This window comes from Gekko japonicus, unplaced genomic scaffold (genome assembly GCF_001447785.1).
Source record: "Gekko japonicus isolate JY-2015 unplaced genomic scaffold, Gekko_japonicus_V1.1 scaffold433, whole genome shotgun sequence".
Classification (NCBI taxonomy): domain Eukaryota; kingdom Metazoa; phylum Chordata; class Lepidosauria; order Squamata; family Gekkonidae; genus Gekko; species Gekko japonicus.
This window is the reverse complement of record NW_015160222.1, coordinates 342,038-408,602: the sequence shown is the minus strand read 5'-3', so window position 1 is coordinate 408,602 and position 66,565 is coordinate 342,038. Positions and strand designations below refer to the sequence as shown.

Genomic DNA, 66,565 nt, shown 5'->3' with positions numbered 1-66,565 from the left:
GCTCAAAACAATATTCCTGTGGAGTTGATGTTCCAGTCTCCATGGGATGGTGCCAAGGTTTCCTTTCTGCTGTAGCAAGATAACTTCCTTTGCTGGAAGGAGGCTCCTCTTTTACTTATGGTTTCCCCAGTCCACCAGTCTCTTTAAAATGAAGACCGTACTACCTTGCGTAGTTATGTGAGGAGTGCATTTGGAATATGACTCGTGACATTGCTCTGCCTGTTTAGATGCCTGTTCTATTCTAAAGGCAAATTAAGGTAACCTTAGTCGTGTTGCTGCTTATGTTTCTTTTTTGTTAAGAAGTTATTAAGAATACAGCCCACTAGCAACCCACAAGCCCCATTAACATGAATGCGAGGTTTGTAGGAGTATAGAAATGTGCATGTGATTTAGTGCAGTGGGGTTTGTATAGAAGAAAATTCCCAGTAACCTAATCTCTAGTTAGCTGCAGCTTTAGGTATACTAAATACGCATGTTAGTATGTGAAATAATGCAGCAGCACCGGTCTCGTGTTCATTGGGGCATGGTGGAGGGTGTTGGAGCACCTAGACTAAGAGACAGTTAATCACTATGAGGGGGCCAAAGAAGATTTTTCTCCGTGCCATTGCTGAGGATTCTCTTCCTTTCCCCTTCACACATTTTGGGATTTTTAATTACACTTTGTGTTCGGATGCAAGTCAACCATTTTCAGAAAAGCCCCTCAGCCCTCTGAGTGCAGGGTCACCTCCCTGTACTCTGACGTGGTGCTGGCCTGGCATGCTCTGTGTTTGTATATGGGAAAGTCATATTCCAAGTGAGAGTGCATGTCACTAAATGTGTCTGACCATGTACTGGGATTGTGGCCAGAGTCTACGGTAGTCCATAACCCTTCTTTAAGGAGGAATCGGGATTTAGACAATGTGTTTTCATGCAGGTGAATTGCCTCCATTGACAGTGATGATGACAGAACTATGCTAAATCCACACTTTTCTGTCTATCCATGTGCAATGTCCTGGAAATAAAGCATTGTCCAATTGGTGCGTAAGCTGTTATAGGCTGGTCATCAGCCGCAGCATGCAAGTGAGTAGCCAGATCTGGTCTGCAAACCTGGAAATTATGTGTGTTTCACATAATGAATTAAAGTGCTGCAAAATGAAGCATTTGACACAGAATCCAAAAACAGGATATGTTTCAATATTCTTTAGCTAAGTTACCTTTAGAATGGCAGCAAAAAAGCACAGTACAGGAAACTGTCCTGATGTTAGTAAGAGAGAATATGATACTATTTTAAAATATCACACTTTGGGTTGGCACACTGCTGAAAGTTGTGTCCATTTTAATGGAACAGCTGTATTTGTCTCAAACACACATATTGGGGGGGGGGGTTTTAAGTAAAAAAGGTTGCATACCTGCATTTTTCACATCTGTTACAACATGTACCAGAATGCAAAAAATTCTAGTGGGGAGAAAGCCCAACCCAAAGCTTTATCATAGCATGTTTAGAATACACAGTATAATTCCAAGTTTTCCCCCCCTCCAGTGCATACACTCATTCTGATCAAATACAAATGACTTTGCTCCCATCTAGTACATCCCTTATGGGGCCATGGGGAATCTCATCATTTTCTCAGCAGTCAAATGATATTTTGTTGTGGGAAAATGTGATAAAACTGATGTTTCAAGGGCAACATGAAATTTGATACTCAGTAGTCAAGGCCAGCTCAATAGTTTCGGGGGACAGTGCTATTTTGAGAACTTTTTAATGAGAACATTCATGTATTTCCAACTGCTTAAGAGGCTCAGCCGCCACAATTTTTCCACTCTTAAGTGCCTTTGTGAAGGGACTGGTCAGCACCAGTAAGGCTACCTCATCTGGAGATCTTACCCATTTCTTGAAACAGGTTTATTTTACAGATAGATAATGCATCTCCCTTCTTTAGCACTGCAGTCCCTTTAAAAAGAGGGATATTGTGAATAGCGACCCCTCCCAACCTGTCCACACAACATGCATATTGCAAGGCCTAGATATGTGAACATTGATCAGTCTAGTGTTACTTGGATGTTAATAGTAAATGGGAGGCTGGTATGGACATGTTTAATGTGAACAAACTGTATCCACTTAGGTAATTCTTACTGTAGTCCATGAAAAAACAATGCAGATTGACTGGACCAGATTGGTTCTATGTTTTTTACAACTGCTATGAAACCAGGCACATTTCTTTTCACAGTCAACTTGCAAGGGTCACACTATTGACTTCTGAATAAATATTTAAAATTATGACAGTGAAATGAAAATGGCATGAGCCTTCCTGATTTGACTTCAGATATCAGCTAAGGGTAACCAGAGGCCAAAAAATTTATGTGTCTGCTCGTTCCACAAAAGAAGTGCACACGATTCTGTTATGTCCTTTCACCAAGTGAAAGGTTCTCGGCTGCCTCCATTATTGAACATTTTACCTACCAAAGTGACACATTTTAATTGCAATTTGCTATTTAAAATTCAGTTATAGTCATTAAAACCAGACAAGCAGAGAACACGGTAACCTTGGATATGAAAATCCTGTTTAAGAATCCTGATGAAATTATGAATCAGAATGACGCTGTGCCACTAAGAACGCTGCGGGCGCCTGGTCTGCTTGTTACTGACACGTGTGTCTCAATATATGAAATCTGATAAATTCAAAATGATGGTCGGCTTTAAAACAAATTAACTTTGGCAGTGATGACAAAACCAAGGCCTGATTCTCAATGCAAATGGTTATGTTTACCAAAGTGTTTGTATTTATATTAATTTAGTACATTTTTATCCCATTTTTCTTTCAAAGAGCTCAGGGCAGCTTACATTATTCCTTCTTTTGTCCTCACAACAAACCTGTGAGGTAGGATAGGCTGACAGTGACTGGTCCAAGGCTAGCCAGCAAGCTTCATGGCAGTGATTTGAAGTATATTCTCCAAGAACCTCTCACCACTATGTCACACCAGCATATTGGTGCATGTAAGAAAGTAGAGAATTTGCTTTGTGGGTGAAGCCATCTGCAAATGGAGTTTTCAGAAGGGGTGTTCACCCCTTCCCTTGTAGCCGGCTGCCTCAGCCCAAAGCAATTCCCATGGGTCAGAGGAGCCTTGAGAATGACACGACGGGGTGTGGAAGGTTCAGATAGAAAAGGAAACTGGCAGAACCCCACATACGTACACCCCTCACACAAGCTCTTGGGTAAGGGAGAGCAATTTCTGCCAATTCCCCCATGTTAGTGTAGTCCTCTACGCCATATCTGTGCCAAAGGTGCACCAGTCCACGGGATCAGCTCTTTGGAGAATGTAAAAGGCCTGAAAAGATCCAAGTATTCCATCTACAAACCTGCTCCATTTATAGTTGGTTGGTCAGAAATAACATCCATTACAATAATAAGTGAAACTAGATAAGCACCTGTGGAGAGCCAGGGAAATATTGTGAGCTACAGCAGAATGAAGACACCTTTCTTAACAGATACCAGATAACATGTCAACCCTCGTCGCTTATTTCCCAGAACCCTGGGGGTATGTGTTCCATTATCAGCCTCACAGAGCACAATCACCCACAAATCCTTGAGCACTCTGGGAATTCTACCTCTGGGCTGTGTACTGGAGTGCTGTTTTATATCACAGAACTACTACCATTGGAAGTTATGCCTCCACAGCACACATTTTGCTTTTCCAAGGACTCTGGGATATTTCAGTTGTCCTCTAGTCTACTGAGCTGCTGGATTTTCAGAGTAAGCAGAATAATTAAAATATCAAATATAAATTCAAATGACATCAGCCATTTTTCTAGAGACCTTTTTGTGCAGAAAAGTATAAATCCTTTTGGCCTTGCATCCATTTGTGTTTACGCAAGTAATAAACCTGAAAGATCTTTGGGTAAAACACCACCAGCTACAATCCAGCTTATAGCGAGTCTTTTGGGCGCTGGCAGAGTGCTCAGCCATCTGTGCTGTGCTGAGCTCCTGCAGTTGATGCTATTGCTCAGATTACAGCTTTGTATCACTCTGGCTGTCTACAGTCAGGCTTTGTGTAACCTAAGGAGAGGCGACAGTGAGCAAAATGGGATGCAGTCGCCATTTCACTCACTGCAAGGCTCCAGCTTAAGTGTCTCAAAGTTGCAAGTCCCAAAAGCAAATAATGTGGCATTTATTTGACATTCATTGTTTTGCTGTGGTATGAAGTATGGGTTTAGGTTAACTATGTCCCATATCTATTCTGCGCTCCCTGACAGACCGATGGACAGAATGCAAAGGGGATATTGCTTTTGCGCTAAAAATCAGTAACATACAAGAGCCACATTTTGTAAACCCCAAACAGTCAACTTGTGCAGTCCTAAGCACTGACTTTAATGGACTCAGAAAGGGGTTGTACTGCAAGTGTTCTGCCTGCTGGTTTGAGACTGCAACACTATGCACCTGGGAGTAAGCCCCCCAGGCCTGTAGCTACAGTGGGGCATTTCGGGGCCTGGCCCCCTGACTTCCTGCCAAGGCCCTCTGACTTCCATCCAGCCCTCAGGCCCCCTAGCTCTGGGCCATCCAGAGGACTCTCAACTCTCTGGGCCACCTGGAGGACTCCCCACCACCGCCCCTTCCCCAAGCGTGGCTCACTTCCCCATGTAGGCAAACAGAGTGCGAACACTGCAAAAGTGAATTTTTTAAATGGTTTAATTTTATTTTTTATTTTGTGACATCTATGCCCCCTGATTTATTTAAAAGCCCCCTGAATTACAAAATCCTGGCCTGAAGGGCCCCCCCCACCTTCCTTCCCAGTAAGCATGTGTAGGTTGCACTGCATAAGTGCTGATATTCTGTCTATGAAGTCCTGAAAACCCCTCTTTTTCTAAAAACAAAAAAATGCAGTGTGACAATGTTGTATTTGTAGTCTGGTGGGTTGGTAACACAATGGCTCCAATCCCTAGGCAATGGCACTGGCTGCCATAGTAACCTGAAGGCTGCATTTTCAGCACCTGGATTTTTAGCAAGCAGACAGCTGCGGTTTCCCAGAAGGTATTCAAAGCCTTTTAAGGTAACCACAAAACCACCATTTTCTGCACTGCTTGAAACACTCCTAAGTGAGAGCTCATAAAAACGAACATTTGTATTCTACACATTGATGTTTATTTAAATTTGAGCCCCACCTCATCTCAGCTCTCACCCTGGTTTACTCTGGTTTCAGAATAGTTAACAATATTATGGGATCTCTATGTGAAAATTTATCTGAATTGGAAAGCTTAATATTTTATTACATTTATAAATTACTCACCTGAAGTTTAACATCTAGATAAAAATTGCCGAGATTAAGGGCCATGGCCAGAAAGACCTTAAAGATGTAATCACTTCTATGTGCTGAACAAAATGAAAAGGAACTTTGGCTTATAAACAAAGGTAGCCAATATTTTGCATTTCAGAGTGAAACCCTCTATGGCAGGGGTGTCAAACATGCAGCCCGTGGGCTGGATCAGGCCCTCGGAGGGTTTCTATCAGGCCTGCAGTGAAACTGGCTATTTCCTGTTTCCTTTTCCAATTCTGCTGCTGCTGCTATGTTGCAACTTGTTTTACTACTCTCTCAATCATACAGGAGAGATAGGCAAGCCTCTCCTGTGCAATTGAGAGGGTCTGATAAAGCATTGGCTGAGGCTCCTCCCCCTTCTCCCGGGGGAGGGAGGGAACCAGCCAGCGCTCGCTTTCTGGCCAGGCTGCCTCAATCATATGCAGGAAACAAAGGGAAGCCTGCCTTTCCTTCCACTGGCTGAGGCTCCTCCCTGGAGGGAGGGAGGGAGGGAGGGAGGGAGGGAGGGAGGGAGAGCTTGGTTTGCTGGGCTGCCTCAATCACACGAGAGAAATACCAACATTGTTTTGCTCAAGGTATGATCTTTTGTGTGCCTTGCTACAGTGTGTGTGTGTTTTGTTGGGCTCCTTATGCTCTGTGTGTGTGTGTTGATGGGTTCCTTATGCCAGGGCTTTCCTGGATGCAACTGGGTTCCCTCCCCCTTTTCACTGTATTCATGCCCTCACGATCCAGTCTTTCTCAGTAAGAAAGCAATGTGAAGTGTTTTAGAGGAGGAATAACAACAAGCCAGTGAGGTGGATTAGGCTGAGAGTATGTGTCCAGACTAAGTTCACCCAGCACATTTCTTTTGTAGGAAGTTGTAGTTATTTCTCTAGGAAAGACTGTGTCAGGATGCCTTCTGATGTTCTTGACCAGCACATGAAGCAACTTATGTACAAAAGCTTGCAATGTTCAGTCATTTCATGTTTTCCCCTCGGTCCTAGGCTCAGAACACTGAGCATGAGATTTCTGTAATGAATGCCAATAAATCAAAAGTAGGTTTGCATCTTACAGATACACACCTGAACAGCATACTCAGGATTGCTACAGCACAGACATTTTGATGCAATAATTCAGAGCAAGAGGTGTCAGTTATCAGAAACTGTAAAACAGACAAAATATTGCAAGAGTGCTAATGTTTTAAGCATGTTTTATTTAAAGTTTTAAAAATCTTTAACTGTGTTTCTGTCTTTTATAAAGTTTATATCTCCACTACCTGGCATTACATTTTATGACACACACGGCAGGGCCCAACAAGGTCTCATTTATGTGAGATCCGGCCCTCATGACAAATGAATTTGACACCCCTGCTCTATGGTTTTCCTTCCTGCAGTAAGAGCCATGTGCAAACAGTTGAGCTGAAATCTGTGGTGACAATGTTTGTAAAATCTGGATCTTTCATAACACTGATGGTGTGGCAAAGTAGGCCCTGCGTGCACTTTGTTCTAAAAGGGGGTAGGGGTTGAATTACTTAGCTGGCCTCTTCTACATCCCCACACCCCGAATAAGATTCCCATTTACAGAATATGAACCGGAGACACGTCTGTCTGGTTATCTGAAGGCACTCTATTTTTTTTATCTTTTAGAACACTCTTCAAAATTAAGGATCCCCATGGGCAGAGAAGTCTTAAACTCTCACTTGCTAGCATGATCCAGAGGCAGACGTCTTCTCTTTGTACCATGGTAAGGCAGCTAAAGTTAAGCTTTTATGTGGGCACAGACAGATCAACATAACATCCGTTCCTAAAAAGGGGGGGGGGAGAACCCTAGACATGCATTTGCTGTCACAGATTACAGAAGGGAAAGGGTTACCAACCTTGCCTTGAGAAATTCCTAGCTGCTTGGGAGGGGAGGGGAGGGGAGGGGAGGGAGCCCAGCAGGGATGTGATGGGACAGGGTCTACCCTCCCAACCTGCCATTCCCTCCAGGGGAGCTGATCGCTTTAGTCAGATCAGTATTAATTCCAGGGGAAATCCACCACCTGTTGAGAATGCTACCCCTAGCATGTAGTTGTTCAAAAAACTGTATAACCACTACTGAACCGAAGGAAAACAAAATGACCAATAAACAGAATCCTAGGCCCCTAGGTCTAAATGAACCCTCTTTGAGGGTGAATGAGGAGGTTGGAATAATAACTGGAAAATTACCAGGTTTCTGTTGGCAGTCCATTCCTGGCCGTTTTAATTCAGAGTCAAAGTCCAGTGGCACCTTAAAGATGGGAGAGTATTTATTCAAGTCTCTTGTTCCATAAACATTCCCCTCCTGAAGTCAAGCTTTCTTTCCATATGAACTCCGTGTTCTCTTCTCTGCTCTCTGCCACCTGAAATCTAATATTTTCCCATAGAGTTCTCGCTTTAAACCCTAGCAGATGCCTCCCATCCTACTCGGTGAAACAGCAAGTTTCTAGGAGGTTTCCTAACTATGGGTCATGGTGCCATAGGAAACATTCTTTTGTTCTGTTGGCTGGCACGCACATTAACATAAAACTAGACATACATCCTCTTAACCTGGCAGATTGAAGACTAGATAGAACCACAGATAATTGGCAACTTTTGGCCTACCTGCAAACTTTGAGCATTAACAGAGTACAAATTAACAATCTCCCTTCCAAAGTGATCAGTTTTTTTCACAGATACCTGGGGTGAAGCTGTTTCGTGTACCCATACATCAGGAGATTTTAAAAAGCTGGGCAGGTGTCTCTGGGATGCAGTGAGACGGCCCTGTGCAAGATCACTTTATGCTTTTAACACCACTCAGCACAAAGTGGAAACAGGAGTACCCTTATGCAGCTGTTTTTCACCACCAGAGCCAGAAACATGTAGTGTTTAGTGAGCTGAACTAGAATCTCGGAGACCCAGGTTCAAATCACCACTCTTGCCATGGATACTTCCTGGGTGATCTTGGTCAGTCACACACTCTCAGCCTACCTCACAAGGTGGTTGTTGTGGGGATAAAATGAAGATGGGAGAACGGTATCGAAAGCTGCTTTGGGTCCCCATTGGGGGACAAAATAGGGTATAAATCTCTAAGTAAATGAAATTGATCAACTTGTAATATCTGCAGTGGCACACAATGCTATTGCACATGAAGCTTGAGCCAAAGGACTGAAAGTGTTTGCTAATAATTAAAAAATAGAGCTATGAGGGGGGGGGGATACAAAGCAGCCTTTTGGGAGCTGTTGACTGAATTAAAGATTAATTATATAGAAGATTTCTGTGCTGCCTCTTCAATAGACCTGCTTGAGGTAGATAAGCTAAATTAATCACAAACAGGTCATCTGATAAAAGAGTTTGTTTTTCTGGCTCTGTGTTACATTAACTTAAGGAACCTAATGTATTCCTTAGCAGGAATCTCTTTATATTTTCTGTCAAAGCCAGTATTAAGGAACTTGTCACATTTTTATGTTGCACCCCGTATTCATGAGCAACGAGAGAAAAATGTTTACTGTCAAGTCTGTGTATAGACTAAAAGCCAAAATCTGCTCCAAGGACCCCTTAACTTGTTATGCGCATAAATATCTGCCCATATTGGCTTACACTACATAGTATATTCTGAATTCCCACACCGTCCAACACTTGGTAGATGAAAATAAGGACCTGCTTATAGCTCCTCTTTCACTCCCAGAGTCCCTGCCTCCCTGCTATTGCTGAAGGATCTAGGCTGCAATTCTGAGTTACCATGCACAATTTGGGGACCTTCTCTCTGAGCATGTACAAAATGCTCTACGATCCCTGATCGGTGATAAGGTAAACACCCACAACCAGTTGCTGGGTATCTGGACATTTCCTTTTAGTACATCCCAGAGCCCCAGCACCTTTTTCATGTTGGAACGGAAGCCTGGAGTCTGGCTGATTTAGCACCCCGAAATGGAACAGCCGAAGCCTCAAGAGCGCTCTTTGCAGAGGAGAACTGGCGCGGGAGCAACGGGCAGAGCGGCTCCCTGCTTTGCATTCACTTCGGGGGAGTGGGGAAAAAAAGAGAAAGCAAAAAGGCTGAACTTCCGGCGCTTCCTCCGCGCCCTGTAAGATTGGGAGAGACGCCAGAGAAGCATCGACCACAGAGAGCGGAGGAGGCGTCGGGCTCGGGTTGGAAGCTGCGGCTGAGCCATGGTGAAAATCAGCTTCCAGCAGCCGGTAGCAGAACTCAAGGCGGAGAAGGATGGCGCCGCAGCCTGTGGGGCCAAGGCAGAAATCTTCCTGCCTCAGGATGTGGTGAGTGAGAGTTTCTGGAGGGAAGATCTGGGGGTAGGTGGAACCGGATTCCCTCTCCAAACTACAGAACTATGAAGGGCAGGGAAAGGGTTGGGGCGGGGAGGGTCGGCGCCCTTGCCGCTCCCTATGCTTGGGAGTAAGTCCCACCAAATTAACAATGCATGTCTGTGCAGAGTTGACCGAGCCTCCGCCCGTTGAAGCTTCAGCATATGGGTCGTAGAATTGGTGTGTAAATGCGCGTGGATTGAGGCGCACGAGTATAGTGGAATGAAGGCAAAGGGCTTTCCTGTCAGCCATGTCAAACCCTAATTCTGGAGGTACGCGGGGTTCTTTCTGGTATAGAAAGGACGCGCCTTTTCAAAAAGTAGGGGCTGTTTTACGTCGTCACACAAATCCGATTTCCGTTCCCCGCAGGCATTGGCGTGCATGCTTCGTTGCAAGCCTCTTCCCGTTACTGGGTCTCGGATGCTTTAATGGGGGCCGCGCATTGCACGAACAGGAACTTGGGCAGCTGCCTTCTTAGCGTGTTGGGAAAGCCTAAAAGCTGCATAGAATAAACTGCAAGACAATCTACCGATCCCAGGAATATGGACGACAGTTGGGCGCAGTTGGGACTCCACAGTTTAAGGGCAGCTTTTCCCTTGCCCTGCAGCCTCCGGCTCGTTAACTGCCGGAGGTTGACAGGCAAAGCAGGTAGTTTGACGCATTTGTTTCCACTCTCTCTCTCTCCCCCCCCCCCAATTTTTTTGGGACCAAGGCTTACATCTAGGAAGGTTTGGGTTGCTTTTACACAAGTGTGCATTTAAGACTTGGTGAGGAATGTCAGAGAGTACTTCTGAGCGTGTGCAGATTGTTATTCTTTGCAAGCAATCTCAACTAGTTTCCACAATATTAAGATGAGGGATATAGCTGCTAGCAGTGCTAAACTTCTGCCACTTTTCATTTTCCAGGCTAAGTACTGATGAGATTTGTTAGGGCCTGTTGCAGTTTTATTTTTGTGGTACTGTGTCTGTAGTCTTTATGCACAGGGTCCCAGTGAAGCCAGTGTCATTACATTGGGCAGTGCCATGCACCTTTTGTCTGAATTTTCCTCAGCCTGGTCTTCGCCAAGGGAGCTATAGAATGCTTAGGGTTCACTGCCTTTTCCCCACCCCTAAACAGAGTCAATGGCGGGCATTCTTTGTAGAGATTTCAATATTTCTAGTTACAAAACTGAGGGAAATAGGCCAGAGATTCCTGAGCAAGCCACTCCCATGCTCACCACAGGGATTTTGCTAATGTTTCTTATGAATCAGATTGTATCAAGGGGGTGTTGTTTTGCCTCCACACTTTTTCCTAAAATAATGGGAATTTGACTTCATTCTTTGTATCCACAGCATAATATTCTGTTTTCATCTTTGCAGGAGTCCCGGCTTGACTCCTGTAAATTGCATTACACCCCTTCTTTGTGCAGTTTCTCATTTTTCGTCCCCATTCCCTAGAATGACTTGTGGGAATCCAAAAAAGATAATAATTTCAGTCAGCCAAATTTCTGATTTGCACAGGCACCAGGACATCCTGGCAAATTGAAATGACAAGGAGATCTTGTATAATGGAGATTGGGACCACCAGGATTCTATTGCATTGACTTTGAATTAAGACTTGTACTCAAGTGTGCATTGATCCTCAAGTCCTGGTTGGGGAGAATCAGATGGCATTTTCTCTTAAGGTGCTGCAAGATTTCCCATGGTGTCAGTTCAGCAGCCAAGTGCTCCTGAAGGGAGCAAAGTGGATAATCCTCATGAGCAAGACCCTCTCATTATAGCCAGTACTTTATAGGCTCTGTGATTTTTAGGGACCAACAAAAAGGTCAAAATTGTGTCCTGTGCACACTGTCTGCAGTACTCAAATTTGGCATATAATTATTGCTTTACTTGTTGCTAATGGATTGGTGAACTGGAGTTCTTGCAGGATGCAAGCTGTGGAATGCACATCTACCTGCCCTTAGGCCACATGGGCTTTTACAGCCTTGCTCACCCAACAGTCTTTGCTGCCTAGGGTTTGAATAAGTGTAGAGTAGAGAGTGGTCTGGATGTTGGGTAAACAGTTATGCCTGTGTGCGCAAAAAGAATATCTGCACCAAAATGAAGAAGAGATTGGATTTATACCCCACCCTTCACTACCAAAGGAATCTCAAAGTGGCTTACAAACTTCTTTCCCTTCCCCTCCCCAAAACAGACACCCTTGTGAGGTAGGTGGGGCTGAGAGAGCTCTTTCAAGAACTGCCCTTGAGAGAACAGCTCTGAGAGAACTTGTAACTGATCCAAAGTCACACCAGCAGCTGCATGTGGAGGAGTGGGGAATCAAACCCGGTTCTCCCAGATTAGCGTCCACAGTCCTAACCACTACACCAAACTGGCAGTATAAAGAGAAGCATCCTGAGCCTCAGAAAACCTCCCTCCTGTCGCCTTCATCAGTGATTCAGTTTGTGACATATATTCTAACACATAGTTCTTAGGTAATATGTATAATAATATGCATAGTATTTTGTAGTTGACTGCTTTGCTTCACTGCTCATGGGGAGGAGCTGTATAGGGCCCTTACTGAATGTTATAGCCATAAGGGCTAGAAACTTGTTTTCCAAAATTAAGCCAGAGATCTGGTGCTGTCTTTCTCCCCTCCCTGCTGCACTAATACAAAAATCACAGCAGACATAACTTCAGAGAACACCAAGCTATGTTTTGTCAGCTTATGAATTCACAGTGCTGAACTCATTTGCCATGGCAACAGAGTGTGATGACTGAGGCAGATGATTATAACATCGGCTGTGTCCACCGGGGAGGTGCTGGGAGGGATTCCTGACATATTTCCAATGTTAATGAGGGAATAGATAAAACAGTCTGTAACTCCGCTGGCACCAGAAATTCCTTTCATCTGGCATCTCCCTCCCATCCGTACCCAGGGCGAGCAATGTTTTTGTATATAGGCATCCTTTGCGTTTTTTAAACTAAATTAATGTAAAAAATGAATATATCACACAAATATTGAATAAGTATGATCTTCCCCAAATTACTCTGCTTGTGGTTTAGGAAAAACGTTCGAGTGTTCAAAGCATGCCTATCAGTGACACTGTTAGTAGAATCCTAAGCAGAGTTGCACACTTTTAAGTCCATTGACGTCGGTGGAGTTAGAAGGGTTGTAATTCTGTTAAGGATTGCACTGTCACTGATCTACTTTATAGTGCTCTTGTGTTACCTTCCCTATGTTCCAGAGTGCAAAGATGTAGGCTGTGGTTGAGATCCAACAGCTTGCCTAAAGTCGTGTGCAGCACAGTCCTGAGCCCCAGATGTCTGTGCATCAGCAATGCTAGTGTGGTTCCAGGGTTTCTAGTCTGTACTCAGTGCTTTTCCAGCAGATTAATGGGGTTGCCAGCTCACTTAATGTAGCAAGGCTCCTGTACCTTTCAAAGCCACGTAGACAGGGACCACAGAATCACAGGTACAGTTGACCCCATCACTGCATGCCCATGAGAGAGGGCTCTCTGTTAAGAAGTTTGCAGTGGTACAGGAACCAGGCTAAAACAAGAGAGTTGGCAACTTCACAGCAAACCAGTTAGAGGTCTGCAGCTATTGGTCATGTGGCCTCAGCAGGTGGTTGACACTGTAACATGAATGAGGTCCATCCTGGTCTCTCCCCCTGTTGGCCGGCTACCTGCAAAGAGGCTAAAGAGACACAAGGATTGTTATGATGCTCTACCAGTTGTCATGCTTCTGCCCTCCCTCAGTGGGATTCTCTTTTGGGGGGTGACAGCGTAGTCATCAAACCCATCCCTTAGAGGGATTTGCACTGGAACTTTGCCGTGGTTGTCGGGGCTCCTCCAGAAGAACTGGTCAGGTTTACACTGGCACAACATTGGTGTGCAGCTGTGTGGCTTACCTCCAGATTTGTCAGGGGTTAGTTGGTACTTTAAGCAGTTTATCAGCTGGTTTTAGAAATGTGCTGTTAGGGAGTATTAGCTAGACTAGGCTAAGAGTTGAACTAGGGACTTTTCAGCGGATTATCCTGGTCAAATGCAAACTTGCTTAGAAGTAAGCCCTGCTGAATTCACTGATGCTTGCTACCAGGTAAGTGTGAATACAGTTACAAATCCCTATTCTAGCCTTCATGGAATTAATTTATTTATTCAGTTGTTATTCCACCCTTCTTCTAAAAAGATAACACCAGCATGTATGGTCCCCGCCTCTCCATTTTATACTTTCAGCAGTGCTTTAAGGGTGACAGTGTCATGTGACTCTGAAATGGCATGACTTTCAGGCATGTGCTTGCAGCTAAGTGTGGGGGGGTTGTTCCTGTGTTGTTATCTGGGGTTAAGTGTGGGTCCTGGGTCTCAAACGTTTGAAGTGTAGGCAGCACTTGGCTGGATGGTCTGCTTCCGTATACTGTAGCTTCACCTGTTTGTATTTTCAGCAGGTGGAAATAGGGCAAGTGTGGTACAGGGCTTAGATTCAGGCAGTGTCTAACCCCTGACATGAATTCACTGGGTGGCCGTAGGTATTCACTTAGGTGGCTTCACTCTCACTAGGTCATCTACAGTATAAAGAGAAGACTGACCTACCTTATAAGGATGTTGCAAGGATTTCGAAGTACTGTGTGTTACGGAATCTGAATATGACCCATTGGTGTTCTATTAATGTGTACTATTATGTGCCCCCTGCTTCTAAGCAGTAAAAAAAATATCTTTCAGGTTAGAGAGCACTAGAAACTTGTGGCTGTCTTTATAACATTTGGTTTGTTTACATGCATACAAGCAAAGCATTACAGAAGCCTTCACTTCCATCTTGGCTACCTACAACTAGACATTTTTTTTGCTCCCTCAGTTCAAACTGCTTTTCTCTCTCTCTCTTTTTTTGGGGGGTGGGGTGGGGGGATATTTTTTTTTTAATTTTGTGTGTGGGTGTATGTGCCTGGAAGTCACGGCAACGTCTGGGGCTGGAGGATATTCAGAGAGGTGGCTGAATAAAGCCTGCCCCCACCTCCCGCCTCTGGTATTTCAAGGAGGCGTCCCATCTAAATACTTGCCAGGTTCGGCCCCGCTTAGCTTCTGAGATCTGATGAGATCAGACTTGCCTGGGCTATCTAGGTCAGGGCAGGGGTCATTTCATAGAAAAAGAGCTAGGGGAACTCATTAGCATAACTCATTAGCATATGCCACACCCCCTGACATCAGGGGCCCGGCGGTGGACCTGCAAGGCCGGTGGGAGTGCGAGGAAGCCCCGCCAAGGCCCTCCCTGGCCCCAGGCAGGCAGGGGTGGGGAGAGGCAGGGAGGAAGCAACTTACCCTCCCTCTTCTCCTGCCTCCTCCTGGCTGAATGAGGGCTGGAAGCGGGGTGGCCGGAAGCAGGGGGCGGGGCTTCGTCATGTGCCCCGCCCCCTGCACCTCAACCGGGGGAACTGCGATCCCCCGCGTTCCCCCCCCCCCGAAATGACCTCTGGGTCAGGGCCAGTTCAAACTGCTTTTTTGCTGTTTTGCTTCCCCTTGCTCAGCTCTGGAGGGCTGTAACCCTCTCCAGAATCTGGTGTGCATCACATCCCGAAAGCTGGAGAGAGATTCCAAACTGGCTGGAGTGGAGACCGCGTCCTGCCTAGTTTCTGTCTGTGAAGCATCAGTTAGTTATCTGTCAGCAGTCAGTTTAACAAAGGAATGGTCAGCTAGCAGTTGTGATAGTAGGATTGGCTTCCAAGTGGTTTATGTTTTATCAGCAACACAGAGCAGTAAATCAACAGCCAATAATTGAGTGCAAGGCAGAAACGTAGAAAATTCCAGAAGGGCAGCTGTGATAGTCTGCTGCGGCCACAATAACAAGAGAATCTTAAAAGGAAATGAATTTATTGTGGCATAAACTTTTGTCAACCAGAACCACTTCATTACATACATTTTCTGTTTAGTTAGCAGATATATAGGTGAGGATGTAACCAGAAGAGGAATAAGCTAATAGAAGGTCATTTCCACATGTTTTTTTTTGCCCCCGGTTCAATGCTGTTAGGAGCTGTGGTGGCTCACGTGGTTAAGTCGCTGAACTGCAGGCTGTGGAAAGTCAGTAGTTCAGCAGTTCGAGACCCGAGTTGCCGCATGACGGAGTGAGCTCCCGTTTCTAGTTCCAGCTCCTGCCAACCAAGCAGTTCGAAAGCAAGAAATTGCAAGTAGATAAATAGGTACCACTTTGGTGGGAAAGTAACAGCGTTCCGTTCGCCTTGGTGTTTAGTCATGCCGGCCACATGACCACAGAAACATCTTTGGACAGCGCTGCCTCTTCGGCTTTGAAACGGAGATGAGCACCGCAACCCTAGAGTCGGACTCGACTGGCTTTCGAGCGAGGGAACCTTTACCTTTTATCAATGCTGTTGGGAAGTTGTTGTTGTTCTTGTTGTTTTTCCTGCTTCCTAACAGCATTAAATAACAGCACTTAAGGAGCTGCGGTGGATCAAGTGGTTAAGACGCTGAACTGCAGGCTGTGGAAGGTCGGTAGTTCAGCAGTTTGAGACTCGAGTGTGCCGCATGACAGAGTGAGCTCCCGTCTCTAGTTCCAGCTCCTGCCAACCTAGTAGGTTTGATGTGAAGATACTGATCTAAATTTGTTTCCAAGCCAGGCCCCTAGTTAGGATTTTTAAGCTTGGGGGGCATTTAAATTAAAATTTAAAAGGGTGTTTGTTTTTTAAGCCCTGAAGCCTAGCACTGTGGAGCTGGCCTCTTCTGGCGCTCGAGCTGGGCACCCAGGCGCAGGCAGAAGAGGAGGAGGAAGAGGTGCCCCGGCCCTGCCCGGCTGGCTTCTGAGCGCAGCCAAAAGTTCCCACCGGCCTCACCTCACCTGCTGGCCTGCCTGCCTGGTTGCCTTGCACCATCTCCTCATCGGGGAGGCCCATGCTGCAGCTGCTGCCAGCTTGGTACCCCCAGCCCCTCCCCATGATGCGGCCAGTCTCCAGCCCCGCAGCTTCACTCCGTCCTCCTCATTCTCCCAGTTCCCTCTTGTTTGGCCTTTCAAGCCCCCTTGGAGTCTACCTCACAGGAGGACACAGCGCGCATCAGCCCAGCCCCTCGGGAGTGCCATCTCCGCCACTGTGCACAGGAGCCAAGTTCGACCCGACGCCTGCCCGATTGCCTTTCAAGTCCCCCTAGAGTCTACCTTGCAGGGGGCAGCAGCCCAGCCCCTCGGGAGCGCCATCACCGCTGCTGCACATGGGAGTCAAGTTCTGCCCGAGTGGATGCAGCGCGCGGGGGGGGGGGCTTCCCCTGTGTAGGCAGCTCTTCGGGAGGGGAAGGCCCAGCCCAAAGGACGATCCCTGAGCCGGCCCCACCTCGCCTGCCTACCTGCCTGGCGCCACTTCCTCACCTTGGAACCCTGGAATGCCCAGAGAGTCAGGGGGGCCCTGGGCTATATAGGATGTCGTGGGGCCTTGGTAGGAAATCAGTGGGGTGAACCCCAGGATGCCCCACTGTAGCTGTGGGCCTGTTCCAAGCCTTTTAAGCGTCTGTTGCAAGGAAGGGGCAGCAATCTTGATTGTGCCTGATTAAGTTAGATTTTGGTTTAAAAATCTTTCTTGTTCTCTTCCTCTCTTGCTTTGGTATGCGTAAAATATGAGGCATCTGGTTTCTACACAACTTGTACAATGTGCTGTGGGTCGATAAAGAGAGAGGCTCAGCATGCAGCACTGGTGAAATCTGCAGGAGGTAGATAATATTATTGCTGTTAACTGCAGAGAGTGTTCAGGTTTCCCACAATGCTCTGGGTGCTCTGGCTTAAGCTCCCGCTTTACTGCTTTACCCGCTTCTTCACATCCCAGGCCTTCTAGCTTTTGCTTTTTTGCAAGTGGGTGCAGGGTCCCTACCTGAGGTCTGTGTATGACAGGCCTCATCATTTTATGACCACGAGTACGTTGACTAAGCAACAACTGTGTAATTCACACAAAGGTAAATAGGATTCTTTCCAAGGTAAGATCCATACATGGTTGGACAGTGTGTGTACAGGAGATTAATGATTACGATAGCACAGTACTCAACAATGCCTGGATCCCTCCCAAGCTTCAACTTAGGAATCAGTGTGTGCGGTGGCATTGCACACCTCCCCCCCCCCAAGAGTCCTTTGCCACTCGTATTAGATGATACTGGGTTAGATGAACCAGTGGTTTGATTTGGTGTAAGGCAGCTTCATGGGTTCTGTGACTGCTGCTGCTACTGCTTCTCCCACTGGACCATCCATTAATTGGGCTACAATCTCTTGCAGCACAGATGCATAACAACTGGCAGCCGTTCTAGCATATGCAGATAATGTGCCATCTTCCACATGCATGAGCCGGCTCTGTAGCAGATTTGTCACTTGTCCATATCCATTTATCTCACTCTTTGTCTTCTGCTGCAGTCCCAATAACAATCCTGTGAGCTAGGTTAGGCTGAGCAAGTGTGACCGGCTTAAGTTCCCCCCCAGTGAATGTCGTGGCTGAACAGGAATCCGAACCCAGGTTCCCCAGTCCTAGATTGTAACCACACCGACTCGCAGCTGTTGAAAAGCACACTTGACCTGGGTTTATTTTAGCGTTTTACAATAATCTGTGGTAGCTTCATCAAAAGGCGAAAATAACGTTGAATCATTTGTACCTGCCCACATCTTTTCTTCCCTCTGAGCTCCCATGTTGCCTTGCTGAAAATGGCCTGTTTTCTGGGCTTGGCCATGTGATGGAGTGGGAAATGCTGTTGCTGGGGGTTAGCCCATGTCTTCTTCCTCCTTGGCTGTTTTCCCTTCATCTTCCACCTTGAAGTAATGAAGAAAATTATGCAGATCTCAAGGCAGGAGAGAGCTAAGTAGCCGATGTGTATTGAATCCTCTTGTTCTGATTGCACATCCACACTAGAGTCGGCAGCACTCTGAGCATCCTGGCGCCTCTGTGGCACAGCAGCGAAGCTGCGCCTGAATTAGGAAAAGAGCTCTATGAGATGTTTTTGCAGGCTGTGCTGCCATGTGCCCCTTGAACAGGTGGTTGAGCTTTGTTTTGAAAGCACGTGGCTTCTCGTGTCATTTCCAGAGGCCATCAGATGTGTCATGGGACTGTTCTCAAGTCTCTTAATTGGAGCTGTGCGCCTGGTCCCAGATGTCTAACTCCAAGCAAAACAAAACAAAGAGAGTCATTGCCTTTGTTTTCCCCTGGAATGCTGCTCACATGGCATTGCACCAGCACACACACACACACACACACACACACACACACACACACCCGTTTATGTCCTGGCATTGAAAGATTGGTTGCCATGAAGACCGCATGTGGTATATTTTTTTCCCCATTCCATATCAAAGGTTTTAAAAACTATATGCAGCCAACGAAAGATGCTCGTTTTCTGTCGATGTTACAAAGCAGTGTGTTGGATCCAGACTAAGGGCACTTTGGGTCAGTGGAACAGAATGCTCCTGTCTCTCTGCCCTCATGTGCCCTGCTCTCCCTGAAATGTTGCTGCTGGTAACGGGACCCTCAGGATAGCGCACGGGAGGCAAAGTCTGCAGGAGAAAGAGGGAATGATTAGCAGAAAATGTAGCAGAAACCCATTTTTTCACTTGGTTCTGAGTGCCTGTGGTTACCATGGGGAGGATCCTGTGTTCAAGGGGTCCAGCTTACAGTCCAGTTCCTGCGTGTAAGCAGGAATTCTTGGGCGTCAGAGGGGGATGCAGGGGACCTAGTAAGAAATGGCTACAGATGCTTGGCTTAGAAGGAGAAAGGTGGACATTAGCTCCTTATATTCTTTTATGCCCCCTCCCCATTAGGTGCATTAGTAGAGCATCTTCTTTGCATGCAGGTGGCCCCGGGATCCATCTCTGGCATCTCCACTTAAAAAGCTTCCGGCAGTAAGTGATGTGAAAGACCTCTCTCTGGGGCACTGGAGGGCTGCTGCCAGTCAGAGTAGACAATACTAACCTTGCAAGACCAAGAGGGTCTGACTGTATCAGATGTGTTCACTTGGTTTCAGATATCAACCTAATGTATATCCTTTTTTTAAAAAAAAAAGTGAAGACACTCAGTTAATCGGTCCAGTCTTGTAGAAAGAATTTTTATTGGGAAAGATTTTTTTGTTTGGGCATACAGTAACTCCTGTAGCCAGGAGAAAGAAAACTATAGGGTGAATTTTACAGATCTGTTCTGCCAGCGGCCGCACTTTATTGTGGTGTGAGGAGCCCTCCCCTCTGCTGCATGAGGCAGGAGAGTCAGCAAAGACTCCGTTGTGCAGGAAATTGTAGATGCGTCTCCCACTTCAGAGATTCATCTGCATGTCTCTTAGTAGGCTTTCGGGCTGTTTCTTTCTAAGTACTTGTCACAGGTTTATTCTGTCCATCTTCCTAAGAAGCTCCCCAGGGATGCACGTGCGCGCACAGGTGCGTGTAATCATACAGTTACAAAATTGGCAATGGACTAAAGACCATCCATTCCAAACTCCTGCACTATGCAGGATGACTTAAATAATCCCTGACCAATAATCACCCATCCTCAGCTTAAACTCCTCCAAGGACAGAGAACCCACAACCTCCCTGAGTGACTTGCTTTGCGTCCCCACTGGGGAGAAAGGCGGGATAGAAATGAATGAATTAATGAATTAACTTTCTATTACTGGACTGCCATTATTGTTAAAAAGCTTTCCCTAATATCCTGCTGATATCTCCCCACCTGTTATTTACACACATTATTATGTGTCCTGTCCTTCGCTACCAGTTGGAATAAAGCCCATCCCTCTTCTAAAGGACAGCCTCCCTAAATGACAGGCGGTGGGTAGCCATGTTGGTCTGAAGCAGTAGAGCAAAGTTTGCCACTGGACTCAAACTTTGTTCTACAGCCTTTCAAAGAGTAATCCTATCCCTCCTCAACCTCCTCTTCAGCATGCTGAACTTTCCCAGTTTCCACAGCCTTTCCTTCGTAAGGCTTAGTCTCCAGGCCCCTAATCATCCTCCTTGCTCTCCTCTGCACCAACTCCAAGGTTTCTGTGCCCTTCCTATAATCAGTACCACATATGCAACTTTCAGTCCCCAAGGGGGTGGGGTATAATCCAAGACTTTCCGACACCTGCATATAAGCACATTTTCCTTGAGGTAATTTTTAATATTGCAGTCTCAGTACAATACATGTATGCTTTGGGAATCATCTATTGTGGTTGAAGAAAGAAACAAATAGAATTCTGAGGTCCTAGCAGAATAGCAATTGAGGAGGCTTCAGGGGAAAGTCATAAATTATGATGCTTTTCTCTGTAATGGAATGTCATCCTGCTGTAGAGGACAAAAATGTGATAGGCTTTGAAAGGCTGAATGTCCTTTACTGTCTTTTTTTTGGGGGGGGGGGATTGATCTTTGGGTGGTAGCAGCTGACAGATGAAACACTTATGGGAAGCTAAGCATGGGGGGAAGATTTTCTCTGACTGAAGTAGAGGAATTCTGGTGCGATTAAAATGGTTTGAATTTTCTTCCTCTTGTTTACCATTCACTGAAACATCCTATATCAGACCCTGTACAAATCTAAGAAGCAAATTAAATTGAGATCATGTTTATTTCCTGCTGGGTTATTCCTAGAAATTAGAGCTGTTGTTGTTTCTGAGTCTTTCTACATACAGGCCTCCACTTCGGGAATCTAATGTGGGGTAGTGGTTACCATGTTGGACCTGAGTTCAAATTCCATTGCTGCTGGTCAGTTGTTTCCTACCTCACAGATAGATAAGTGGGAAAGGAGAATCATGGGTGCTGCTATGAATTTGGTGGAAAGGTGGGATAAAAATATGAGAAGATTGGTCTCATTTGCATACATGCATATGAACACACTCATGTTCTTATTTATCTGTAGATGTAGCATTTTTTTCACTGTCTGGCCATGTTGATCTTGAGTCCCCTTAACACTTTTTTTCTGGTTCTCTTTTGTGCCCCCTGCGTCATGACCCACTACTGGCATTGCGAGAATGTTAGGCATTAAAGGGGGGGGGGGGGGAGGAGGCAGGAACACTGGAGAAAAATTTCTTATGACCAGGGAAGCCAATTCTGTCTGCATTTTCTTCCAAACCTTAAAGTCAGGCATTGTTCCTAGACGTGGGGGAAGCCCTACAAAAATACTGATAGGTTGGTTTGTTTAAACGTCCGCCTTGGTGTTTAGTCATGCCGGCCACATGACCACGGAAACGTCTTCGGACAGCGCTGGCTCTTCGGCTTTGAAACGGAGATGAGCACCGTAACCCTAGAGTCGGATTCGACTGGCTTTTGAGCAAGAGAACCTTTACCTTTAATATGGGCCAGATGTTCCCCTCTATCCTCTTCTTTTGAAACTAGGCCTTGCTTTTTTAGTGGCTCTCCGCTACACACGGCCATTCCTTCCTCTCCTCCATCTTCTGGCATAGACTGGTTACCTAAGCTGACCCCAGCCCCTCTTTTATGGACTGTTGTGTATCCCAGTATCCTCCTGTCTGCCAGCTGGGGTGGAACTGAAGTGCCTTTTGCCTGTGCTGATCTAGGGATCAGTGAGCCTTTTCTCCTTTCCTCCCCCCAGGCCCTCTGGCTGAGACTCTCGTCCCTGTCTTCGCTCATCTATGAAGTATTAGTTGTATCACACTTGGCCAGAAGCCACGCAGTCTACCGTCTTTGGTGAACTGTTATTTCTCTTCTGATAAACTGTTTTTCCCCTAGTGGTTTTTGGTTGTCTTTTAGTTGCTCATCTGTGTCTGGTGTCATTGCAATTTGTATTTTTAAAAACACTTATTATATACTTCATTTAAACCTCACTTTTGTCCCCAACAGGGACCCAAGGCAGCTTATGTCATTCTTCTGTCCTACAGTTTATCTTTATGTTAAGAGGCAGGATATTAACATTTAAGATAAATAAACACATACAATGTATACATTAGCTTTGTTGTGTTTTTCTGAACAGGTGTATCCTGAGCAAGGCCTCATAAAGGTTTGAGTGTTATTGAGAGGTGAGCCATCAGCACTGACCTTCAGTTTATTACTAGAATATATGCCCCGTGTTGTTATGTCGAATTAGTATTATATTGGCTATGCCTGCAGGCACTGGGAGAACAATTCAGTTTGCACACTAAATATCAGTTGCTTTTTGAAATGTGGCCTTTCCCCCCTGCAAGCAAGTCCAAGGCAGTGTACAAACCGAAACCAATAAAAACCACAATAACTCATAATTAAGTCATCTTTTTAAAATTACTTAACAGTCCAAGAATAAACAGCAACATGCTTTGTACTTGAAAAGCAAAACAAAAAATGAGAGGCCATGGCTCATTGGTAGAGCATCTGGTATGCATGCAGGAGGTCCCAGTTTCAATCCCCACCATTTCCTGTTAAAAGAATGAGGTAGTAGATAATATGAAAAACATTAGTCTGAGACCCTGGAGAGCCACTGCCGGTCAGAGTAGACATCAATGACTGGTAGGTAGGCTTTTACTATAAGACAGCAGATGAATAGTGATAAAATACCTTTGAACAGCAGGAACATTTTCATTTGCAGCAAAAATGGCAGGACAGTGAACTTCACTGGGAGGTTAGTCTATAGCAGTGGTACCACTACTGAAAAGGCCCTGCTCCAGTACACATAAACCCTTTCCCCCCAGGAACATGTGTTACATTGGCTGGGCTTTTCTATTCATAGTAGGGCAGTGTGTCATATGAAGCTGATGGAAAGGCACCTCTGGAAGCACTGTGGTCTGCCCATCTAGAAGAAAGCAGAGTTCAGGAACAGCAAACGTCATTCTTCAGGGAGAGGTCATCTAGCACAGGTGATCCCAGCTCTGCCAAGTCATACGAGCTGCTCATCACCATTACTTCTGCACTGCCTTGGTTCTGGACTAACTGTAGCGAAGGGAGCAAGAGGAAATCTAGAATAAGGCATACTGTTTTGAAGGATAATAGGAAAAAAGGAGGCCTGGATGTATCTAATTTGAATTTATATTGCCACGCCAGCTGTTTAGAATATGTTTCATTGTGACCTTAGGACAGAACGTGCTTTTTTGGACAAGATGACATGAGTGGGTGAACTGAGTTCCATGTTGGGAATATGGGAAGGGGACCATCCAGATGAAGTAAAGAGCAGCTCCTTGTTCCCCAGAGCCTTGAAGCTGTGGGGTTCTTACAAGTTTGAAAGTCCAAACAAGTCATCATTTCCCTCAGTACTTGACCTCCTAAAGGGGTGAAGTATTGAGGAAGGGGGGTTGGGTCATTTTGAACAATTGAAAAGATAGTAGCTTGAATCCAGGCACCGCCTTGCATAAACAGAATGCACATCAACTTCTTTAATGGGGTGGTCTCTAATTTCTCTGACTCTCCTGCACACACACAGCTGCAGCCCACCCTCTGGTGCTGCATCAGACACCCTTGTAGAAGATTTCTGACCCTCAGGAGTAGCTTTGGTGAGTGGAGGAGGCTGCAGCAGGACAGAGAAGTCTAAGGAGCCCTTTTCCTTGTAGAACTGTTAGGATATAAATCTCAGGTGTTTTTCACATAGGCTTGTGTCGTTTCCCTTTGTCGTTGCCAATACATCACAGCAATGGGGGATTCCACGTTGTGTGTCTCCTCACATTTTCTGTGCCCCAGTCCCCCAGCAGCAGCCCTTCCAACTCCCTGCTCAGGGACTTCTTCAGTTTTCTTTTTAAACCATGGTTTGAATATTGCTGTAACATTATGTCTTATCAAGATATTTAAATTCCCAGCTTTCATTTAAAAAATGAGCCTCTAGCTCTTTCATTGCAGAGATATAAGGGGAAAGGCACATCTCCACAATGAAAGGGAGTAAAGACTTTAAAAAAATGAAAGGTGGAAATCTAGAGACTCTGATAAACATTATAATGTTATAACAATATTAAATGCTTAGATGATATGGGAATGGTGGGAAATGGCTGCTGTAGAAACTTGGGCAGGGGAAATGGTACTGATGTGAGTAACGCACAGTGAGTTGTCCTGGGAAATCCATAAATCCCTGTCCACATGGATGCCACTCCTCCAGCTTTGCTGCAGACTTTGCCCAAACATTGCAGCAAAGCAGGCTTGAGAAATTCTGCAGGAAAGACACCCTGAGGGTTTTCTTTGGACTTTTTCTTATATCAATTACTTCTGAAACTTAAAATTAGTGTGTCAGTTACCAAATGTAATTCTCATATTGATAGCTTAAAATTGGTAATTGCTGAAGACTGGAGGGCCTGGAGGGAGCTGGTCCATGGGGTCGCAAAGAGTCGGACTCGACTGTGCGACTGAACAACAACAACAAACCCTGTTTTTTAACAGATTTTTTTAAACTCCAAGGAGGTCCTCCAGTGGGAGTTGGAATGATGACTGCAAGGGCGGAGGCAGTAAAAGTGTGGGGAAAACTACCATGTGGACACTCCATTGCCACTGCAAATACAGACAGAGACATTCGCAGTGGCAGTAAGAAGGATCTTGGAAAACCCTTGCCATGTAGCTTTAGCAAAATTTGTTAAGCAGTAGTCTGCTGTGGCTTGAATATTTGCAAGTAAGACATTATTTAACAGATGGGTAAATAAGTGGTAAAGTATTCAGAAATAAAGCAGAATTTGTTAATCAATAAAAATAGGATATAAGGTTGGATCCAAAGTTGCACTTCCACAATTGGAAGCCTATTGACTTTTGAGAGACAAAGAGTCACTGGAGACATACATATACACACAAGTGCACACACACATACACATACATAAAATTATTAAAACAACCCTGATGATCAATGGGGTGATTTTGGTTCTTAGAATAATTAGTAGTTTATTAAGCATGCTATTTTACTACAGCCTTCAGAACTTCAAGATTGTGATATATCTACAACAACAGACAAACCTGATGAAGAGTACGCAAACGGAATGATTACTTGAACGCTGTTGTTTGTCTTGAGTTGTTTCTCTTTGTAACAAGTGTATTACATTAGGACCTTGAGTCTAAGATAAGACTTTATTACTGGCTGTAAATATTACAATAGGATATACTGAATGTACTGTTGAGCTTCATGGTTAATGCTTAAGCTGTATTCTTGTTAATTACTTAAAAATTACACTAAAATTTATACTTAGCATATATAAAAAAGATACAAATTGTAAAATTATGCACGGTGATTTAGTGTTTTACTTAGCTTACATACACCGTGGTCCGGTTTGTTATAACTAGCATAGAATAAAGCATGAATATGTGATGTATATATGCAAGGAGCCAGGGTCACTTCGGTTTAATGGATATAGTGCTGAAATATTCATACTATTCTCGCTATTTTCTACAAGGAAGTTTTTTTAAAAAAAAACTGAGACAGCAATAATATTTGAATCAGCCATGGGTCAGGAACAGTTGTTGATGAAGATGCAGTTTTCTCCCTGACAAAATTCATTTTATCAATGGTTTGAAATCTTTTTAGTTCTTTATAAATTCTTGATATCTGTAACAGGTTGTGTTACCCTAACTTTGCAACATCGACTGACTGAGCTGAAATTAAGAATTAAAAACTGCAAAATTTTCAAATTGGCCAGATTGATTGCATGTGCACATGTGGTGTACAGTGGCTAAAAGACAGAGCTTCCCCTCAGGAACTCCCTCCTTTAAATTTTATTTCTGCCATGAATACCCTAGGCGTCCCTGGACAATCTTTCACAGCCTCAATTGTCTCATCTGCAAAATGGGGATTATAATTCTGATTTATTGTTGATGTAACATTTACAGAAATATAGTACATGTGAAGTATGTTGAACACTTGAAAGCACTGTACATATGTTAAGTGTTAATACTATCTTAGAGACAAAATGATCTGTATAGAAGCATTTGGAAAGACTTGCAACCATTTATTAAGCACACTAAGTGTTGGTATAAACAAAGCGTTCATTTTCCTTGTTATAGTGTGATACGTGCCATTGCTTCTGGTTTTAAAATTTTTAAAATCTACATTGTAAGTTCCTTGGAACATGTCTCTGTGTTTGTTTCCTTATATTCTTCTGTCAAGAATATTTATGATGAGACATAATTAGTAAACATAGGGTTACGTTTTCCATATGAAAAAGGTGGAAAATAACTGGGATTTCTCTTAGAGTGAGCAGTGCAGAGGAGGACAGTGCCACTGTTGTGGAATCTTACGAGATACAGCTCATTTTGCTGGGTTCAAAAAGTTGCATCTGCCTTAAGTTTCCCCCTTATAGCATTACAGGTATAGTGGCCTTATACTCCTTACACCTGCCTTGGTGATATTTGCTTTCATTGTGGCTTTTGAAGTTGCCATTGTTCAGTGGTAGACCATTTGGTTTGCAGGTCCTAGGTTTACACCTGGTGTTAACGGATCTCCACTAGAAACATTCCAATAGAAGGCATGGGAAAGACCAGACTTTCTGGAGAGCTACTGCTAACTGGAGTACACGATACTGAGCTAGTTAGACCAATGGTATTGCTTGGTCTATGACTGGTTCAGATGATCATGTGTTTTCAGGTTCCTTTGTTTGTTTAGCACAAAAAACCCAACCCTGAAACTGTGGCCCATTCCTCACGATAGGCAATGTTTTGAATAGGTTTCACTTTGTACAATCCTCTTGACAACTGTGTCTAACGGTGACAAATCATCATTTGTGTTGTAAACTTGTATTGCTCATTAAACAGTTTTGACTGACAGTCTTGTTTACTATAACAGGAGGAGCAGCCTTTGCCAGTGCAGAGCAGAAGGTCTTCTCTCAGCCGCATGTGCTACTTGACAATGAGCCTGATGTTGTTGCTCCTTGGCTTAATTTTGACATCCATGTATGTCTACAGATACTTCTCCATTACTGGCTCATCTCCGGTACGTATAGTACAGCACGGAAATTTTTCTTGTATTCTCTAGCTTCACATATCACCTTGCAACATCAGCCATTTTATCTCATCTTCCATCTCATCTTGTTTGTTTGGTATAAACTTGTGAAGGTGGCTTTTCAGTCGCCCTCTTTTAAAAGGGTATCTTAGAGCTGGAAAGGGGGCAAAAAGGGAAAGGCAAAAAGATCAAGGGATTGGAGCTTGTTTCCTATGAAGATAGACTACAGAGTTTCATACTTTTTAGTTTAGAAAAAAGATTAGAGGGTAAAGACAAATGGTACGGGTTTATAAAAATGGTACACAATGTAACAGAAATGGACAGAGAAATTTCTCCCCCTGTCCTATAATGCTGGAGTCACACAATGTAGTTGATGGGCAGTGGCTTTGGGATAGACAAAAAGAAGTACTAGCTTTTTTGTGAAACGCATAATGAACTTGTGGAAGTCCCTGCCATAGCGGTGGCCACTGGCTTAGAATTAGGGAATAGACAGACTTATGGAGGATTACGCTATAAGTGGCTATTCACTGTGATGGATATCTCTATGTCCTCCATGTTCAGACGCAGTGGACTTGAGACTTTGTGCTCACTTTTCTCCCATTTGTCTGAAATTTCATCAGTCATTGTGCATGTGTTTCCACTCTGCAGCCTAAAAACATGCTGAGATTTTTAATATACTGAATTCTCTGCCCAATATCAAGTTGTGCCACACTGTCATGAAACAGAACTATTTCAAAAGGAGAAATCTAATAGCTAGGGATGGGCATGAACAGGCTCACAAACCTTTGCTCGGAACAAATTTTGGCCAGTTCGTGGTTTACAAACTGAAGCCCAACTATGAATGTCTACAAGCTTTAAATGGGGAGTTTAAACTCCTGCTATCTGCTCCCTGCAAAAGCCACCAAAACAGCTGAGCAGCAGGAGCAGGCAGCTCCCGGCCACTCAGCTGTTTAGATCAGAAACAGCTGAGCCTTGGGGGCAGCCTGCTCCTGCAGCTCAGCTGTTTTGGGCTCTAAACAGCTGAGCCTGCTCCCACAGCACAGCTGTTTAAAGGGGCTTTCTTGGGCAGCCAACCCCTGGGGCTCACTGCCCAAGAACGTCCCTTTAAACAGCTGAACCACATGGAGCAAACAGCCCCAGGGGCTGGATGCCCAAGAAAACGGCTGAGCCATGTGGAACAGTTTGCTTCACCTGGCTCAGCTGTTTAAATGGGCTTTCTTGGGTTCAGCTTCAAGCCATTTAAACCACTGCTTTCTGCTCCCTGCGGAAAGCCACGTAGATTAGAAAGCAGTGGTTTAAATGGCTCGCAGCCCTTTAAACCAAACAGCTGAGCAGCAAAGCTGGGAGTGCAGAAAGCAGGGGTCCTGAACCCATACAAACTGGTTTGTTTTGCGAATCAACCTCCCAGTTCAGAGGCCACAAACGGAACTTCAAAAATGTGATTCATGCCCATCCCTACTAATAGCTATCAAGGCCCATATGAACTACTATCATTAAAGCCTCCATTTCCACCCTATTTAGAATTAGTCCAGGCTGTTGTGTGTGTGTGTGGGGGGGTTGTTTCGGGGGTTGTTTTCATGGGCCCATTTCACTGAGGACATTTAGCTTTGTTCCTTTGAACAAAGAGGAGGCAGATGGGCAAGACAGGCGAAGACAGTTCTCACAGACACATGTTTCACAGTGAAACCTCACTGTTACACAATGAAGAGAGGTGTTTCTGTCTTAGTGTGAGGAGGAAAATTGTTGCTGTTCACCCTTTTCCCTGGCCCTGAGAAATGGAAGAAGGAAGGTAATAACCAGTAACCGACTGCTGAACAGAATAAGGGAAGAGACTGGCACACCTGCATTGGGAGCATCTTTTAAATGCAGTTGCTGTCTTCTGCAGTGCTGCAAGAGAGGATGATGGGGACAAAGCAAGACTGAACTGGCCACCCTGCCCATTGCCCCACCAGCTCCAGTGGGTACCACCCACCACTGGCTGCCTGCATATAGTCAAGAGCAAGTCTAGAAGGCCAGTAGATGGTGGTCCTCAGTAGGACAAACTGTATAGCATTGTTTGTGATGTTTTGAGCAGTCTTCATTTCTCCACCTGCACTAATGTGCTGCAGGTAAGAAGAGTGTGGGCCTGTAGTGATCTTGTGACATCACTTTATGCTAGTTCCACCAGTCAGTGCCATAGCTGGTAGTGAGGGTGACTTCAGTACAGAAAGCCGGAGAAAAAAACCCTGATTTTCCACGAAGTGGTCCTTGTTGCTTCCCTCCTCCTCCATTTTAGTAGGCTGAGAGTGCTGCCATCTTGATGTGCTCTTAGACTGCTACAGAGCTTTTCCTTTAGCCCTTGCAAGAAATACTGAAGTGATGCACGTTTTGGAGGACCTTCTATTTCTTTTTTGCAGACCGACTCAGAAAATCTCTTCCACTGTGGAGTTATCTATCAAGACCATTACTACTCAGAGTTAAGGGAACAGCTGGAATTGCATGAGGATGTGAGGATTTACCTGGAGGAGGACTACGAACAGATCAACATTCCAATGCCCCACTTTGGTGAAAGTGATCCTGCAGATATTATCCATGATTTTCAGCGGGTAAGAAATTAGGAACGGGGCATGGATTTTGTGGTTGCTGCAGGCAAAGGGCTGGAATGTGAAGAGTGTAACACAAGCAACACAGGCTTGGAGCAGGGAATGGGGTGTGGGGGGGGAAGAAGTGCACTTCCTCTTTCCATGCTGCCAAGCAATGTTCTAAACCAAACGTGCATGCTGGGCTTGTGCAAGTTCTTTTTCTGATGTTACACCCAAGGTGCAGGAAGGGAAGGGTTGTTCATAGTGCTTTGTCTCCTTCCTAAGAACATCCAAAGCCATTTTTAGAATCTTGGTTCAAGTGTCACTGCGAGCAGCAGTTAAACTTCAGTTGTTGGTGGGGTTGCATGCAGAAATTGGATCCCACAATTAGAGAACCAAGATCCAGTTCACTGGGTTTTACAATTACAGGAGGCTGACTATAGACAGGTCAGAGTTAGGAGCCATCCTCCAGGCTAAGTGAAGATGGAAGAAAGCATTTTTGCAGCAGGACTGACTTGCTCCTCAGGTAGTAGTGCCCCTCCTGAGCATTCCATCAGAGGTGCAGGAGAACAAATCTGTGCAGCCCATTTTCTCCCCAAGGAAAGATGCCTGTGAAAGATTGTACTGGATAGATGCCTTCCAGCAAATCAAGTGCTAATACCCAGTTTTAGATGAAGTTTTTTTTTTAATGTAATGTGTAACCTAGTGGTAACACCTTAATATATGTCTGAAAGGTCTAGGCATGATAAAATCAAGTTCTCCTTTTTTTCTTTCCAAAACTGAATATACCTTTGCTGTGTTTTTCTACTTGAGTCCATGAGTCTGTTTTGAATCCATTCTATGTGTTTTTGTTTCAGGGACTGACAGCATATCATGACATAGCCCTTGATAAATGCTATGTCATTGAGTTGAACACCACTATCGTCATGCCGCCACAGAGCTTCTGGGAGCTTCTCATTAATATGAAGGTAGATGGGAAAATGCTTCTTATGTTTGTTCAAATATTTTTAAACAACATGTCAGCTCATGTGCCCTTTCCTGAAGCAGAAATGGCAATCCCAACAAGCCACAGTTTGCTTTGACATCGAGATTGACAAACTGTGGTCTTGTTTTCTTGCTCACAAGCCAAGATTCAGCCATGCTTTGGAATCCTGTTTTTTAGTCAAGACAGAAAACAACAGTTGGTCATGGTGTCCAAACTGGACGTCACAATAAATTGTGGTTAGTTGTACTTAGTAACATCCAAGCCATGCACAAAGGGAGTTGGTTGGGAAGGTGCAAGCCCAAAGACTTTCCAGGGTCATTCCCTTAACAAAATGATATGAGTCCCAATATATGGGTTGGATCCAGCCAGCCTTTTTACTCAGACAGTCAGTTTACCTCCACACTATAGCCCCTGTCTCTCATGGCTTGTTTGCATGTAGGCTCCAAATTCATAGCTTAGCTCTTTTTTGGTGGCCAAAGAGGAGGACTCCTTCCCTTTTCACCAGTAGAAAAGACAGTTGGGTTCAACCCAGTGGTTGGAAGGTGCACAGTATAGCAGCCTTACTGAGGCTATGCAGGCCTGGATGTGGAATACAGCAGGCTTCTTTTGAAATTATTCTGTCAATTCTGTACCAAAGATTCCAGCTTTGGAAACCAAATTCTACTTTCAAAATGTGTCAGGCAAGCTGTGCCATAGTCATACTGTCCCTGTATGGACTAACCATCAGAGGAGGGATCCCTTTCCCTGAAGGGGAAGGTATGTGAGTGTACAAAGCATAGCACAGAGAGATGGTGAGTGGGAATCTGCTGCAGATCTGTTGCCCATTTCCTGCTTAGTGTATTTGTGCTTCTGGAGTTATGTAGCAAGTACATGCCTCTAGCTCTTCATCAACTTTGTACAGGTGTCCACTGCTTATTTCCTAACCACCCTAAAACTGTCTCATCTTTCTGACACTCCTTAAATGTTGCAATATCCCATTATGGTGAATCCCATTAATTTATTTGATGATTTTTGTTTGATGCCAGACACTCTCTTCCAGCTGCCATACCAAGTTATTTTGACATGTGCTGCACATTACATTTCATTCTTTGATCATGTTTTCATCTGTGGATTTCTTTTTCCCAAAGAAGTGAACCAGAAGTGCATGATAAAGCAAAGCACATTATTGCTCCATGAAACAGACAGTGCTGACGATTTAAGAACTCTTAACACCATTCAAAGCTGTTAGTGTTGAATGCTGGTGGAATGTTTTGCAGAAGATAATTGGCCTCAACTCTATGAAGACATGCCAGTATTGAAGCTGAGCACTGGGGTCATTTTTAATTCCTATGTAATCTTTTATCAAACTAATGCTGTGTTTGCTCAGAGTAACACAGAGGTGGTAAACTTGCATCACTATGATTCCTGTTTATAGAACGTCTCTTTAGTTTTGATATAAAGTTATTGACTACTTCTACCATGCTACTGTTGTAGTTAAGTATATCACAGTAATGTCTTAATCTTCTGTTAAAAAATGTACCCAGTGCAGTACAAAAATGACCCGTTTGGATGAACACCTCTACCTTCTCTGCTTGATTGAGGTCCATAATACAGCCACATGTAAATTTGCCTCCAATTTACCCCAAAAGCCCAGTCAGATTGAGCAGCGCACTTAAAGGCAAGCATATGGGGAGAAAGCGCTGTTTTGCTCTAATAGCCCGGCACCAAAAACATCTGCCCCGGCCAAGCACAGTCAATCTTTGCCCTCGGAAGTCCCCGGTTAGAACCGACCAACTTGCGAGCCTGCCGTTGAGCATCTCGGTTCCAGCAACAGAACTGAAGCATCAGGTCCAATTGCCTGCCCATTCAGCTGAACGCTGCACATCAGAACCCCCGCCTAAGAAAGCCCGTTCCAAAGCCAAACATAAGGAGAAGCATTGTTCCAATTCCAAGATGCTCCCTGAATCAATTAACTCTTCGGTTCCAGCCAAGCTGTCTTTGGTTCCACTGGAACGGGGGGAAATCTTGCCACCATGAACGCTTTCTCCACATGCCTCCCTGACTCATTCATTCTCAGAGGGGGACATAGAGCCTGGCCAGGGCGCATTGGTGGTTCCAGCAGCTAGTCGGCCATCGTGTTGTCTTAAAGAGGGTTGTCTTAACCTGACGCTGATTTTTAATCTCTGCTTTTTCTATATACACTTTTACTTAAGTTACTAATGAACGAGAAGGTACTGGTCTCTTTCCTATACATCAGAGGCAAAATGCATCCAGATCCTCAGCCATTGTTAACATAATGCATGTTGCTTGTAATTGTACAGTCATTCTTTTTCTCTGCTTCTTCAGCGCAGATGGATCGATAGTATAACTTTTATAGAACTGTCTGCAAAGCCAGCTTGTAGACCGAGACAGCAGTATTCTGCAAGAGTGTATTGATTTAGCCTGCCTCGCTGACACAACAGCATAACACTGTGTTAATACCTTGTTCCCTTTGAGTTTTCTAATATCTCAGGAGGTAATTGTTGAGCTAGGAAGTGGGGAGGCTGTTTTCATTTTATATTGTTCTGCTGGGATCCCAGTTGGCTCTTGCTGTTTTTGGTCTGCATTGTATAGGTCGATTTTGTACAGGGGGAGGGAGGAGAGTGTCGGGTAAGCAGGTGACCCTGTGGTGGAGCTGGTGGTTGCCTACATGGCCTGTTAGCTTGAGTCTATGGAGTGAAGATCTGACATGGCACTATACAGTGAACCTTTCCAGCCTATTCACTCTGATTACTCAGATGGGTCAACATGACAGTGGATAATGTGCATAAGGTTATTGTGTACTGTGCGTTGAATGTAAAAGACAGCTATACGTGAAAGCTGTCATTAAATCCTTGAGCTTAAGAGGCTTGAAACAAGCTACCTGTACTACCCAAATAATGTTAGTAAGGAGCACTTGAGATGAGAAAGCTGTTCCTCTTCCTGTAAGGGAGCAATCCTAAACCTAGGCTCTGAAGCTCTTAGGAGAGCAGCTATCCATTCACTGCTAACTCGGGGCATTGATCTTCAATATGGGATTGTCTGTAGGAGTTTCAAAAAGCCCCCTGATCACAACTGGTGTCTCCTAAGCCATGCAGCCTGCATAGAAAGAGGAATGAGGAAGAACGGTTGCTGGGGTAAAGAGGAGCAGATAGTTGTAATGCACTATCTGAATGCGGCTGAAGGATGGGTATGTGGGAGGTTGCGGAGCAAAATGATCAGCGTGCAATGTTCCCTCTAAGCTGTGGAGTCTTGTGAGCAAAAATTCTACTTTGTGAGCTACTGGCATTAAAGTTGTGAGCAGCTGATTTGGCTGCTGCATAAATTAGTTTGCTCTCGAGCCATCCTTCTTGAGCTATGAAAAAAATGTGTGAGCTGGAGGCTAAAAAAATATGAGCTAGCTCACACTAACTCAGCTTAGAGGGAACACTGGTGTGGACCAACCAGTCAGAAGGAGCAGCGCATGCCAAGGGGCTGAGTCTGTTGGTGGAAAACCTCTACTGTTGTCACTTCCGCACTGTCATTTTTGTCACTTGTTTGTCCCTATTGCTTCAGGGATTCCCCCCCGCAAATGTGTTTTTCTCTTTCTAGTGGTCCCAGAGGGAGCAAAACACATGTGGAAAAGGGGAGGGGGGAAGACCCAAAGCAATAGGGACAAAAGAGTGACAAAAATGACATTGCGGAAGGGATCATGTGTCTGGGACTTCTTCCTGTGCTGTCTGGTATCTAACCCCATGCAGGACTTGAACTGGGGCATCTGTAGGTGGTCTGCCTGTTTGTTCCCACTCTGTTAATCCTGTCTCTGCAGTTGCCCTTGGCCTAGCATGTGTATCAGACAGTCCTGAACTCCTTGGAGGAAGGGCAGGATTGAAATGTACTAAATAATGACATGATAAATATGTCTGTTTTTGACACCAGGGCCCCTGGGGGGGGTGTGATATGTCTTCTTCCTGTGCAGGCCCATTTGGGTGTTAAGGGGACTGCTTAGGAATTTGTGAGGTGCAGATTCCAGCCACGCCTCTTCCTTCTCTCCAGTTCCTGGCCAAAAGTTAAGCATTGCCTTCTTGCCGTCCTCCCACTCGGTGGGACCACATCTCATGTTTTCCACATAGCTGCTTTCCCCCCTCAGAGCTGTTTGGGGCCAGGAATGCATACGTGGCCTGTGCAGTTGTGTGTTCTGTTGTTACTGCCCAAGCATCTTCATCCCCCTTGCCCTGGCTCCTCAGCTCCCCCTTCCCTTCTCAAGACGTGACTCTCGGGTAGGAGAGATCTTGGGTTGTGGAGGCTTGTGGGTATTGTAGTTCACATGGCCATGGTTCCATCCCATGTGTCTGCCTGTCAAAAGGGGAACCTGATTGCAGGAAGCGAGTTAAGCCCATGTGTGCAGAGCTGTTTGATGTGTGTTCATTCTATGTCTCACCATGCTCAGTCTTACAGTGGAAGGTGCTTTTTCCTTCATGCGTTGTTCTCTGAGTGTGGGTGGTGCCTGGATGACATCTGAGAGACATTTTAGCATCGGCATGCATTGGTTGGCAGCTTCCATATGCAGCCGATCTGGCATCAATGTTAGGGTACTGGCGGCAGGGTGACTGTGACTCTGGTGCAGTTGTTGTACTCTTGCCTCCTTAGAGTTGGGTCTGTTTTGTAAATATTTTCCCTCTGCTGGGAGGGTATAGGATATGGACTAAGTATAAAATGGGATGTAATAGAGAGAAGAAACAAAACTTTATACAGTTCTGCTTAGAGCCTCTCACTTCCCGTTTGAAGACCCAGGAGACAAAATGTATAATTTAGCTCTGCAATGACAAAATACATTTCAAAGACAAATTTCTCTAAGAATTCTCACTACAGCACTGCAACATTTCCTGTTATTTTTATTAAGGTGATAGCACTCATATATGTGGTATATAGTAACAAAAGTAGAAGATGGGCCTGTGCCTCAGAAAACTTACTAAATTGGGGTAGAGAGAATGGCAACCACACTGATGAGTCAATGAAGAATGGCAGAAGGGGAGGACCACTCTGGGTCTAACCTTGTCTGTTCTTTCAAGTTAAAAAGATCAGGTATGTCAATTTGAGAGGAATTTTCCAATGTTAGCTTGCATTGAAAATAATGCCCAACAATCATTTATACCACTAAATTCAGGTATCCTGCTACTGTCCACTGGTTTTGCAATGTAATTCTTGGGTAATGAAGATAAATGGCGGGGTATAAATCCAATCTCCTCCTCCTTCTTTGCACGTTTTGGGACCAATGTTCCCTCTAAGCTGTGGAGTCTTGTGAGCAAAAATCATACTTTGTGAGCTCCTGGCATTAAAGTTGTGAGTGAGCGATTTGGCTGCTGCATAAATTAGTTTGCTCTGGAGCCATCCTTCCCTAGCTAAGGCAAAAATGTGTGAGCCGGAGGCTTAAAAATTGTGAGCTAGCTCACACTAACAGCTTAGAGGGAACACTGCTTGGGACTCTAGTAAATTATTTCAGAAGAGTGAAATTCCTGGCCATGTGGCACTCTTAAGAAATGGAAAATTTGTTTTTCTGACATTGAAATGCCTTCGATTTATCTTGATGAACTGGAAATTCTCAGGGTTCTGTGCATTTAATTCTGTGATTTCAGAAAGGGGTGTATCTGCCGCAGACCTACATAATCCAGGAGGAGATGATAGTCACGGAGCACGTCACTGACATGGACCAGCTTGGCTCCTTTATTTATCATCTGTGCCATGGCAAAGAGACATATAGGCTGAAGCGTAGAACTTCAAGGAGACGTAAGGACACATGTTGCTTTGCTTTATTTGTGTGTTTTGCTGCTGAATGATGCTATGGATTGAGAGACGCTTCTCCCTTATTTCAATACCACAATTGACTTCTGTGCTTTTGCAGAAGATGATAGTTTTGGAAGAAATGACAGATTTGGAAGGATGACAGTTTGGAAGAAATGTCACCCAATGGTGCAATTTTTTACAATGGCCTCTACTCAAGTGTCCATTCAGTGCCACATTTTAAAAAATTGGTAATAGGAGCCTCCAAATGGAATATTATTATAGTGGTTATTTTGTTATATGTTGCCACCTTAAAAAAAAAAAAAAAGCAATATTGCCCTGGTAAGGTGAATTCACCAGTTAAGTCTGGGGACCCTAGCCTTGTTAACCCTTTAAGCGCTTTTGGAATCTTGAGGACAGGTAGTGGGCACAACAACAAAATGGTGCCTGGGGGGGGGGGACCAGTCATAGATGGCTGCTACAGGGGCTGGGTCTAATAAAAAACATTAGGAAGTTCAGCACCAAGAATCCTTCTGTGATGGAGGCAACATTCCAAATGAGTGCTCCCTGCAAATGCAGATGCCTTCTGGGCTCTTCTGAACTACCTCCTACTCCATTGAGGTGGGGGAAAGCCAAGACTGGCTCTTTACTTTGGGGAAGAAGTACTTGGAATAAGCAGGTAGTTATGCCAGGAAACATATTGACAAGCACCATGTTGAGGTCACTGAATTAAGGCAGTCTTTTTTTTAATGGTAGATACTGAGAAATTGAAGACATCTAGGGAAATGATCATGCTAAACCCCTGCAATTGCCTTATACAGCATCAGACCATTGGACCAACTAGGCCAGTGTTGCCTACTCTGACCCCCAGGGGTCTCCTAGTTGCATGCAGAGATTTTTTTCTAGCCTTTCTAATGGGAACCAGGTGAGACTGTACATGGGGCCCACTGCATGCCAAGCATGATGTTTGTCACTGAATACAGCCCTGCCAACTGAGCATAGTCTATCAGGAAGTTCTCAAAAAACCAGCAACCCTGTTTAAATTGATTGGGAGTTCTTTGCTGTTGCAAAGTTCCCATTCAGTGTGGTAGGCTTTGTGTATGAGGAGGACCTCCCAGTGAATTGCACTTTACTGCTATAACAGTTGCCCTGCCAGAACCTCCCTTCTGAGCTAAGGCAGTCCAGTGATGTGGATGACTGATGGCTGATGCTTCACTAAATATGCCTCCTGGACTTGATACTCGGCTTGTAGAGATTTCATTCTCTAGTTAGCACTGCAAAGTTTTGTTTTTTACGGTTTCTTTTGGTGAGATAGTGAGTTGTCCTCCAGTCTTTCTAGCCAATGCTGAGATTTTTTTTAAAAGTTCAGAAAATCTGCTTACTTGGTTCTGACCAGGTTGAATATTTCATCTGCTGTTAACCTCTGTACCGTGCTAGGAACCCTGGGATTATATAAAGATTTTGCTAGCAAGTGAAAGAATTGGTATGTATTGTCAAAATGCTGCAACTGTTTATTACACAAGCTGCAGTGCCTGAGCAAAACAATTAATACTGAATCGGCAAAAAAGATCAAGTAAAGAAGAATAAAAAGCTGACTGCAGTTTGATGTAGTCTCTATCATCAGTTTTGAACTTCAGTGCACTGCACTTTTTGACTCACGCTGATTTGTAGAGGGTAATTGTTTCTTCTTCTCTGTAGCTCCCATCCACTGCCCATTATTTCCCACTGGATGGCTCAAAAGGATCCTTGTTCATCGAAAACTAAGTATGGAAATAGTTGGCAAACTGCCATCAGTGCTGACTGAAGGCAGCGATTTGCAAGACATTTTCATTCCCACTTTTAGATGAATAAGGAACCTGCTAAGCCAATGGTAGGAAATGGTGGGTGATGGATGAGAAACCCCCAGAGTAGGAGAAAGAGGAATAATTGCCCTCTGCAAATCCATACCAATACAGGTCTGACACATTGTCTCCATCAGCAACTTCCCCACTCAGTGTTAAAATTCTTTTAACTTTTTATTATTCATTTGCTTGATCTTTTAAAAGCTTTTTTGAATGGCACAAGGTTGACATTATTTATTGTTACTAGGACAGTACTTCCATATGTTGTAACCTCCTTTTGCTGATGCAGATTGTTTTGGTTGGAGAACAGATTTTGAGATTTGTGTTTTTATAAAATGCAATAAGTTGGTTGTATTGCATTGCCTGGTGCATCTGGAACGTTTTCATATTTTTGTTTCCAGATGCTTGAACTGGCCATATTTCTTCTTCTTAAAACATTTCATGTGACAACAAAGTTAACCTGGATTTTCTTTCTGGTCCCATTTTCCAGATATCCATCGACGTGCAGCAGAGAACTGTCATCACATTCGCCATTTTGAAAACACCTTTGTGGTTGACACTGCAATTTGTCAGAAGCTGTGAGAACCACTTGCCAGATGTAACCTTGCTGGGCTTTGCTTGTACTCATCCATGCAGGCTTTCTTTTCTGGAGAGAGAATTTGGCTTATTTTTCGTCTTGCTCCCATTGCTTGTGCATTACTAACTTCTCAGGTCACATGTTATCGAACACTGATCTTTGGTGTCTCTATATTGCATTTGCTTCTTAGATTTTGCTTAAATTTCACAGTTACCCCAAAATGTGACTGGGGAGGGAAGGGGAAGGTTCCTTGTGAAAATTGGTCCAGTAGTCTCTTCTGGGAGTGTGCAGCATTCTCTGAGACATCTAAGTATGGAACCACAGAAGACTCTTAATACGAATGGTTGGCCATTTGTTAACTTCGGGGAGAAAGAAGTTAAGTGACAGTGGAAACTTCTGAATGCATTTAGCTTTCCAGGGCCATTATTTTGTTGTGTTACCTCAGTGTGGAGATCCCTTTCCTCTGTCTCAACCTGTTGTTAACAGAAAATTCACCATAAAATTGCTTCTCTGAAAAGGAGTGAAAGATGCACTAGAAAGACTTTTGGCAGCCCACTGTAGAAGTTCACAGACCTGTGAGCCTGGTTTATTCTAGGTATATTGTTCTGCAAGGCAGAATATGTGGCTTTTGTTGTACTAGCTTGCAATTAAGGATGTCATTTGTCTGCAGTAGCCACAGCCCCAAGATGCAAGGTACGTGTGCTTGTGATAATCCAGGTTTGTTCTGGAAGCTGTTGCTGGCAAAGGGATCTTAAAGCTGGCTCCTTTCCTCCTAGCAGTCTGTGAAGACAGTCCTGATCTTGAGCATGTGAACCTTGAATCTCAGTATCATCCCTGTTGGCTCTATGCATTAAGTTCCCTAGGGAACGTAATGGGGTCCGTGAGGGTCTAATAGAGAAAAAGACCTGGAGCCTAACAAAAACAAAGGAAGGGTGGCAAACCAGCTGCGTGCAGTTAATTAGCCAATGTCTGATGATGTCCTTGTGCTGAATGATGCACCATTTTTGCACTTTTACTGCACTTCCAGTACAGGTTAATGGGCCAAAATGGACTAGTTTGATAATCTGACTCTTCTAGGTTTGCTACCTAGCCGACGTGCCTCTGTTTGTAGCACACATGATAACATAAGGAGCTGTGCTTTCTTTAGCGCGATCTAGTCCAGCATTCTCCTTTGCGGTAGTTTTTAAGTGGATCAAGCACGGCCTTTGTCGCGGCTGTGGACACATACTCAGTTCTGTGCCCCTTTATTTGCAGGTGAAACATGGACTGTTTCTCATTTTACTTTTGAAGAGATGAGTACTAAACAGTTGTTTTATCAGCCAAAAGCTTGGACCAACTGTTTGGCTTATTTGAAAGTTTGGGGGCAGTATTTCAGAAAGCTGTTTAGCATTCAGTGGCTGAAGGTGATGGGAGGCTGCAGTGACAATAGTCAGCTTGACACTTGTCTCTCTCATTCTCCCTGCCCAAGGGCAGCTTGGGATAGTCGGGGAAGTGATGAGGGGGTCCCCCTGTGAAATCTGACAAACATGAGCGATAACCATCACTACTTGGCTAGAGTCTTCATGCTGCATCATCAGACTTCAGTGTTTGGCCTGGACTGTATTCCCTACACATAAAAATCAGCTGCACACTCAGGAGGAAAGAATAGCTCCCTGTTTCTCTTCACACTTTACCCCAGTTAAATCTCTAAACATGAGAATTTGAACAGATCGTGATCAAGATGCCTAGAATCCTGTGCTTTTAGCAAGAATTTACAACTGTTGCCATGCAGTAATGCACTGACACAGTTACCTTAACAGAACCTTAGGTGGTTTTGGTTCCAGATTAATTTTGGCAGGAGCCAAGGAATGGCAGCTGAGATGCATGTAACATGGAGGCCTCCAGCTGAGTAGAGTGCAGGGGATGTGAGATGCATCGAACAGAACACACCTAGGCATTCCTTAGCATGCCTTGCAGATACATGGGACCTTCAAAAACAGGTGATGTGTCTTTTCTTTTTGCTGTTGGCAGTTGAGGATATGAACTCCATACTGGTCCCATTGAGTTGTGAGAGATCTCCATTGGGTGGCCTTGGGCCAGTCACTCTCTCAGCTTAACCTACAGCACAAGGTTGTTGTGGGGATAAAATGAAGGAGAGGAGAATGATGTAAGCCACTAAGTCCCCATTGGGTAGAAAGGTGGGGTAAAAGATGAGGTGAAAAAATTGAAAATCGATTTTCTTTGTTTGACAGCATATCTAGTTGATCTCTACTCATTCAGAAAAGCGTGGCACTTTAGAAAGGAAGAGAAAAAGCTAAATGCCTGTGTGTACAATCATAAATGCAACGGAGCTAAATTTTAAACGTAATTGAGACAACTTTGTAGTATAAACAGGGTTTTCTGGGGGGTGGGGAGAAGGAGAGAGGAGAAGCAGTATACATACTGGTCTGCTATATGACAAAGGTAGGGTGGGCTTCCCCAACTCAAATGAATCTCTGCATTAAGCGCCAGATTGCCTTTGAATTGTTGTAATGTGGGAGCTGAGAGCAGAACTAGCCCTAAACACCCTTCCTTGGGCAGAGTCTCATTGCTCTCTTCCTGTTGGCTTAGGCTCTGGGGTGTGCCTGGGTCACACCTTAGGATGGAGCCTCCTCCAGAGTATGGTTTAGGTGGCAGGGATGGTTTACGGTAGTGCAAGGAAATAGCACGTCCTATGCTTAGCAATAATTGCTTCAGACTGGTAGGTTTGCTTATTGCATTTGCTTCTGTACCAATCCATGCCTTCAGCTCGGAAACACAACCTTTTTTTTTGTTTTTTGTTCTGCATGTTCTTAAATTGGTCATGAATCTTCAGTTTCTGTAAAACCTGAATCACGAAGACAACTAAAGTTGATTCAGTGAGTCAGAACATCAGTACTCGGGGTGGGTGGGGGGGGAGGACCCTTAACTGCTTTATATATTTTGTCTGTTTTAAAAAAAACTTACCTTTTTTGGAGGGGGGGAATGAAAATTAAATATTTTACTTCTGGTTTAAAGTGTCTGTCTCTTCATTTGTGTTTTATGTAGATAATCTATAAATATATCGTTTCTAAGAAATTCTAATTTGATATCTGGGGCAACATTTTTTTCAGTAACGATCATTTTTCTCTCTCAGTTATAGAGGTTGTGAGTAATGTTAATTCTGATGTCCTGGATCCTTTACTCCGCTGCAGGTGCTCATCTCCTCTGCCTCTAGCACCTCTGTATGAGTTAAGGTATCCTTGAAAAAGGTGGATCAGGGGCAGAGGAAGCAAGCACCTGTGGCAGAGGTAAGCATCCACAGCGACCAAAGAGAAGCATGAGGGGAACAATATTGCAGGATGCAAGACATTGTTTTTAATTCCCCACCACCACCAGTTCTCATCACTTTCCTAGTATGCGGCACTAGAAAATAAATACAACTAGAGGGTAATTGGTGATTGCCCCCCCCCCCACTGTCATCACTGATCAGTAGTAGTCAGTAATGGTGGCTTAGCAGTAGAATATTTCTCAAGTTACAGTCATTGGACTGCCCAGTATCTTCTTTAGTACCTAGTGAATTCCTTCTTATTCCATTCCCTCCATAAAAGTGCTTAACAGCAAAAGCCACCAGAAAATAAGATCAATAACTCATTGTATGCCTTCAAGAAAAATCCTCTGAGATACAATTGTCCTAACAACCGCTTATAAAAGCCATGTAAGAAGACCATTCAAGGGAGTGAAGGTTATCACCAAAAAGGCCATTGATCAAGCCAAGGATATCTCCACAGTCTTGTAAGACGGAATGTCTAGCAAGCAAGAGCCGCTGTGAGGACTGAACTCTGCATATCCTCCTCGCAAGCCCAGCTTTCTGTGTCCCCAAGGGCACAACTGAGGTGGATAGCAACTAGATATGGTGATTTTTCAGTGGTGGCACCTCACCCTTCCTCTTGAGGCTTGCCTGGCACCTGCTCTACTCTTAGGAGCCAGTTCGCCAGCAAGGCGGGAAACAAATTGAAAATAATAAATAAATAATAGGTGCTATACAAAAGTATTCCTTTTAACCCCAGCTTTTTCAAGCGGGTGATGTTTTTACTTTGTTTTTTCAGTCTGTATGTAGCTAGGAGGCTGTTTTAAGAAACTTGTCCTAAGCTCTGAAATGTTTTGTGGTGTTTTTGCTCCTTGCTTGTTTTCCTAATGCCGTTTGTTAATATTTTGTTATTTTATGCTGTTTTATGTTTTTATCATGAGTGCTTTCTATTTTTGTTCAGTTGAGTTTGTGTGCTAGGAAAAGCTGCTACTGAAAGCAAGAAAACAAGAAGCGCTGGGCTCATTGGATTCAGTTGCCAGGCAACCTCTTGTGGGGTTGCTGACGATGTTTATGCAGGGAGGAACTGAAGCAAAGCACAGGTGCTTAATTTTATAATTTCGTCATTGTCAGACACTGACTTAGTATTCAGCACAAAGTGTCGTCTGTGAACAGCGTAACACAAAGCCAACCAATTAAAAATAGATTTCCTAGTAGGGGTAATTCACCACAGGGCAATGGAGTCATATTGAACCATTCCTGCCGCCTAATCCCTAATCCAATATACTGCTCCGAAGGAGCAAAGTTAATGAAATTTAATGTAAATAGAGTTGTTTCAGACAAGCCAGAGTCACATGCTGGCCATTCATAAACTTAACACACAGCAGCTGAATCCACGTGGAGATCCAGTCATCTGACCAGTCATCTGCCCCCTTTCTTGGGAAAATTGGATTTGGCTGTTGAGAGCGTGTCTTTGAAACCAGTGTTGGCAACTCTAGTTTAGGAAGTTCCTGGAGATTGGGGGGGGTGCCTGGGAAGGGTGGAGCTTGGGGAGGGAATTCTGTGGGAATATGATGCCATAGAGCAAGAGTCCCTCGCACTGTGCCTGTGGGTGGCATGGTGCCCATGACACCTTTCCTGGTTTTCAGGAAGTGGGCAGGGCTTTTGTCCAGCAGGCTTCTGGTTGGTCATTGGAGATCTACTGGGCTGTGCAGATTTTTTAAAACATTGGTTCTGTAGCTCCACCATAGTATCAGGATCTTCACTGCATGACTAAAGGTAAACTGTGTGTATGCATTTTAAAATCTGCATGATCTTTGGTCATTGTCTTCTGTGGCAGCTGTTTTATAGTTGTACCTGCCACCCTGTGTCGGAACTCCGAAGGTGCCTGCAGGCTCAGAAGGGTCTGTCCTACGAAGCTGCCACGTCCTCCAGATGAAGTGGTCTCGGTAGTCTAGAGATCAGTTATAATTCCAGGAATCTTCTAGGCCCCAACCCTGAGGCTGTTTACTCCATGTGTAACCTCACAGCCCAGCCATTGTAAGCTGCTATGCAAAGAATTACTCTTGAAGCTGGTCTGGACTGTGGACTCTTCATCCAGTATACAAGGGTGGCCCACCTGCCAGCTGCTACAGGGCACTTGACCATGTTCAACTTATTACAGCAGTGAATGCACTGAAGTGGAACTGGGTAGTCAATGGCTGCAATAGGCTACTTTCTATATAACATAATTTATTATGTAATAGCATGTACAAAGTAAGTGTAACATGACATTTTTTGGCAATAAAAGGCAAGTCCCTGTCCTGAGGAACTTACTCAGTGTTTCCTCTAAGCTCCACAGTGTTGTAAGCAGAAATTCTACTTTGTGAGCGAAAAAAAGCTAGTAGCATTAAAACCGTGTACATCTGTCTATCGTGTATATTAGTTTTTTAGGAGATTACTTCCATAACTTTGTAAAAATCTCAGAATAATTTAAACATAAGAGAAAACAGAACCAAGTCAAATTTCACCCACCCACCCCTTTCCACTATAGTGGTAGACCTAGCCTCTACCCACCCCAGCCCACTATATTAGCAGACCTGGCCTCCAGAGAACAGGTCTATCCACCCTTCCCCCCCCCCCATATTGGTAGACCAGGGGGTCTGATTCTATGGGCCCCAGAAGGAGGTGCCCCATCCTCCATTGTTTCCAATCTGAGCAGAAGCTCTCAACCCCTAAGCTGCCTGTTAAAACTTTGTGCGCCACTGTCCCCTAGTGCAGCTTAGAGGGAACTGTGCTTACAGTCTAATATTTGAAATGGGGAACGCACTACAGACAGGAAAGGAAGATGGACATGAGCCTACACAGGAAAAATACGCATTCAGTTCATCACACATACATAGTTTCATTAGGGGATAAAGACAAAGGACTGTGCAGTCTTCATATCTATCTCTCTCCCAAGTGTGCCCCCTATCTGTGGGTATCTAAATCCACAGATGGGGGCACGCCTGCCCTAAACAGGTGTTTCGGCAAATGGGGGACCCCAAAGGTTTGCACAAAAATCTGACACAAACAAACCCCACATTGGGTTTCTCCCCTGAATAAAAAAGAGTGAGAGGCAGAAAAGTAGGGAGAGGGGAGGAAACAAAGGGGACTTGTTAGGTTATATTTTATCAGTGCAGGGTACTCCGGATGCCAAGTAGCCTTCTCTTCCATGATTCTGTCCCTGCAGTAAAGTTAATTGTGAAACTCAGAAACTGGTCTGAAACATAAAATCACAAACAGCCATGCTATTTTTTTTTACCGTTGCAGCACACATATGCTCACTGTGGGTGAAGGAACTGCTGTATTCAGTATGATTATATCATCTCTCATTCCCTTTGATGTGGCTGTAAAGATCAAGAGCCAGATGTAATACTCCCACAGAGTATTTCTGTGCCACACTGTATGTTTTGGAATGCCCCCACAATACCTTACATGGCTAACTGTGACAGATTCCTTCACATAGTGTGTTTGTGGTATTAAACTGACTGGGACCACTGAAGAAGGCCTTTGTGGCCGAAACACATCGAGTTGGATTTCACTGGTTTATTGTTTCCAATCAGTGCTACTAAGAGTATACTCCATTGTATGTAGTGTGTACTGCATACTGTGTGATGTGCATGGCCTAAAGGCCTGTTTCATTTTTAAAGAACTATTTAAGTGCATTGTAACAATAAAGATAGAGGCCTTTTTCAAACTGCCTATGTATTCCATTTTAGTAACCAGCTGCTAGCAGAATTTATTTACCTGTGCATACAAACCTGCATGCATCAGGTTAGCAAATCCTTGTTGAGCCGCTTTTGAGAGAAACTGCTTTCTTCCATTTCCAACCCCTACAATGCTGCTTCCCCTACCCAAAGAATGAAGTCAAGGCATCTCAAGGGTGCTGATATATGCTATATTGGCATAGTGCTATAGCACTAAACTCAGAATGTTCAAAAAAACTCAGATGAAGATCACACCATGAAAAAGGGTGGGGGGGAAGTGGCACTGTTTGAAATGACCATAGCACTTCAGAGATTATTGATTAATGGAAGGAAATCCTCTATGAAACCCCTGTCCCTGTATCACTTTAGTCGAAATTGGGCCAACAACAAATAATATCCGATTTAGAATGGTATTGTGAAAAGGGCTATATTTTATTTGACATTAGTAAAAGACTGAAAGATCATTGTTTTTATATTATTTCATATTATTACTGTTAGAAGTGGCACAATTTATATCGGAATTAGGATTTATGCTGGTTAAACAATATGGATTTTTGGAAATTATTGTACTATGTAAATGCCCCCCAAAAATGTTTTCTTATGGTAACAGGTTCTACATATTAGTACTCTTGCAGTCCAGTGTGCGTAAGTTATCTAAGTAACCCTCACCTCTGAAATTCAACCATTATGTATTCCTACAAGTTTCCTCAGGCATTTCTGCCAATTTCATAAACTTCACAGCTGCATTCAGCAAAAGAAATCTGGAAGTACATGGGTCAACAGAAGAGAATATTGATTTGCTTTCAGTTTGTGATGTGATGCTGAGAAAAGTGTTTTCATCAGTAGTTTCCATTGGAGACCAGAGCCCTGGGACTCTGTAGATTTCTGTGTGTTTGTCTGGCCACAAATGTGTAGCTTGGGAAGGAAGGGGAAAACTAGAACAAATGGCAGTAGCCCCAAGGCAAAATTAGTGTGTCACCAAGAGTCCAATAAATTGGAGCACCCCTAATTACAGCTGCTTGTAGCATCTATTGCCATCAGAAGCAGAGTTGCATCTCTTCTAAGCCCATTGATTTATATGGATTTAAAAGTATGTAATTCTGCTTAGGATAGCACTGTAAGATACCTAGCAGTCTTGACCCCAAAGCTGGGATCAAATTGACCCAGAGAAGCAGAGGGGCGGGGGAAATCTGATCAAACTTTATTTTCAGTCTTGCACTATTCCAGGGTCTGCGCATTTGCTGAGGCCAGCTGGTCTTTCCTGTTGCATTGTATGGGAAAGTGGAATGTACATATAGTGGAGCATTTTATTTTTCTTCTGCCTGTCATTGCTGCTGTTCCATTAATATATTTCCATAGGGAAATGCTTAATAAAGTGCAGATTTCCCTACCTTTGCAGCTTGTATCATGCTTGATGAAACCCAATATGCAGTTGGCCCGCACCAGCCAAAAAGAGGGCATGGGGCTGGCAAAGCAACAAATTAATACTTCTGAGCATGCTTTAGACACCTGCTCAAGAACGATGACTTCAGCCATTGCTCACACTGTTAATCAAGCTACAGCTGAGCTCCTTAGGGGAATATTTCTATCCTCCCCCTGCCCTTGCCCTGGGGAGCCATCTCCATAGCTACAGGAGTAGGCAGGAGCACCCTATGGATGCTGGAACTAGGTGGGGATTCCCAAGCAGTAGCTGAAGCAGAGGGTGCTGTGTTAGTGGGGCTGGAGGTGGGCCCAGTGTCACTGGAGCTTGGGGCATGGGGGAGGGCCAACTATTTACTCACTGTGCCTGTCAGAGATTGGGGGGGGGGGAGCAGTAATTGAGAGGAAGGCCCAGGTGGGTTTTATGGCAGCTTGTTCTTGGGCCAGGATGGTGGAGTTGCCATGCTTGACTCTTGTGACAGCATGGCTTTGGGTGCTTCTGTGGCCTGCTGGGCGATCTTTTTAAGTCCCTGCTGCAAGTGGGAAACCGAGAAGATGGCTGCTGACTTTTTAGGGTCCCTAGGCATTCCCCCCCTCACTAATTATTAAGGGAGGGAGAATTGTACACAGAGCGGGCAGGACATGGACTGGGGTTCTGCCTCCTAACAATTTGTACACTTTGTAATGTGTGGATGGAGGCTTTATCCAGATGACCTGGATAGGCCAGGCTATCCCAGTCTCATCAGATCTCAGAAGCTACGCAGAGGCAGCCCTGGTTGGTATTTGGATGGGAGACCACCAAGGAATACCAGGGTCACGATGCAGAGGCAGGCTATGGCAAACCACCTCTTAACCTCTCATGCCTTGAAAACCCAAGGGGGAGGTTAAAAAAAGAGAAAGGGACGGAGGCTCAGTGTTTACAACATGAAAGACAAAGCTGCTCAGTTGGAGCTTGATTAGTGGGAAACACACTTATTTGAAACTATTCCAGGCAGAGCCACCAAGCGTATTTTACTGTGTAACCTAGCAATTCACATTTTTACAGTGCACTGGACTGAAACAATTGCAGTGTCTATTATATCGTAAATAATTAGCTGATGAACTATTGAAAAGAAAGCAGGCATACAATGAGTAGAATGTAATTACACCCTTGCAGGATATCTGTTACTGGAGGAGATATGAATGAATGATTTTATTCACGATGAGAGCCAGCACATTAAAACAGATAAAACCAAAGTAGGTTAAACAATTATAAAAATATAGAAGAATAAAATGTGACATGCAGATATGAGGACATGGCAATTATGATGAACATAGCCATTGGAACATACATACAAAGTGGCTAAAACGCCTAAGATTTACCTGACTAAGCTACTAATAACTTTCCGGTTCTTGAGGCCCTATACTTATTATATTATATAGTTGTAGAAAACAGAAGGGTATCACGATCATTGTTATATGCCCTGCAATCATATATGACATGCATTAAAGTTTCTACACCTTCATTACAGCAGGGGGACATACGATGTTCAAGCCAACCAAATTTGGCTAATTTAAGGAGGGGTCATTTCATAGAAAAAGAGGTGCAGGAGCTCATTAGCATAACTCATTAGCATAACTTATTTGCATATGCCACACCCCCTGACATCAACGGAAGTGTGTCAGGAGGCAACACCCACCGCTCAGGCTCCACTGGACTGTTCCCCCCCCCCCCCGGGCCCCCCTGGGCTGTCCCCCCCCCCCCCAATAGCTAGCAATCCAAATGTGCAGATCTGTCCTCACAGAGGAGGGAGAGCTTGTACCTGAATAAAACTTGGCCTTAAAGGTGCCACTGGACTGTTTGGGGCCGGGGGGGCAGGGGGAGCTCTGCAGCTTACCTGGCTGCTTCTTGCTCTGACTGAGGGTTGCTGGGAGCGGGGGGTGGGGCTTGTTGCATGTGCCCGCCCCCTGGGCTCTTTACTGCCGGAGCTCCGCTCATGTGCACTCCTGCAGGAAATGACCCCTGAATTTAAGTATAACCTCAGGGTGTCTATTATCCAAGTTCTTCAGGAGTTGCATTTTTTGACTGGAAATGAGTTGAATAGTTGTAGAAAACAGAAGGGTATCACGATCATTGTTATATGCCCTGCAATCATATATGACATGCATTAAAGTTTCTACACCTTCATTACAGCAGGGGCACATACGATGTTCAAACGGTATTTTGTTGAATCTTCCCTCCATGACCACTGAAGTGAAAGCATCCCATATCATGAGAGTGAACCTGTATTCATGGTTTTCTAGATGGTATAGGTAAGGCATGGGAGCTACCCTGTTAATCGGCTCTAGAAGGGTGCACCATTTTAGTGGGCTGTTGAGATCGTTTTGTCTTGCGATATCTGATATTCTCTGTTTCACCTTCTCTCTCACTATCAAAAGCGAGGGAGCGAAGATATTGTTTTGTAAGGAACTTTTTTTCTCTATGGCTCTATGCCACGGTGGAACAGAGGTATCTTGGGGAATTAGAGAGAAATAGATCAAGCCACTTATATGCCAGCAAAACAAGGTTCCCATAGATATTTTAGTTACTAAATTTTTAATGGATTCTAGGCCAGCCAACATTCTTGTTGAGCTAAATTCCTTGTTCAGGTCAGGAGAGTTTGGACAGCTTATGAAAGACATCTTCTCTAATAGACTATAGCTTATCCTATCTGACTTAAATTCTTCCTTTCTCCCATTAATTGATTGATGCTATTCAAGACCTGTAGGTCAGAGGAGTAGAGAGACGAAGAAAAAAAAGATGTTCTCTTCCTCTTTCAAAATGTTTTTAACTTCTAAAATGACTTGTACACAAAGCTTATACTGGGTCATACCCAAGTCTATCAAGATCAGTTTAGTCCAATGTTCCCTCTAAGCTGTGGAGTCTTGTGAGCAAAAATTCTACTTTGTGAGCTACTGGCATTAAAGTTGTGAGCGAGCGATTTGGCTGCTGCATAAATTAGTTTGCTCTGGAGCCATCCTTCCTGAGCTAAGACAAAACTGTGTGAGCCGGAGGCTAAAAGACTGTGAGCTAGCTCACACAAACTCAGCTTAGAGGGAACACTGGTCTACACTGATAGACAGTGGCTCTCCAGGGTTGCAGAGGTACTTCATATCACCTGCTAACTGACCCTTTTAACTGGACATGTGTCAGGAACTTTAGGCAGGTAATCCACACACCCAGGCTTCTTCAGAAGATATGTGTTTATTATGGTCACGCAGAACTAAAGTACATGTAAAACAGCCTGTGTTAAGAATGCCCTATAATAAGATTGCTACTAACTTATAGCATATTCAAACTACCCCCCCACCTGCAAAGCCAATGAGGTTTTCTCGTGCGCGCGGGCCCTGCCAGCAAGCAAGCATTTGTGTGCCCAAAGCAGTTACAGTTCCCAGGCCTGGGGAATTACAGCAAAGCAAAGCATCTTCAAGGCCAATGTGCGGATAGCGGGAGCGTTAGGCAGAGAAGCGCTGAGAACGGGAGGGAGATAAAATCCCTCCTCACATTCCAACACCATGACAGGGCTACCTGACATCATGCTAGAAAGTGAACATGGCTGACACTCTACCATTGAGCCATAGCTCCACCCCAAAACTATAAGTCGTTCATATAAAGATGACTGGAACGTGGTCATCTTTCCCCACATACTTAGAGGTTTGTAGAATAAGCTGTCAGAATATATTTAAAGATCCAGAAGACCATTTTACAAATGACGGACTGCACAGATCACCTTTCTGTGAAGGTTCTGTTAAAGATACTGTCAACAGGTAGCTCTGAATGACACATCTGAATGGGAGAATCAAGTTGCTAATTTACCATGAGATATTTTCAAAGTCATTTATGAAAAATGAACTTCTGTTTCAGGAAACTGGTACATGAGTCATCTGCTGCTTTTTCCCCAGAACAGCACAGGAGGCCAGACTATGAGGCAATCAACCAGTACATAAATACGTGTGGGGAATATTAATGTTAATACAGGCAGTATGAGACCCCAAAATACTTGGAAATACACAGTGCAGTGAATTTTACTTTATGAGTAATGCCTGTCCTAAGAGTTCACACTCATGGTCAAAAAGATACAGATAGTAACCTAATAGCACTTGGGATATTTCTTCATTGTTTATCTACAAATATCAAAACATCAGTGAACTTACTAATGGACTTAAAAGACAGCAATGCACTAATATCACTTAACTTGGCTATGCAAACTGCTAGCCTATCCGATCAGTGGAAAAGATTTTCTACTCTTCACCATAATTTTAATTTTTGATACCAAATACTGTGGCCTTGCAGTATTAAAATTAATGGCATGGTAAACCTTATTTTTGGGGTGGGGGAGGTTATGCACTTGAAACCAGTGTTACAAGATGTTCTCAAAATTCTGTTTGACATATGCTGCATCCCTTCCTTAGTTTGAACTTGTCCTTTTTTAATTTGGTATGTTTTAGCAACTTTAGCCTAAGGGCATTTTTACCACGATGATTGCAACCTGTGAAAACCACTTGATGATTGCACTTACCTGTAACTGTTGTTTATCCACGTCTTCTGTGCAGACACACATTGGGACTGCGCTTGCTCAGGCCAACTGCTGACATTTTATTTTCTAGACTAAAGCTCCGAAAAATGGGGCATCCTGCCCCTCAGGACTGGCACATGTGGGATTTCACAGTGAGAGTATCACATGTCCCGGGGGCGGGCACCCCCATTCCTGCAGTTCCTACCATGATGCTGTGAGCCCCAGGACAGCAGGCTGTAAGACAAAAGGTTCAGTGAGACTCACAGCAGGGAAGGAGGGAGAGAATGTGTGTCTGCACAGAAGAAATCGATGAACGAGTTGCAAGTATGTGCAACCCTGTTTTCATCTTCTGTCTACTGTGCAGCCCCCCACTGGAACCTTAGCGAGCTTCTCACCTGAAGAGGTGGGATGAGTCTCTTCCCAACACTGGTTTCTTTTCTCGCTTGCAGGTCCAGTGCATAGTAAAAGGTATCTTCTGTAGACTATGTGGCAGCCTGACAGATGTCCATGAGCAGAGTCCCCCAGTGGAAGGCTGCGGAAGAAGTCTCTGACCAAGTGGAATGAGCTTTAAGAGCAGGAGCAAACTGTAGACACCACCCAATGGGCTAAAGTTTGGGATGATGTTGACCTACCCTTCCTTGTGCTTATGGAAATGCCTTGTTCTTTCCAAATAATACAGTAAAGCCCTCTTAGCATCCAGAGTGTGCAGTGTTTTCTCTGCACCTGAGGTGGGAGTGGGAAAGAAAACTGGTAGGACAATGTCTTGTGCCAAGTGAAACTTAGACACAATCTTGAGGAGAAATTCTAAACTAGGGTGCAGAACAACCTGCTCCTCAAAGAACTTTAGAAATTGTGGTTCTACACAAAGAGCAGTGAGTTCACTGATTCTCCTGGTAGAAGAGATGGCTACTAGGAATACTACTTTCCACCATAAATGGGCCAGAGAACAAGAGGCCATAGGTTCGAAAGGAAGCCTCATTAAAGCAAATAGTACCATGAGTAGTGATCATAGCAGAGCACTGTGTGGAGATGGTTGGGAACACGTTAGCCAATCCTTTCAAAAGCCTTTGGGCCAAATTGTGTGCAAAAACTGAGACACCTTGTATCTCCTTATAGAAAGCAGAATTGGCTGCTAAGTGTGTCTTGACCAACAAAACTGTTAATTCTGAGTGAACCAGGGATAATAGTCTAATATTAATGGCAGAGGGCAGGTGAATGGGCAGTTCCCCTGCTCCAAAATCCAATTCTGGAAAGTGAACCCATTTCCTATAATACGAGTATCTAGTGGACAGCTTCTGGGATAGCATGAGGATATCTAGAACCCCCTGTGAGAACGATAGACCTATGGTAGAAATCTCCAAGCTGTTGTGGCCATATTGTCTGTCTGAACCAGCACCTTCTTTTCCTGAATAATAATATCTGTGATGGAAGTAAGGACAAATTTAATTGCTTGCATCTCCAAGACATTAATATGTATGCTACTGTAAGAAGAGGGCCACTTGCCTTGGACCGAGAACTCCTGGCAAGTACTGTGCTGCCAGAACCTATCAAACCAACAGTGGTTTTGATTGAGAACCCATGGTAGGAGCCAGGAGAGACTGGGCAGGGAACATTGTCACCAAGCTGGTGGTCAGTTTCATTGGGAGGGAAGAAAATAGAGCCCATTCCCAAAGAGCCACCTTCAACCATGAGGCTGCCAGACCTCGCCATCGGCGTGAAACGCTGACACGCTTGGCAGGCTACCACATTATGAGCCTCATCGAGGCTCATTGAACAGTGATCATGTTAATCAGTGTGAGGTACTTTGGTGAAACAAAGTGAGCACTTCTTAAAAAGCATCTTAGTCGCCATGGTGGAGGGACTACAAACATGGAAAAGATTGAGGAGATCTCAAGTGGATTACTCGTCAAACTAAAAACTGAAACGGAAAGCTTCTGAGGAGCAAAACTGAATGAGTCACAAAATGCAAACTATTCTCACAGCAGCAAAAAAAGAACTGAGGGAATGGGTGCACCCGCCCCGAGAACTCATGATGCTCTCGGCAGGAAATCTCACACAGGGCAGGACACAGATAGAAAATAAAATGCCCACAGCCGGCCTGCACAAGCACAGTCCCAATCTGGATCTGCACAGTAGATGGAAGATGAATGAGCCATGACAACTCAACCATATTTGGCATTAGCTTCAGAGCAAACTAATTTATGCAGTAGCCAAATGGCTTGCTCACAAAGTAGAATTTTTGCTCACAAGAGTCCACAACTTAGAGGGAGCATTGGTCATAATACTGATCCTTGTGGGACCCCACTGCTTACTTCCCTTACTTCCCACTGGCTAAATCAATGGTGCGATCTCATTTGGAATACTGTGTGCAGTTCTGGTCACCACACCTTAAAAAGGATATTATAGCTTTGGAAAAAGTGCAGAAAAGGGCAACTCGAATGATAAAAGGGTTGGAACACTTTCCCTATGAGGAAAGGTTAAGGCGCTTAGGGCTCTTTAGCTTGGAGAAACGACGACTGAGGGGTGACATGATTGAGGTTTATAAGATTATGCATGGGATAGAGCAGGTAGAGAAAGAGGTACTTTTCTCCCTTTCTCACAATACAAGAACTCGTGGGCACTCCATGAAATTGCTGAGCGGTCGGATTAGAACGGATAAAAGGAAGTACTTCTTCACCCAAAGAGTGATTAACACATGGAATTCACTGCCACAGGAAGTGGTGGCAGCTACAAGCATGGACGGCTTCAAAAGGGAATTAGATAAGCATATGGAGCAGAGGTCCATCAGTGGCTATTAGCCACAAGGTATAGATAGGGGCTCTGGGGCAAGTGATGCTCTGTCTTCTTGGTGCTTGGGGGGGGGGTCAACAGTGGGAGGGCTTCTAATGTCCTGGCCCCACTGGTGGACCTCCTGATGGCACTGGTATTTCTGGCCACTGTGTGATACAGAGTGTTGGACTGGATGGGCCTTTGGCCTGATCCAACATTGGTGTCTCTTATGTTCTTATGTTCCTCCATTGTGAAAACTATCCATTTATTCCTACTCTTTGCTTACTGTCATTTAACCATTTTTTAATTCACCTCTTATTCCATGACTGCTGAATTTAATCATGAGGGAAAGTAAGGTGCCTTGTCAAACGTCTTTGGAAAATCCAAGTATATAATGTCTACTGGGTCACTTTTGTCTACATGCTTGTTCACTTTTGAAGAACTCCAAAAGATTAGTGAAGCAGGACTACCCTTTGCAGAAACCATGTTGATTTGCCCCCAGCAGGCTTTGTTCCTGTGTGCCAGGAACTCTTCAATTAGAGTTTCTACTAATTTGCCTGGGACAGATGTCAGGCTGGCCGGCCTGTAATTGCCTGGATCCCCTCTGGACCCTTTCAAAAATGTGGTGTAACATTTGTTGCTCTCCAATCATCTGGTACAGCAACTAAATTTAGTGATAGATTACACATACAGGTTAGTCAATCAACTGGCTCACATTTGAGTACCCTAAGAATTCTGGGATGTATGCCATTTTTTTCTTTGGCTTTTTGTGGAATTGTTATCAATGTTTCTTTTCTGGGGCAATAATTGTGTGAAATAAGTTAATCTCCCAACATTACACCACTCTAACTTGGCAAAACTAGTGATTTCTTGGACATATTTATGTATATACTGACATTTAATATCTTTGTACTGAGTGGATCAGGGTTTCCCAAAGGAAAATCTCTCCAACAGATACTTATTCATAGCCTGCCTTTTTTCCCCAGTGGGGACCTGAAGCAGCTTACATCATTCTCCTCACAATCACCCGGTGAGGTAGGTTAGGCTGAGTGATTGGCCCAGTTGCCTAGCAAACTTCCATGACAGAAGTGGGGATTTAAACCTGGGTCTTCCAGATACTAGCTGGACATTCTTAACCACATTGGGTGATCAATTAGTCTTGATGGTATTTGGAAGGCCAAAGTATCTCAAGACCCAGGAGTGAAAATAAATCTTCTGTGGTTGCTGAAGCTATTGGGAAGATGGCTATTTGGCATTGTATTGATGCAGGGCCAGCAACAGCATGCTGAGATGGGGCAGCAGCCTGGGCCCACCAATGCCAGCACCACCTGCCATACTGTTCCATTACCCATGCTTCTGGGGAAAAGGGCTGCAGGCAACTGTGATCACAGTGGGGCTACTTGTAAGCAGACAACAGGATAATCAAACAGGTGGAAGGCATGCAGGTGGGTGTGAGGGAAGAAAGACATACATGCCTGGTGGTGGGCAGAGGGGAAGAACACCCTGAGAACTCTGCCCAGGACCCACCAAAACGTGGATGCATTCAGTAGGAATGACCTTAGGCAGGGATTCCTTCCCATTCTTTTTTTTTTTGAATTTTATTTTCAAATTTTCCTTTCACAAGCAGGGATTCCTTCCCATTTTTGAGAGGATAACTATAATAAACTTCTTAAATCAGTTTTAATGCATTTATGTATAAAATGACATTTGTTATCTTTTATTCTCCAAGTTCTTCAATTAGTTGTGAGCCTCCTAAGGAAATAAATATGTATTGGAAATTGCTGTAACTTCCTCAAAGCCCAAGGGAATGAGCAAATTCACAAATGAATCAATTTTATTACAAAGAAATGTTTCCTTTGTTTTCACTTTTTTCAACAGCCAACCATTCTAAAATGTATAAATTACTTTATTCCTGTGTTTGAAAAACTTAAAACGTGTCATACTACTAATCACTGAACCTCTTTGCTACATCACATGAAACAAGCCCTCGCTCAGAGGAGTTAGCAAGCAGCCATACTACTCCATCTTGTGGTCATCAACTGCTTTGCCTTTTGCTAAAGTCATGCATGCTATAAAAGTACTGGACTAAAATGCAGTGGCCTACATGGCTTGTAATTGATTCACCAAGTTGTTATGTGCATATGAACAGAAAGAATCTGAACATTCACACAGAAGTTTAGTTTTACATGGCAATATGCTGTCTTTTGTGGAGCTGCGGTGGCTCAAGTGGTTAAGACGCTGAACTGCAGGCTGTGGAAGGTCAGCAGTTCAGCGGTTCAAGACCCGGGTGCCGCAAGACAGGGTGAGCTCCTGTCTCTAGTTCCAGCTCCTGCCAACCTAGCAGTTCGAAAGCAAGAAATTGCAAGTAGATAAATAGGGACCACTTCGGTGGGAAGGTAACAGCGTTCCGTGCGCCTTGGGGTTTAGTCATGCCGGCCACATGACCATGGAAACGTCTTCGGACAGCGCTGGCTCTTCGGCTTTGAAACGGAGATGAGCACCGCAACCCTAGAGTCGGATTCGACTGGCTTTCGAGCAAGGGAACCTTTACCTTTATGCTGTCTTTACTTAGTGACATTAAAAAAACCAAGGGTAGAGCTAGAACTTTTTGTGTAGTTCTAAGGAGGAATATTGGAAGGAAGAATGTTCATTGGTAGTCACTACCCATACTAACTGGAGACTACAAAATATTCTTGGTATTTCAAATTGTCCAACAGTTTAATCATTAACACAACACTGTTGCCATTATAAGTATTAATATTACAATACAATGTTCTGAATTAAAGTGCAAACAGCTCAACTCTTCAGACTTAAGGTATTATCACTGCACCCAAACATACATTAGTTAGGTTCACCTTACTGCTACGTTACTTTTGAGCCTCGCTGTGGTAGGTAACTATATCATCACTGCCATACACCTGTCACATGGTTCTGAAATACAGGTCATTGCAGGGATAGTACATACGCAACACTGACCCAGCCTTTACACTACTACTTTGATAGCATAATCCTGAACTGTTGCACTTCTAAACCCACTGTTTCCAGCAGACTTAGAAGGCTGTAGCTGCTTACAGTTGAATAATGTGATCCAGGTCTTGCAGAAACAATTGTCAATAACAGGGGCAAGATTATATTCCTTAAAATAATCCCATGTATCTGAAACTCTAAGCTTGTTCTTTAGTTTTAAATATACATAAAACTGATAGTATTTCTTTTTCTAACTCTTAAGGGAATTTCGCTTCAGTTATCTATTAGCCTTATTATTACAAACAACAAATTATGGCAATTAAATCCATAAACCATCTTTAAAAAGCATTTCCCAAGCTAATTCTGAAAACCTCAGATAAAAGCAAAACCTTATCAAATCCTGTTTAACCAATGAGAAATGGAAACAAACAATTTGAGAGGCATATTTTCACTTTAGTTAACAGGCACATTTTTAATTGAAACTGTGACATGACAGCCTCCACACACCAAAGCTCCATGTGCATGATAGAGCAATGATGTTCCAGTATAATTTTCACCATGAAGATATGCTAAGAGTAAGTCATAGTTACATTTTGAAGATGATTATTTTCAGTATACATGTGTTAATGGATTTTTTAAGACATAGGAAAGAAGGGGAAAGAAGAAAGGGAGAAGAGTTGGTCAAACATGTCCTTTCTCTTCTGTAAACTTGACAAAGGCATATAGCATTTTTGACGTTATTCCTCATTTTTTCCTCAAAATAATAGTAATGAACTATTATAAAAATGTATAAATTATTGTAAACAATTATTAAACAAAACTATTGCTAGAACTTTATTTGAAACCGAACAATTGAACTGACGTATGATATTAAAATGTTTATCATCTGACATTACTGTTTTTTAATATTCTTCTCCTTCTTCAGCCTCAGCTTCTACAGAATCAACACCCACTTCTTCATAATCTTTCTCAAGGGCAGCCAGATCCTCCCGAGCTTCAGAAAATTCTCCTTCCTCCATACCTTCTCCAACGTACCAGTGCACAAAGGCTCGCTTAGCATACATCAGATCAAATTTATGATCAAGACGAGCCCAAGCTTCAGCGATAGCAGTTGTATTACTCAGCATACATACAGCACGTTGCACCTTGGCCAAATCCCCACCTGGCACTACAGTGGGTGGTTGGTAATTTATACCTACCTAGAAGAGGAAGGAAAAAAACCTGAAATTAAAAAATTTAAAATCTGGTTTCCCAGGGCATGATGCAGCTTCACTTAAAGATGCACCCCCATCCATACGTGGAGATATCACTAACACAAACTCAAACAAAACACGTATTTCCTATTCTTTAACTTAGCTGATGGACAAAGATACTATAGATTCAAATTTCTTATTCCGTGAAGTTCACTGGGGGATCTGCAGACACTCATGGCAGTGGGGAGAAATCCCATCCTCCCCATCTGCCTGCAGCATCAATACCTTTGTCTGCCTGGATCACGTGTCTGCATTGCAAAAATCTGTTTTTTCTAAAAATGGTAATTTTTCTTTTCGGGGACCTTTCTGCAAACCCAGAGCAGGGGAGCTGGGATCCTCCCAGGTTTGTAGAAAAATTGTTCTTGTGTACTTGGCCCCATTCCCCCCCCCCCCAATTCACACAGGGGTCAGGTTCAGAATCAGATCACACACATATGTTATCCTGAGCTAAAAAAGCAAATGTAATAAGCAGCAATACTTTTACTTAATATTTATTTTAAAATTCCTTACACCTTGGAAATTTTATGATTTTCAATCATCCATTTAATCATACTGTGAGCACATATTGATTTAAATGACCAATGACTAAAAATGATAAGCACGTTGGGGAGATTCAAGCATAACTAAACTAAACAAGCAGCTGAATAACAGCCTTTATTTATAAGTGCTATTTTAAAATTATCTGAGATAAAAATCAAAGTTGTAAATTTATTAGGAATGTGTCTTAAAGGTTTACATTTTTAATCTGTGTTTCTTTACTGGTCAATTTTAAAAGTGCCCCATTGAACACTTCCAAATAACATTTATGATAATGAAAACAGTAATGAGTGGATTTAGAAAATACACACAAGCTGCATTGTGGTTATATACAGCTTTTAGCATTAACAGGACCTAATCTTTTAGAACATCATTTTTCTTCAGAACTACATGGAGGGAATAAATGTATTGCTGACACCAACAACAACAACACAGTATATTTTAAAATACCTTGAATCCAGTAGGACACCAATCCACAAACTGAATGGTACGCTTTGTCTTGATGGTTGCAATGGCTGCATTGACATCTTTTGGAACAACATCACCTCTATATAACATACAGCAAGCCATATATTTGCCATGGCGAGGATCACATTTTACCATCTGATTGGCTGGTTCAAAACAGGCATTAGTGATTTCAGCCACAGACAACTGCTCATGGTATGCCTTTTCAGCTGAGATTACTGGTGCATATGTTGCCAGAGGGAAATGGATTCGTGGATATGGGACAAGATTTGTCTGAAATTCTGTCAGATCTACATTCAGAGCACCATCAAAACGGAGTGATGCTGTGATGGATGAAACTATCTGACCGATAAGACGATTTAGGTTAGTGTAAGTTGGTCGTTCAATATCAAGATTGCGTCGACAGATATCATATATAGCTTCATTATCTACCATGAAGGCACAGTCAGAATGCTCCAATGTTGTATGTGTAGTCAAGATGGAATTGTAAGGTTCCACTACAGCAGTAGATACTTGTGGAGCTGGGTAAATTGCAAACTCCAATTTGGACTTTTTGCCATAGTCAACTGAGAGTCTTTCCATGAGCAGAGATGCAAACCCTGAACCAGTACCTCCTCCAAAGCTATGGAAAATGAGGAAACCCTGAAGACCTGTGCACAGATCAGCCTGGAAGTGAAAACAAAAGACAACAATCTACAATACTCTGAAGCAATATATCATAATTCCGTACATGTATGTATATTTAACTTACAACTTGCTCATACAAAGTACTCCCCCCACAATACCCAAACTAGATCTTAGCTTTATTTATTGGTAGAAAAGATAACTTGACTATTTTAGTGCACTGCCATGGAGATAGTGATGGCCACAAGCAAAGATGGCTTCAATATAGAGAATGGGTCCATCAACAGCTACTAACCATGTTGAGTAAAGAAAACATACATATCCAAAGGCAGAAAACCTTTGAAACCCAATGCTAGGAAGCAACTTCAGGGGAAGACCTTGGCCACTATGCCCTGTTTGCTGGCCCTCTAGGGGAAGTGTTTGGCTAATACGTGAAACAGGATGCTAGACTACATGGTCTGATCTAGCAGGGCTGCTCTTATGTTCTTGCATTTTTGATTTGAACTCAAAAGGAAAAAATGTTTATAGTATATTTCTCAGTGCCCAAACTATATAAATGACTGTGCAATCCTATGCATGTTTACTCTGAGGTCAGTCCCACTGAGCAATATGGAGCGTACTCCCTAGAGTACTTAGGACTGCAGCCTGACTTGTAAACACAGGAATTATTGAAGATACATGCCCCCATTATGACAAGAGCATGGCAATACTGTAAGGACGAAAGGGTTTTATATCCTGACAGATCCATATACAGTACAAGAAACTGCTTCCAAAACATTTATAGTGCAACTCTATGCAGTTTCTCCTGTTTGAACTAAGTTCAATAGACCTGGACTGAAGTAGCTCTGGCACAGTATTGTACTGCTACTTAGCTACATGTAACATTCAAAAAAAAAAAATACTGAGCTGTATCTCAAGCTTCCTTCTACGGGAACAAACAGAATTTCCACTCATGTGAGTCTGTTATGGACCCGAAGGTCCACTGATACCTCACCTTAAGATGCATTTGAGGGAGTGTAACAGGCAGATGCATGAAGGAGAAGGTAGGGAAGCCTACTTAGTCTTAACTAATTACAATAATTACAGCCTTACCACACTGAACACGCCCAATCTTGGAAACTAAGCAGGGTAATGCCTAGTTAGCACTTGGAATAATTACAGCCCAATCAATCCCTTATTCATAACAGCTCTCTGCTCAATAGAGGCGGTAACAAAGACACAAAGGATACTGAATTGTACTGTTAATACAATTTAATGCTGGAGTCCCAGGATGGCAGTGTTTGCAACTTCTTCTTCGCAGCAACTGCCTCCTATACCCTATGGAAAAGCTCACTAGACTCAAGTCTGCATGGACTTCTAATAATGATTGTACTATTTAAACTTACCAACTTGCGTATGCGATCCAGCACTAGATCAACAATCTCTTTTCCAATGGTATAATGTCCTCTGGCGTAATTGTTAGCAGCATCCTCTTTCCCAGTAATGAGTTGCTCAGGATGAAATAACTGTCTGTAAGTGCCTGTACGCACTTCGTCTACAGAGATTTAAAAAAAAAAAGTTAACCATTATCATTCCTTTGGCATCTGATAATTACTGTGTTTAGTTCAAAGCTAAATCTTGCTTTAAAATCTCATACATACAAAATGGATGAAAAAGATAAGTACAACTAAAAGAGCACACAACTAACTTGTGTGCTCTTTTAAAACACATGTAGCAGTCTTTGGAGAAAATATACTATTCTGCAAAATTTTGGAATATGGTCTGATTAAAATCATTTTATACTCCTAACAATTATTAATCAGGCAATATTATGGCATTCAAATATCTCACACAAGAATAGTTAGTGCACTTCTATTTGAAGATATATGTGAAGCTACATTGGTAACTGAAGACAAAACTTTCTGGAAGTAAGCTCCAAAGATCCCAGTGTGATTTAGTTTCCAACAGATATACCTACACTTGCACATACACTTTGTAGTGCAATTTAGGAACAGTATCCTCATAATAAGAAAAAAATTAAAATGTTGTGCATTAGCTGAAAATTGCAAGAAACAAGTGAATTAATGGCAAGGATAACTCTGCAATGTGTAGTAGAGTTCAAGAGAAACAGGCCTAAATATGGGATTAAGTTATACTGCGTAATGGGACTTACTTCTTGGTAAACACACATTGGCTTGAACTACACACTGTTTGGCACACAATATATCATTTCATTAGTCTTAAGTAATGAGCAAGACTCACAAATCAGTTTAGTTTCAGTACTAGAACAACTTTTAATAAGTGTACCACCATATAAAATTTAAATATTCTTTCATAACTACTTTAAGAATCAACAAAAATTGTATTTATTATTACATCAATTTTATTTATGAATCACCAGCAGTTCTGGATTTGATAAAGCAGGTGTTCTTTTAAAATGTTTTTATTTTATAGATACACAAAATGAATAACAAAACGAACTAACAAAACCATCTGTAGGCTCATATCCTTCCCCCTTTCTTCTCACTTACTTTTGTTTTATTATTAGTGTTTTTTAGTTCCTTTTTGTTGGAATTACCATAATAAGACAGCATTATTCTGTACTGGATATGATGTCTTCTAAACATACATACATACATACCAACCACAGTGGGCTCAAGGTCCACAAAGACAGCTCTGGGTACATGTTTGCCAGCTCCTGTTTCACTAAAAAAAGTGTTGAATGAGTCATCTCCCCCTCCAATGGTTTTGTCACTAGGCATCTGACCATCAGGTTGGATTCCATGTTCAAGACAGTACAGCTCCCAACAAGCATTACCAATCTGAACACCAGCCTGTCCAACATGGATAGAGATACACTCACGCTGGGAAAGGAAAACAACATATATTTGGTTTTGTTTTTAAAAAAAAATGTAAATGGGAGGGGGAGTAGAATCAAAGAAAGCAGACACTGAATACATTTTACCTTCTAAAAACATCTGTTCAATTCTACCCATATATTAATAATGAATTACCCGTTAATCATGGCCATGTAGGGCAACACTTGCAATTCGGACTGTGGCAGTTCGCGATTCCCCTCCCCACTCCGGCCGGCAGGGAAAACATGTACGTCCCCCCACCCCACTAATACGGTTCCCGTTTCTTTCAACGTATCTTGTCTGTAACCTTACATTACTGACATAATTTCAGCTGCACCTTCGCCCATTCCGATGTTACCTCACTTTGAATAATAACCGCTTCATTCCCCCACAACATACCCTACCTACTGCTCTTCGCTACTTTAACGACTCTTAAAATCTTATTGCTCAACACCCACCCACGCCCCTTTCCACGGTGCCGAACGACTGTGACTTAACTCTAAGATTAAGGGACACCGTTGGCCATCGCGCCCCCCCCCCGTCTCTCGTTAACACCCCCTTCCCCCGCCACACCATTGCGAGCCTGAGGTAGATCGAGGTACACCCTATGCGTTCGGGCCCCACATCCAAGGCCGCCAACGACGAGAAGCCAACCGACGACTACGGCAGCTTCGCGCCTTCCGGAGATCACGCGGCCGCACGCGACCGGCGGCCTAAATAAATTTTCGCGCTTTCATCGGCTGCGCGTGCGGCACTCATCGTAGGAGGCGGCCTCTGTCGCTGGTGAGGGCAGGGATGCTGTATTCTCGGCTTCCCTCCTGCCGCCACACTCCTGCCCCGCCAGCTATTTTACCACATCCGCAAAACCCTGAGCCAAGGGGATTTCAAGACCCTTCCCAGTTGCCTCTCAGTGTCCCCGCTAGAATATAGCTAAGCTTGGCCATAGAAGGGCCAGCTCCCCACCATGGTGCTTCACGCAGAGGACCAACTTCACAGTCGCCAACAACGTTCCACGCCCAGAGCTTTCTCAAGTTGGCGCCAACTGTCGACCGTTAGAGCAACTGCCCACTTCGCGCCCGTCCTCTCAGCCCGCTTTCTTTCCATTGGCAGACCCTGCACCGTTGCTGCGTGTTGATTGGTCGGACGGGCTCTTTCCCCACGGGTAAAGTCTGTGTGGGGCGGGGTCAGCGTATGGTGGTCTGGGCGGGAAATATGATCCCGGGGGCGCGGTTGATGGGCTTTCCGTCGAAAACAGAAACATTCAAATCGTAACGGATTTTTTTTGTTTGGTGTTTTTTTGGGTATATTTTAATAATTACCCCAAGAATGGTCAAGGTTTGTTTGAGGACTAGAGTTCCTATGCAAATATAATGTACAATCATATCTGTAGGTACAGTTAACTTGTGCAGTGCACAGACTGCACAATCCAGGGAAAGCTTGCAGTCTTAAACCTGGGTGGGTAGCCCTGTTGGTCTGAAGCAGCAGAACAAAGTTTGAGTCCAGTGACAACTTTAAGACCCAACAAAATTTTATTCAAAATGTAAGCTTTTATGTGCAAAACACACTTCTTCAAACAAATAAGTCTTAAGCACAGTTTCTCCAGCCTAAACCCCTGGTTTTCAATGCACCTAGAGTGAAGTAACTCTGTATTTTAACTGATTGTTTAAATCTCAGAGAGCCCTACTTTCTCAACATTGTGCTCCAAACTATAAGCTTATTACAATTATAAGGACATAATGGTAGTCCTGCAGACATATGTATACCTATGAGTTATCTTGCTTGATAATGCATTTTTTTCTTTCATCCCATGAAGTGGACTATAGCCCACAAAAGTTTGTGGCAGAATAAATCTGTTACCCTTGAAAGTGCCACAGAATTTTGTTGTGCCAAGTAACATGGCTACCCTTCTGGAATTTGTTTCCATTTTCGTGAGTCTTAAGTTGAAATATATAAGGGTTTATAGGCAACTGAAACAAAAAAAAAATGCAGGTTGGATTGTTTCCTCCCAGGTTGGACTGAAATAGCTGTGGAAACATTACAGGCATTACCTGAACAAAACTGTCAGGGTAACTCTTAAATTAGGGATATCTGTTTTGCTTTAAGATGCTGCAACATTCTGGATCAATAAAAATGCTTTTCAATAAATAATTTACATTTTAAACAAAGAGATATCTAGTATTCCAGTTGGGCAAGATTACACAAAGGAGAAGAGGAAGAGGAGATTGGATTTATACCCTGCCCTTCACTACCCAAAGGAGTGTCAGAGCAGCTTACAAACTCTTTTCCCTTCCCTTTCCCACAACAGACACCCTGTGAGGTAGGTGGGGCTGAGACAGCTCTGACAGAAACTCCTTGTTTTCAAGAACAGCTGTGCCAGAACTATGGCTTGCCCAAGGTCATCCAGCAGGTGCAAGTGGAGGAGTGGGGAATCAAACACGGTTCGCCCAGATGTGAGTCCACGCACTTGTTGTGCACACAGTTTATGAAACACTTTGTATTCTGCCACTGACTAACAGGTTTGACTGAATAGGTGCACTTAGCACTTCCAAGGTGCATATGTTAAGTGCCATTTATGATTCTAACATCATGAATTTATTCAGGTATTAACTTTGGTTCATTTGTGACTGTTGTTTGGATGCATGCTGGGAAGGTAAAATGCTGAAGCTTGTGACCTTGCTTGTTCTGGCCAGATCTTAACCCAATGGGAATAAATCCTTGTTCCTAAAAAGAAAACAGTTATTGCAGTGGCAAGAGTCCAATCTTCTAGATGTAAGACAGAGTACCACCCAATTGCAATAAGTCTATGTAGGAAGTGGGGGAAGGAATCCAGGACAACTTGCCTGTCTCCCCACTTGAGAGTCCAAATGTAAACTGATAAGAACATAAGAGAAGCCAATGTTGGATCAGGCCAATGACCCATCCAGTCCAACACTCTGTCACACGTCAATCCTTTAGTAGCCATAATTCGAGCTGCCTGTTCCTTCTCATAACTCATCCGATTCAGGACAGCATCTCAGAATCCTTTCCAGCAACTCTTTCCAGCAACCTGATGCTCTTACAAGCAGACTCAAGAGCTCCTGGAT

At 43.7% G+C, this 66,565-nt stretch overlaps 2 protein-coding genes across 2 annotated transcripts in view; one reads left to right on the top strand and one right to left on the bottom strand.

The window, feature by feature from the left end:
* Positions 1 to 9,380: 9,380 nt before the first annotated feature.
* On the top strand, positions 9,381 to 41,160 carry ITM2C (integral membrane protein 2C). Its single transcript, XM_015411309.1, has 6 exons — positions 9,381 to 9,539; positions 27,189 to 27,335; positions 29,741 to 29,929; positions 30,763 to 30,873; positions 36,503 to 36,653; positions 38,979 to 41,160. Exons 1-6 carry the CDS (start codon positions 9,435 to 9,437, stop codon positions 39,068 to 39,070), a joined length of 795 nt encoding a protein of 264 aa, XP_015266795.1. The 5' UTR covers positions 9,381 to 9,434; the 3' UTR covers positions 39,071 to 41,160.
* A 17,508-nt stretch (positions 41,161 to 58,668) lies between these two features.
* LOC107110544 (tubulin alpha-3 chain) overlaps positions 58,669 to 66,565 on the bottom strand; it is a 14,229-nt gene continuing 6,332 nt past the window's right edge. Inside the window, exons 2-5 of the mRNA XM_015411345.1 lie at positions 63,266 to 63,488; positions 62,031 to 62,179; positions 60,007 to 60,687; positions 58,669 to 58,965 (exon numbers count right to left, since the gene is read on the bottom strand). Coding sequence (XP_015266831.1) covers positions 58,669 to 58,965; positions 60,007 to 60,687; positions 62,031 to 62,179; positions 63,266 to 63,488 — 1,350 coding nt within the window. The remainder of the gene's footprint in view (positions 58,966 to 60,006; positions 60,688 to 62,030; positions 62,180 to 63,265; positions 63,489 to 66,565) is intronic.

Excerpts from the sequence above, each read along its gene's own strand:
- ITM2C (XM_015411309.1), top strand. The coding sequence starts at position 9,435 with ATGGTGAAAATCAGCTTCCAGCAGCCGGTAGCAGAACTCAAGGCGGAG. Across the intron at positions 29,930-30,762 it reads TTATCCATGATTTTCAGCGG|GGACTGACAGCATATCATGA; the intron begins GTAAGAAATTAG and ends TTTTTGTTTCAG. Across the intron at positions 30,874-36,502 it reads AGCTTCTCATTAATATGAAG|AAAGGGGTGTATCTGCCGCA; the intron begins GTAGATGGGAAA and ends CTGTGATTTCAG.